We start from the raw sequence: 72,089 nt of genomic DNA on the forward strand, positions 1-72,089 counted from the left end.
CAGTTCATTTGCCCACCTCACATCCCTCCCAGGCAGAGAGTTCTGCTGTTTGTGGCCCGAGATGGTTCTGAGGCCTCTCCAGACTTCACCAACGTTGTTTTGTTGAAGCTGGTTCTCCATCTTCTGCCTGTAGCTCTCCTTCCCATTCCTTATCAGTCCCCTCAGCTCTCTCTGCACCCTTTTCAACTCCTCTTTGTCTCTGGATTTGAAGGCCCTCCTCTTCTGCTTGAGGACGGTTTTAATTTCTGGGGTAATCCAAGGTTTGTTGTTGGAGAAACACCGTACAGTCCTGGTAGGTACAGTGTTATCCACACAGAAGTTTATATAGTCAGTAATGCATGTAGTAAGGCTGTCGATGTCCTCTCCGTGGTCATCACAAATCACCTCCCACACAGTCGACTCAAAACAATCCTTAAGAGCCTCCTCGCTCTCCTCTGACCATCTCTGTACTGTGCGGGTGGCTGGTGGCTCCCTGCGCACTAAGGGCTCATACACAGGGACAAGGTGCACCAGGTTGTGATCAGATCTGCCCAGGGGAGGGAGAGGTGATGAACTGTATGCCTCTTCTGCATTGGCATACAGTAAGTCCAGTGTTTTATTGACTCTGGTTGGGCAGGTCACATACTGGGTGAAGGTGGGCAGTGTGGAGTCCAGTGAGGCATGATTGAAGTCCCCTGATATTATGAGAAGGGCTCTCGGTGATTGTGTTTGCAGTCTGCTGACCACAGAGTGGAGAGAGTCACAGGCTACATCCGCGTTGGCCGAGGGGGGGACATACGCTGTTATCGCGATAACATGCGAGAACTCCCGGGGCAGGTAGTACGGACGCATGCTAACGGCTAACAGCTCAATGTCTCTGCTGCAGAGTTGCTCTTTTACAGTGATGTGCCCAGGGTTACACCATCTGTCGTTCACAAAAACTGCCAGTCCCCCTCCTTTCCTCTTACCGCTGTCTCTGGTCCTGTCCGCTCGCAGCAGCTGGAATCCCGGTAGTGTCACGCTTGTGTCCGGAGTTAGCGATGTTAGCCACGACTCCGTTAGCATCATGATGCTACATTGCCGGTACTCCCTCTGTGACCAGGTTAGCGACATGAGCTCATCCATCTTATTGGGCAAAGATCTTACGTTTCCAATAATTACAGAAGGAAGAGATGGTCGATAACGTCTCCTTCTCGGGCGACGGCGCTCCTTCCCAGCACGACACCCCCGTCTTTTCCTCCTCAGCTCGCTGGGAATATCGGGTCTGTCCGCCGGCAGTACCGCTGCAGGACGCAGCGCTAACAGCTGATCCTTACTGTAAACAAAGGATCTCTGCTCTGGGTCCCCAGACACGGGTGAAAAAAGTAGAAATAAACTGAGAAAAACGACCAGGACTAGCACAAAACGGTAGAACATGGTTGCAGAGTCTAATTACTAATATGTTAGTTATAAAAAAATTACGAGAAAAAAGATAAGAAAGAAAGAAACTCAGAATGAGCAGAGCTGCTGTAACAGGCTGCCGCACACGGGGGGCGCCGGAAGTGAATCTATACAGAAGGAATCTAAAGGAATCTTTTAAACTACTGGTTGTCGAGCCGTACAATATCTCCTCCAGAAAGGGTATTGCAAGCTTCACTGGGAAGTAACCAGCTTGTTTCCACCCTACAACAAACACTCTAGCTATAGCCTGCCATTCTTCACACTGAAAGTCATGCCGGATGAATGGGACTTTCACCTCAACTCCCAATGTGCAGCTGTCATAGAAATCCATCCAAAATTCTGTCAGGCAGTCCTGCAAAACACCACTTCCTTCCCCCTGTTCAAGCTCTCCATTTGGTAACAACATTTTGATATTGACCTCAGATGAAATAATGTTTGAGTCCTTAAAAGCACTGATCAAATCAGTAAGACAATGACCTCTTCTAACAGTCAGTATTACGGGACAAGATCGTGGTTCAGGGGGTGCTTGGTCAGGAATATTGGCCTCTCCTGTCAGCCCCGGTGAGAGAGACAATGTGTGATGAGGTGGATCAGACTCTTTTTCTATAAACAGTGTTTCAGGGTTTAGTTCAACCACACTAATATCCACCCTGTTATCCCCACTAATAAAAACAACTGCATCAGAATCTTCACTTTCACCTACATTTGGCAGACCATCCCATGGTAATGTGTCATTCAGTTCCAAATATCCACTTATGGAAGCTCCATCATTAATTACAAAGTTTGATGGTTCTGAATTTATGTTTTCCACCAACAGATCATCAGCGGCCTGATTAGGTTCATTGCCAGTGAGATCTACCACAGAGGGCTGGGTTATTGCATGATCGGCCTCTACGTCTTGGGGCTGCTGTTGTGTTTTCTTTCTGGTACACAGATAAAGTCGCAGAATTTTGACTTTACTTTGCTTATACAACTCATCAACTGTACTGGAAGCATCCACATGCATCTGTGAGCTCTCAATATGAGTTGAATAGTGTGAAAGACTTTTGGTTTTTTTTGAGGTGCCATTGGGGAAAAACAGATTTTCAGCCATAAGTTTGATATTTGACACTGTTTCATTTTTATCTACAGATAAATGCCTTGTTCCACCACCACTTACAGACTTCACCTGTTTGAACCCACCCTTCTCCTCATCAAAATCCATCCAGCCAACCTCAATTCGTCTCACTGTTCGTTTTGCATTTGTATTTTCTGCCTACTGAGACAATTTCTTTTTAGGAGGCATTCCCTCAGCTCCTGTCAGTCTTTGTCGTAGCCTTGAGAGTATAGATTCTTTCCTGGATGGTGACGTCCGTGACAGTGTTGCTTGTCTGCAGAAGGCCACAGTGGAGACTCTATCGTCAACTTTGGGGATGTACTTTGCCAGGTCATTGTCTGTCATTAAGGGAATGACAGTTTCATCAATCTGAAAAATATAAATAACAAATTAATAAAATTGTCAATATTAAAAAAAACAATGAATACATACAACTGCATATTTTAGAGTTGTTTTTTGCTATCTACTTTTGATAACAGATACTTTTGGTAATGTGGTACACATTTGTCCAACATAAGATGAACAAAAATTACTTTTAAAATTACTCTTTAAACATATCACGTCATTAATTAATGTCACTGATTAAACAAAAATATGAAATTCAATAAAAAATTTTAGAATGTGCATAGTAAATTGTGGATTGCGGCTCTCCGTTCAAAAACAAACACACAGACACACACGCACGCACACAGCAACAGCTGCAGTGGCTTACATTCTCATCTTCAAGTTTCTTGATCACATCTTCTTCAACTTTACGCTCTGTTAAGAATTCTCGCAGCCGAGTATCCATAGCTGACCTCTAAACCACATGAAAATGAAATAAGTATTTTTACACTCAGTTATAAATTTTATGTAGCAGATTTTTACATGATAGCCTACCTATAAAATCACTTTATCTATGGCAAATCAGAATTTGATGATGATTGTTTTATTACTTAGATATTATCTATGGTAATGAGGAATGGAGCGATTGTCTACTTGGAGTTTAAGTAGTTCAGCATGAGCAATGACAACCTGCATCAATACAAAATCATTCCGATCACTGTATGCTTTATTAGTTCCCTTGGCAACGTGATACCCGCAGTGAGCTACTGTAACTGCAAGGCTTCATCCGGTGATGCATTGAAAGCTACGGCTCATTTAGCATGTATTACCTTAACAAGTGTGACTCACATGATGCTACTTTCAAAGGAGATGTTCAGCAAAAAAAAAGGCAATTTTAAGATGCTTTCCATCTAAAACTGTTATTATTGTCCAGACCAGATTAGTTGCACCAGCTAGTATAGTGATGTGGTCAGGGTAAAAGAGAGACACCTTCGTGACACAGAGAACTAAGGTTTTATGTTGAACATACCTCGTTTATTAATAGCCTTCAGCCTCGCTCTACTTTGAAAGTGTGCTGCGGGGCCGCCGCACGTCCTACAGTTAAAAATGAGTTTACGGCTACATATTAGCACAACAAAACAACGTGTAGTAACAACATGAGGATACAACATTTGAAACGTCAGCAGATACCATTTAGAACATAGTAACAATATAGGTCTGAATAAATAACTGCCGAATTGCGGGATAACAATATGAAATAAATATAAAATATAATACACTCACCTTAAGGACATCACCAACAGCAAGGACTCCATACTATGGCTGACGCAGGTTCTAGTGAATGTGCCCTGGGATGATATATATATATATATATATATATATATATATATATATATATATATATATATATATATATGTCATCAAGTGTTTCGAGGCCACAAATAAGTATTTCGTGGCCACAAATAAGTATTTCGTGGGCACCTTATACCTATTTCGTGGCCTCGAAATGATATTTCGTGGCCACAATTTATTTATTTTTTGTACCATGTCATCAGAGGGGCTCCGTAGTAAAGGGATCAATAACAATTAAAAATTTACAGTTTGATGATTTAAAGCAGGGGTCGGCAACCCTGGGCACGCGTGCCACAGTTGGCACGCGAAGGGTTAAGTGATGGCACGACCATAGCTGGACTGGCCATCGGGCATTATTTTGGTCGGTGGCCGATGATTTTTTTTTTTTTTTTTTTTGTAACGGTATATAATGAAAGTGGTGGATTGGCCAGATGCTGGTCGGTGTGTAAAAAACGAACTCAGTTGTTTGGTGGTGGCTAAGCTTCCACAGATTCAGTAACATTAATAAGTGGTGGATGCCAGCAGGTGGATGAGAGAAAGGGGAGGCAAGAGGAGAGACCCAAGGCAGCCGCCGGTCCGAGTGTCAGGTGAACTGAACTTCAGGTAAGAAGTTATGACCTGCAGTCTATCTGGGTCAGATATAAACCAAGTTTAGGTGCAGTTTATTTTCGTTGTGCTGACTTTTTACAGTCAGTTACAATAACTGTACTGCGTGCTAGCTAGCATGACGGAGAGTCTATACAGCTGGGTGGGTGCTATGATGTTACTGATAGTGAACTTTATTTTATTCACAAGGTTAGTTAGTAGAGTTGCCAACCGTCCTGTAAAAAGACGGAATTGTCCTGCATCCAGAGAAAATATTACGCGTTTGGTGTTGAGCTGAGAAGGGACGCAGTTTGTCCCGGACTTCAGCTACAATGAAAAAGACATAAAGCTGTAGCTGCACAGCTGCCTCTTCTCTCATTCTCTCCCCTCTCTCTCCTGTTGCTACTTTAATCATGAAACTGATCAACGATCAGCTGATCGGCTTTTCTCTCTTGTTTGTTTATCGCCCACTTTGCGCCAGAAAGAGGAAACCGCCGGATGTCACGCTAAACAACAGCAGCACGTTTAAGCTTGATCAGCTGTTGTTAGAATTTATTTAATATTTCTTTCTAGTAGCTGATGTTTGCTGGAGCCACAGCTCAAACCTGCTGGTCATGGTGTCGGTTTGGTTATCTGGTGAGCGGAAAACATGCAGATGAAACCAGGAGATGTCCTTACTGAATCATCAGAGCTGAACAGGTGATGGAGAAACAGGTTTACCTTTTAGGTGACATGAATGAGTTGAAGGGTTGGGTTGAATATTAACAAACATGCCATATTGGCCCAGTTTATTTCTCTTATCAGTGGTTCTATATATTGTGTAACTGTTCATATAGAGCGCTATTAGATTTATTGCTAATGCAATCATATGGCACACTGACTTCTGAGGAAATTTTAAATGGCACTCGTCATCAGAAAGGTTGCCTACCCCTGATTTAAAGTCTCGCACACAACCCGTCGAAAGGGGAGGGGGGCCTGCTGCTTCCAAATAGAGCACATTTCATTTATAATGTTGTAAATCCAATCCCATTATGTATTCATGATTTGAATCCTGGGTTGTGTGAAATCTCAGAAATGCACCCTAGACAAAGTGAATCTGTGAACTAAGGTGTAGATTATGTGTGTTAGATTATGTTGTGGTGAGCCTCGGGTTGAGGGATGGGTACTGGAGTGCAAAATTAAAACCAATGGAAGATGGACAAGAAAAGTTCAAAGCCATCAGGTACTCAGTTTAGAAAAATACCGAGCTCCGCAAGGGACATGGGAGAAAAAAAAAATTAAGAAAAAAATTAAGACTGACTTTTGCGAGATCTCGCAAAACAAACTCGGGATCTCGCAAAACTTTTGCGAGATCTCGTTTTAGTTTTAGCTCTTCGAAGCCGACCGGGAGGTCAAGGCACGATGTGCCGGGAGAGCGGTGTTCCTCCCGGCTGTAGTAGGTGTCGACCTCCCATTAGCTTTGAGATGGTGGGTGTCAGATCTCCGAAAACGTCGGAGCACTTTTGCAAATATGTGATGTCTTGTAAACTGAGCAAATATCTGACGTTTACACAACTACATTCATGCCTCAAAATATCTTAAAAGTGTATTTTGTGACCCAGAAAGAGTAATATTACAACTAAGTAGCTGCCGCCATTGTTGGAATTCAACTTTTGCGAGATCCCGAGTTAGTTTTGCGAGATCTCGCAAAAGTCCGTCTTAATTTTTTTTTCTCCTATGTCCCCTGCAGGGCTCCATAGAAAAAAGAGAAAAGAAGAGGAAGAGAAACAAGCAAAAGATACAGATAAGCAGATGTGTCATTGGATAATGGCAGGTCATCCTGAAACAATCAGAATCAGAATACTTTATTAATCCCTAAGGAAATTATGTGCGTTACAGTTGCTCCAAGAAGAAATGGTAAAAATAGTAACAGTAACAGACTAAACTCCAAACAATACATTATGCTACAGATTTTAATATTAATTAGTCATTGTCAGTTGTTGATTTGTCCGGTTCTCATTGTATGATAAATTATGATGGCTGTTTGGTAGCCATTTGCATACAATGCATACTCTCTCTCTCTTCATATGTGTGTGTGTACAACAGTTTTATGTTAATGTACAATCCTTAATATGTTTTGTCTGTGTGTGGGGGAGGGTTAGGGGCGCCAGAGGGAGTGTTCGCCCAGGGCGCCAAACAGGCTAGGACCGCCACTGTTCATGTGTCTTCATTGTTTGACTCTAAAGGCGTGTTCGGAATGTTTGTCGTTCCGTAATGCGTTTCTACTTGCTCTGAGTCAACTAACGAAATGATAGTTTTACTTCCTCCGAATCGTTTAACCTAAGGTTTCTCAGATCAAATTTTATTAAGGTGCAGTTTTTTCAGATCATGTTACTTTAATTACAAACAATACAAATATAATGACTCAATATATTTAGAATTAGAATAGAATAGAATTCAACTTTATTGTCATTGCACATGCACAGGTACAGGGCAACGAAATGCAGTTTGCATCCATCCAGAAGTGCTTTAGTGATATAGATATATTACAATATATATTAGCAATAATATAGATATGTGAGTATATTACAGAAATGGGTCTATTATGGTATGTTATAATGTACACGGTATGAAGTATGTTGTGAATATTCTATAACTATAAGTATGTACAGGCTGTAGTGAGTACAAGCTATGTACAGGCTATGAACAGGATATAAATATGAAAAACTATACAGAATATGAAATAAATAACTTTACAGAATCTGAGATATACAGCTATACAGAAATGGGAGCTATGCAAGTTGTAAACAGTTGTAGGATTAAAGATTATCGAATGTACAGAATGATTATTTACACAGAGCTATACAGTAGTGCAGTTAAGATAAGTGAGGGTGTAGATAGTTTCTACAGAGGCTATATAAAGTGCTAGTGGTTGTGAGTGGTGGTTCAGTCCATGTTATTATTGTGTGTTTGAGGGTACAGTTGTCCATTGTGTGTGTGTGTATGTTCAGTCCATGAGTTTAACGTGGGTCAGATGTCAGGAGGCAGAGTTCAGGAGTCTGACAGCTGTGGGGAAGAAGCTGTTCCGGTACCTGGTGGTCTTAGTCCGGAGGCTCCTGTGGCGCCTCCCAGAGGGCAGGAGGGTGAAGAGTCCATGTGATGGGTGACTGGGGTCTTTGATGATTTTCCCAGCCCTTTTCAGACACCGCTTCCTGTAGATGTCTTTTATGGCAGGAAGTGGTGCTCCGGCGATGCGCTGGGCAGTTTTCACGACCCTCTGCAACGCCTTCCGGTCCGAGGCAGAGCAGTTCCCGTACCAGACTGTTATACAGTTGGTCAGGATGCTCTCGATGGTGCAACGATAGAAGTTCACCAGGATGTCTGAGGACAGGTGGTTCTTCCTCAGAGTCCTCAAGAAGAAGAGGCTGGTGAGCCTTCTTGACCAGCTTGGAGCAGTTGGTCGTCCAGGTGAGATCCTCGGAGATGTGGATTCCCAGGAACTTGAAGCTGCTCACACGCTCCACAGCCGTCCCCTTAATGTGGATGGGTGGATGTGGGTCAGCATTCCTCCTGTAGTCCACGATGAGCTCCTTGGTCTTGTTGGTGTTAAGCAGCAAGTTGTTTCTGTCGCACCACTCAGCCAGACGATCCACCTCCTCCCTGTAGGCGGCCTCATCGTTGTCACTGATGAGGCCAATCACCGTGGTGTCATCTGCAAACTTAATGATGGTGTTGGAACTATCAGCAGGTCTGCAGTCGTGGGTGAAGAGGGAGTAGAGGAAAGGGCTCATCACACAGCCTTGTGGTACACCGGTGTTCATCGTGATTGTAGATGAGCAGCGGTTATCCAGCCGGACATGTTGGGGGCGGTTGGTCAGGAAGTCCAGTAACCATTTGCAGATGAGGGAACTGATGCCCAGGTCTGTCAGTTTCCTGATGAGTTGTGAGGGGTGGATTGTATTGAATGCTGAACTGAAGTCTATAAACAGCATTCTGGCGTAGGTGTTGTTGTTGTCCAGGTGTGAGAGGACAGAGTGCAGTGCGATGGAGACTGCATCCTCTGTGCTCCTGTTCTGGCGGTATGCGAATTGGTGGGGGTCCAGGGTGGGGGGGAGACAGGATTTGAAGTGTGCTAGGACCAGCTGCTCTAAGCACTTAGTGATGATGGGGGTGAGTGCTACTGGGCGGTAATCATTGAGGCAAGATGGGTTGGAGTTTTTGGGTATCGGGACGATGGAGGTGGATTTGAAGCAGGCCGGTACCACAGCGTGGGCCAAGGACAGATTGAATATGTCTGTGAGCACTCCTGCAAGCTCCCCAGAACACGCTCTGAGAACACGCCCGGTGTTCATTTCAAAAGTAATATCAGTTTTATCTTTCCATAGCGCCTTTCACAAGTATCTGTGACAGAGTGGTGACCTGAGTGTTTTGACCTGTGACCGCTGAGATAGGCTCCAGTTCAAACACAACAAAAGAGAATGGATGGAAGATGAAGGACGTCTGACTTCAAACAGCATTGATGGTTCTGTCTAAGTGGGAAAACTGGATCATCTGTTGGCACACAGATGATTTTTCTTATTTGCTCACGTGAAGAACAGATTTTTTTCAAAGAGGTTTGTAAAGTGTAATATATCTTGTTATGTGGTGTGAAATATTTTCACTGTCTCTGGTGACTGTTTATGCATCTGTGTCTCAGTGAGTGCTTTTCATTAAGCTAATGCTGCTTCATCTTAGCTTCTCCTGAGTAAGGGATGAGTGAGTGTTAGGAGAAAGGATATAATTGTTTTTCACCATATACTCCTTCAACAGCCTCTTCTTTTCTTCTTGAGATCCATCAAGAGGTACGGATATAAATGTACGCCGGGCTGGATGTGGCCTGCGGGCCATGAGTTTGACACATGTACTCTACCTAATCACATGAGCCAAGGTGTGAAGTTTCAGGTGAGCTCGTCATGTCGTTGTGTCAAAGATGCCAATGTTGATATTTTGGACAGAGAAGACAGATGGTTTGAAAGAGGAGTAAAAGAAGCCATTTATGTCCACTGTGAGCGACCATCTTTGGTGGTTTACAACGCCAAATGTCTGCCATCTATAATCCAGTTTTGAGATTCCTTACCAGACGCCTGAATGCCCACTCGCGTCCTGGGCCATCTGACCTCAGGAAATCACACAATAGGGTGGGGCCAGGTTTCACAATGAGCTCACCCGAAACCTTGGCTCATGTGATTAGGTAGAGGATCATTAGGGCGTCGATTGTCTGTCTTGGGGGGGACACTCCTACAGGGCTTAAATCTGGGACTCTCCACCATTTGACCCTAGAACTGAAGAACCTTCTTGGATGAGAGGTGAAACGTCTTCAAGCAACTTAAAGAAATCCAGATGCTTTTCTTTCCAAGCTCTTTAGACTATTTAAAAGTGTTTCTTCCAACACTATGAGATTGCAACAAAATCCGTTGTCAATTTAAATTTTATTTTCGAAACACCATTAATTATGATGTTAGGTATGAATAATTAAGATTCTGAAACTCCAACACAGTAATAAATATGCTGTAAGGCTGCACGCATGTATGTACAGGTCAGCAGTCCACCACAGGGCACCGCATGCCCTAGATTTACAGAATTATAGAATTAAAGTACAACTAGAATTCTATAATAGTTTCATCGCAATTACTTCAGCACTAAGTTTGGTTCTCAGCATCTACATCCAATGTGGGCAAGTACAACAAAAACTTGCTGGATATTCAGTGTTGAGAGTGTTATGGAAAATATTGAATAAAACTGCAAACAACAGGCATGCGTGGCTTTTGAAGTAAGTTTTATCAAAAAAAGAAAAGAAAAACACTGCAGTGGAGAAAAACGTTCAGATCACACACCCAACCCGTTTTTCTGAGGGAAAGGCATCACCCTGATCGCTTTATACTTCCCAAACAAAGAACGTTTCACAGCAGATCAATTATTAACAGATCCTTATCTCTTCAGTCTAGGAACAGTTCCGGCCAACCGTCATCTCATCTGCAACAGGATGTCCAGAGCCCTCAAGAGGAAAATGAGTCTGCTGTGAAGGTGCAATAAAACTTGGACCCCACTTTTGATCACATTCCACATGCATACAACTGATGCCAAGATTGAGCTTTCTATACTGAGTACAAAAGTGTTACTACTATTACTAAAGTGATTTAATTAATACATAAACTAAAGAAATTTCCAGTACAAGAGTCTGCAGCCTCCAAAACAAAACCACCTTCAACTGATCCAAGGGCTGTGTGGTGCTCCAGCAAAAAAAAAAAAAAAAACTAACAGCAATGATTAATCAACACTTATTCAGTTGTTACAAATGCAATCACACAGAAATGTCTCAACCGTTAATCAGTTAAATGACTAATTGGTTGTCTGGTTTTAAGCCTAATCCTTTTTATTTGTTCTAGATGTGAATCTCTTGAGTTTCGTGAACCTTGGTTGGATGAAGGATGAGCTCAAAAGAGGCTTTCCAGTGTTTGCCAATGTCCCATAAAAAGGGGAAAACTGTAGCCTGCTCTTTCAGGCCAGCAGTCTTTGGTCAGACATTAGTTTGCTTCTTCTGACTCAGACTTTTTACTGTTATGTATTATGTTAATTGTTATCTGGCCAAGAACTTCCATGAAAAAGCCAAATACAAGCACTTCGTCAAAAGGCAAATGGCAAGTCTAAATATTACCAGTTTACCTCACAAATGCCCTTATTGTGGTTTTTGAGTTCATACTGGGGAGACATTTACAAAAATCATTTCACTTTATTGTTGTGAAAATATTGAATGACTGATGAATTGGTAGATACATTCATTTATTGATTCATAAATTTATTCCTCGTTTAATTTCTGAGCTCTGCTTGAAATACTGCATTTGCAAATACCTGTCACAACAGAAAACATAATCAACTTCATGTGCTCTGTTTGGTTCTATTCTGTAACTTGATAATGATCACTGACATAATGAGCAAGTTTTAAATATAATAGGTATGGCATCGACTGGGGAGCAGGACCATGGGGTTTTTTGTTTTTGTTTCCATTTTATCTTATTTTTACACTTTATTTTCTCTGTGGAATTGGCTTGAGGAACTGTCCAGTTTCATTTGTACACAAACCTTTTTTTTTTATTCATTTATTTATTTATTTATTCATATGTAGCTAACAGAAAAAAAATGTTAAAACCTTTATAGATTTTCAGAAAATTAAGAGCTGTCAAGTTAGTCTAAAGAATGACTCAACAAACTATATTATATATATGTTAAAACACACTTTTTTTTGCTTAAGAGCATTTTATTTACCCTTGTTATTCTGTTTGAGTAGGTTTGAATGGGTGATCCTTTTCACACTGATGAGTGGTTAATGAGTTCTTAAGGCCACTAAAACATGAATCCTATATTGCCCTTTACTGAACACAAGGGACATATTGGTGGGTCATAATAAAACTTTGAGATTATTCCTGTAAAAGTTGTAATATTTAAATATTTGGTGACTGAACAAATAAATGGAACATATTGGTGGGTCATTAATTTGACAAGAGGTCTACAGATCATTAAAAAAGTTGGGTAATCTTTGTTACATTGCAAACAATTATATACTTAAATGTGAGCATGCTGCTGCTCACTGTAAAGTACATTGCTAAATTCAGTGATCCCACACCAAACTGATAAAAATGACCATTTGCTGTGTGTGGTTCTAAAATACATAAAATACAAAGCCAAAAAAGTCTTAATACTTTATACAATCCATATATATATACATATATATAGCAGGAATGCACTCCAGGTGCAAGAGCAAAACACAAATTCACCAATAAGTGCTCTTTGGTTTACCCTGTGGAATTTTATTTGATATGGTAGCCATGGCAGTAGTGGTAGGAAGGATATCAGATAATCAGAAAAGTGGTATTTTCCTGCATAACAAAACTTTGAGATTGTTCATGTAAAAATTGTGATATTTAAATATTTGGTGACTGTATTGAAATATTCAGGAGATAATATTACATGACATGTAACACACTCTCTGTAGTAAGTTACTTTCCTATGAAGGTAAAATGTTCCTTTCATGTAAACAGCTTTTTTTTAGTGAAGAAGAGTACAGCAGAGTACTTTAGCTGAACACAATACACAATGTACACACTGTATGGATCCATATATCATCCATATTTATAGATGCAGTACATAGATTTGCCTTCAAATGTCTTTCTCACTATATTGCCAGAAGTATTCATTCACCCATCCATCCTAACTTACATGGGGATATAAAATCCATAGGTGTATAAAATCAAGTGGACTGCTTCTATAAATTTGTGAAAGAACAGTCGGTTTCAGGAGCTCAGTGAATTCCACCGTGGCACTATGATAGGATGTATAAAGAGCTACTTGGAATGGGCTTCCATGGCCGAGCAGCTCCATCTAAACCTCACATCAACAAGTGCAATGTAAAACATCAGATGCAGTGGTGTAAAACACACCACCACTTGCCCCTACAATAGTGGAGACGTGTTCTCCAGAGTGACAAACCATGCTTCTCTATCTGGAAATTTGATAGATGAGTCAGATCAGATGAGCTAATACTTTTGGCAATGTAGTGCACATTTCTGCTGACCAGCTGTTTATGTCCTACATACAGGGAGTGCAGAATTATTAGGCAAGTTGTATTTTTGAGGAATAATTTTATTATTGAACAACAACCATGTTCTCAATGAACCCAAAAAACTCATTAATATCAAAGCTGAATGTTTTTGGAAGTAGTTTTTAGTTTTAGCTATTTTAGGGGGATATCTGTGTGTGCAGGTGACTATTACTGTGCATAATTATTAGGCAACTTAACAAAAAACAAATATATACCCATTTCAATTATTTATTTTTACCAGTGAAACCAATATAACATCTCCACATTCACAAATATACATTTCTGACATTCAAAAACAAAACAAAAACAAATCAACGACCAATATAGCCACCTTTCTTTGCAAGGACACTCAAAAGCCTGCCATCCATGGATTCGGTCAGTGTTTTGATCTGTTCACCATCAACATTGCGTGCAGCAGCAACCACAGCCTCCCAGACACTGTTCAGAGAGGTGTACTGTTTTCCCTCCTTGTAAATCTCACATTTGATGATGGACCACAGTTTCTCAATGGGGTTCAGATCAGGTGAACAAGGTGGCCATGTCATTAGTTTTTCTTCTTTTATACCCTTTCTTGCCAGCCACGCTGTAGAGTACTTGGACACGTGTGATGGAGCATTGTCCTGCATGAAAATCATGTTTTTCTTGAAGGATGCAGACTTCTTCCTGTATCACTGCTTGAAGGTGTCTTCCAGAAACTGGCAGTAGGACTGGGAGTTGAGCTTGACTCCATCCTCAACCCGAAAAGGCCCCACAAGCTCATCTTTGATGATACCAGCCCAAACCAGTACTCCACCTCCACCTTGCTGGCGTCTGAGTCGGACTGGAGCTCTCTGCCCTTTACCAATCCAGCCACGGGCCCATCCATCTGGCCCATCAAGACTCACTCTCATTTCATCAGTCCATAAAACCTTAGAAAAACCAGTCTTGAGCTATTTCTTGGCCCAGTCTTGACGTTTCAGCTTGTGTGTCTTGTTCAGTGGTGGTCGTCTTTCAGCCTTTCTTACCTTGGCCATGTCTCTGAGTATTGCACACATTGTGCTTTTGGGCACTCCAGTGATGTTGCAGCTCTGAAATATGGCCAAACTGGTGGCAAGTGGCATCTTGGCAGCTGCACGCTTGACTTTTCTCAGTTCATTGGCAGTTATTTTGTGCCTTGGTTTTTCCACACGCTTCTTGCGACCCTGTTGACTATTTTGAATGAAACGCTTGATTGTTCGATGATCACGCTTCAGAAGCTTTGCAATTTTGAGACTGCTGCATCCCTCTGCAAGATATCTCACTATTTTTGACTTTTCTGAGCCTGTCAAGTCCTTCTTTTGACCCATTTTGCCAAAGGAAAGGACGTTGCCTAATAATTATGCACACCTGATATAGGGTGTTGATGTCATTAGACCACACCCCTTCTCATTACAGAGATGCACATCACCTAATATGCTTAATTGGTAGTAGGGTTTCGAGCCTATACAGCTTGGAGTAAGACAACATGCATGAAGAGGATGATGTGGACAAAATACTCATTTGCCTAATAATTCTGCACTCCCTGTATTATCTATAAACATACCTGTCCAGCTGTCCAGTGATTAATTGCACACATAGGCAGGACCTCACAACAGATGCATCCTCCAGAAGGTGTTGTACATTATACATGTATTTTTCATCTATTGTATTTACCAACATCAAGCAAAAAGCAAACACACCATGGTACATGTTTAACTAAAAAGAAGTTTATTGATCAAATGTATTTATTAAACAAATAGAAAAAAAACAGCCAAAAAATACATGTTCAAAGCAACACAAGGGTAGTCCAGTATCAGACAGAATTGTGAAGTCCACTCTGTAAAGTGGGCAGTCATAATAATGAAGCAGTACACTTTAATTTCTACATTCAAGACGTTCTTCATATTTTTGGCCACCAGATGTCACCAGAGAGGACTATCTTGAAACGCTTCGATTAATGAACCGTTTTTTAACACAAGCTTCAATGCTTCAGAAAGCTTCGTTTGGCCATCACTGGTTCTAGTTCAAGCTATCCAAATACAATGTTCTCCTATGGCCTATTCCATTCAATATAGAAGACTAAACATTACCATCATAATCATTTACTTATGATGCTCCTCTTTACCAGCAATAAAACACACTTCTAAGATATAGCTCTTACATTTTACAACAACACATATAACTCTCAAGCAAACAAACCCTTGACTTTATTAAATTACTTTTCTGTTATCCCTTTAGCAGTTGGTGTGGTAGTGGTTGGTTTCGCAGAGAAAAATACTGACAGGAGTTATTTTGTTTGACATTTTCAAGCTGTGTGTGTGTGTGTGTGTGTGTGTGTGTGTGTGTGTGTGTGTGTGTGTGTGTGTGTGTGTGTGTCGTCTGTCTTATCTTCCAATGACAACTAGTTCTTCAAAAAGCTAGTGGAAGGTCTAAACATTACCTGCTTACTTTATCCGTACCCTTATGGGATCATACCTAAGGAAAGGTGTAAAATGTTTTAAAAAAAATTATTATTATTATACATTTTAAAAACAATCACCACAAATCCTTTCAGTCTATTACTGTAAAGATTCATTCAGTGATCAATTCATTCATTAAGCGATGTAGTTGTTTAACTCTGATTATAGCACTGTTTCAGTGTGCCTGATATATCAGAAAAGGAAATCAACTTTGTGTTCTGTAGTTTCCTGTTCTCTAGATTATGATCCTTTACATAATAGGAAGGAATAGCAAACCTTTTTCTTTTTTTTCATTTTAAAGTAAATTACAGATTCACTTTGCTACCTAGCTAACAGATTCTTCCTGTTGTCAAAATAGAATGGGGAAACTCACAATAACAACTTTAAGTACACTAAGGTTAAACCAATAATTCAGTCATTCAGAAAAATAACTCACAATTGTGTTTTTTATGTTATAGGTTTTTTTCCCCCATTGTTTGCTTCTTGTTTCTATCATTTTCTGTCCTAAACTGGGAGAAAATTACATGGTAGTTTTCAGCAAAAATATCACACTACCATTACCTGTTTCTGCAGGTTTTCTGCTTTAAAAAAACAGACTGACTCAACATACACACACTGGACATTCTGGACATTGTTTTCACTTCATTACTTAAATCACGCTGCTGTTATTGTGTATATATTTATTTATATTTCTTCATACATTCTTATATAGTTCTATATTGTGTATTTTGTTGTACAGTTATTTTATTTTCAACTTTAATTTATATATTTTATCTTATTCTCCCAGTTAAATTTACCCTTCATTCTAATTTGTGTTGTACAGTTATTTCATTTTTAACCTTAATCTATATTTTATTCCTTCCTAGTTAAATTTACCCTTTTTAATTTTTCATATTTATTTCCTATCTTATTCATAGCCTTTTCCTTTTTTGTTTTCTTTAGGTCACGAGCAGTTGTCCAAGCATTTCACTGCATATCGTACTGTGTATGACTGTGTACGTGACAAATAAAATTTAAATTTGAATTTGAATAGACCAATGGCAAGAATTCTTAGATGGACTCTCTAAAAAGAAGCAATTTCACAGCGTGTTAATCTGACCTGTTTAACAACTGTCATATAATTCCAATGTTCAGCATCCCAAAGTACAATTAAAAGTTGGCAAATGTCAGTTTCATCATTTTACCCTGGTCATAACAACAAACAAATTATTTTGCTCATATGCCTTTTACTTGAGCACAGGAAACTGATTATTTTGTCAGCTTTTGTGTAACAAGGCCAGGTAGTGGATGTAAACTACAAATAATCTTTAAATCTTTTCAAATTTCTTACAGTTGATGACTTGTGGTCTCTTTGTCACTGTGTGGATTCTAGGTGAAGTGTTATTTTAAAATTAGCTATTTTAAACCACTCAAGATAACTGGATGTTAGCTTGATTGGTTGTTTGTCTCCCTATGTTATCCCTTTGATTTCCAGGCAACTGGCTTTCCAGGTTTTCATCATTTGTCTTTTGCATTCTTGTCATTACATTCATAGCCACTCTATCTGATTTTATATATTTACATTTTTGTTTGTTCTAAACAGCTTCTTCTTCTCTTGTAAGCCATGAATTTGAAAGGAATACTGCCTGTTGGGAGTATAAGTCCCAGGAGAAAAGAGACTGTGTGTAGGTTTACAGTTACACATAACCCAATGTGTTATGTTTTACAAGTTTCTTCTGCTTCAGTAAGACGTAAAAGAGCACCCTCTATGTATCATCATCTATAATGATATATCTAACTTTAAACTTTTGTGATCCATTAGTCTAAAAGTCAAATTTGTTTAATTCTAATTTAAATTTTGTAATTGCAAAACACTCAAATACTTCCATGTGAGTCTCTTTATCCAAGATGTGCATGTGGACATGGATAGATCTTTAATAAGCAACCTTATTAATATTATTAATATTAATATATTAATATGAATATATATTAATATTATTTTTTTATCTCTGTTTTTATTCCATTTGAGGGAGTTTGAACAGGTTTTTCTTTTCATGCTGGTGGTTAATGATTTTCTGGAGGTCATTAAATCATGAACCGTCTATTGCCTTGGTTATATCTTTAATTTGGAAAGTACTGAGGAAAATAATTCGGCCAGCGGTCCACCCCTTGAAAAGCAGCATACCTTTTTCAGCACATTGTCAAATCTGGTGTTCCACATCAATCTGACCAAAAAAAAATCATTTGCTGTGTATGATTCAAAAATACATAAAACTACAACGACAAAAAAAAAAACTGTTTACAATGGATAGTCAGGAATGCACTCCAGGGGTCCAGCAGAACATACATTCACTAATAAGTGCTATGTTTTATTTGATGTGGTGGTTATGGCAGCAGTGGTAGGGACAAAATTAGGTTGTCAGAAAAATGCTGATATATCCATACTATCCCTACTAGAAATCATGATCATGCCTAACCACAATGCTTTTGTGACAATAATTAATATTTGATTGGAACATCTGCCCACATGTGAGTGATAGATGTAGTGGTTTTGAATGACAGCAACATCAGGAAGAAGGAACACGAGAAGCTTGAGAAATACCAAGGGCTCTGAGAAGAGCTCGAGAAGATGTGGAGAGTGAAGGTAACAGTGGTCCCAGTAGTAATCTGAGCACTGCGGTGACTCCCAGGCCAGGCGAGTGGCTCCAGCAGATCCAAGGAATAACATCGGAGATCTCTGTCCAGAAGAGTGCAGTCCTAGGAACAGCTAAGATACTGCGCAGGACCCTCAAACTCGCAGGCCTCTGGTAGAGGACCCGAGCTTGAACGAAAAGACTGCCTGCCTCTGTTTGTGTTTGTGTGTTTGAGTCCTTCCTACTCTGAGAGTATGACAGCTCTCCACTTGCATAATAACAATAACACAAGTTTAAGGAGATCAACCCTGTAAAATTCTACAAATCTAAATATTTGGTGACTGAATTAAACACCCTCTATGTTATAAGTTACTTTACCACACCATTTTCCTTTTCATGCAAACAGCTTACTTTAACTAAGAATAATACTGCTGTTGTCTGTCTTCTTGTAATTCTGCCAACTCTTAAGAAAATACTTCATTTCTTAAGAACCATAGATGTTAGAAACTACTAAAGAGTATAACCCCTGGGTACATTTTTTACATGGTTAATTTAAGCTATGGATTAGGGGGGGAAACTACCAAAATGTCACATATCCAATGAATTCTTTAACATAACCCCTTTCATGATTACTAGTCCTTCCTAAAGATTCCCAATATCAGTTTCAGTTAGGAGGGTTAGGAAATTACTATAGTTATAGATACACATCCATTTGGCTTTCAGTTCTTTCCCCACTGAGTGTATGGCATTCAATCACATTTTTTTCATTAGGCCTTCATAGAACTTAATTTTTTGTTGCTGAGCTAGTTGCTGGATGATGTTATACTCATAATTTCCAGGATGTACTCCAGTTCTTAACCTTTTGTTTGTGAGTATTTCCCAGTAGTGACTCCAGTTTCCATCACTGTCAGCGCCATAACCAAACACATCAACCTAGGAAGACAAAAAAGGAACATATGAATGAATGGGAAACAAATGCATGAACAAAATGTCCCTTTTTTAACTAAAATCCAAACAATGGCTGCTGAAAAATGAAATGAACAGTTGGACAGCGACCTGAGCACTAAATGGAAACACCATGATTATACCATGAGTATACAATGACAAAACCTCTTATTGAGAGGTTTAGCTAAAAAGCTTTCCATGAAGGAATGTCTTCTAGAATGTAATCTAGTCAATTTAAGAAGGGGACACATCAAAAATACTTGCAACAGCTTTCACTTTCATAGGGCATGTGAACTGAAATTTAACCATTCACAGATTAAACCAGAGTTTTTTAATCAAGTGGTACTGGTGGGTAAACCTGCTCTGATCTTCACCAAAGACATTTTGAACTTTTGAAATGCACATCTATTTAGGAGAGCAATATAAGAACAAAAGAACAAATTAGCAAAGACTCAAATGGACCAGCTTGTATGACAATAAAAATCATGTTTTATTTTGTACGTCTGGCACTTCAGAAACTGAAAACTTTGTACTTACCTCATCACAAATGTGAAGTGCAAGAATCAAAGCCATAAAGCCAGTGGATGGATAACGTCCCTTATTTCTAAGCCAAACCTCATGTACATATTTCATAAAAGCTGGATTTACCACCATGACCTGTTAGAAATTAGAATGAGCCTTTAAACAGCTTTTATTTTCATGTTTACCATTGCCACCAGGAAGCTTTGCCATTGACGTTACTCACCAAATCCTTGTTAGTTTTGATCTTTGATTTCACTGGCATATATGACCTGTTGGAAACAGCATGACATTGAAAAATATGAAGTAGGTGTTTAACAAAAACAAAGCTAAAAAAGGCATGGTCCGTCTTGAACATGGAGAAGGATCAGAGTAATGGTTTGATACAGAAATTCACCTTATTTCACCTTAAACTACATCCATCAGCCAAATCCTTTTAATCTGCGTACATGTTGAATTCATGCACTGGCATTCTATTTTTGCATTTGATGTAAATTCTGTACTGCAAGACAATCTAGGGGAAATCTTTTGAGATACTTTGCTTAGTAGCAGGTGTCGGTAATTTTAGCAGCTGGGAGAGAAGAAGGTAGTGTATGCTGACTGTAACATCTAAACCTTAGAGTATTATTTTATTCAATGTCGGACTCTGTAGTTTTCTCTGGTCCCCTCCCCAATCAGACCAGGAGTGACATGTTTAGCCGCATCTTCTCCTTAAATTGCTGGCTGTCTGAGTGGTGTCCAGAAACGATGCTTCATAGATAATTGGCAAACCTTCTGGAGGAAACCTGGTCTTGTTAGGAGAGACGGCATCCATCCCACTTTGGATGGAGCAGCTCTCATTTCTAGAAATATGGACAAATTTATTAAACCCCCCAAAATATGACTATCCAGAGTTGGGACCAGGAAGCAGAGTTGCAGTCTTACACGCCTCTCTGCAGCTTCTCTCCTCCTGCTACCCCCCCAAAAACCCATCTCCATAGAGACTGTGTCAGCTCCCAAACAGACAAAAAACAAACTAAAAACCATCAACAAACAACTTAAACATAAACAATTACAAAGAAAGAACAATACAGTATCCACATCTGAACCAAAGAGTAAAACAGTGAAATGTGGATTATTAAATATTAGGTCTCTCTCCTCCAAGTCTCTGTTAGTACATGACTTAATAATTGATCAACAAATTGATTTACTCTGCCTTACAGAAACCTGGTTGCAGCAGGATGATTATGTTAGTTTAAATAAATCTACACCCCCGAGTCATTCTAACTACCAGAAATCTCGAAGCACAGGCCGGGGGGGCGGTGTGGCAGCAATTTTTCACACCAGCCTATTAATTAATGAAAGACCAAGACAGACTTTTAATTCATTTGAAAGCCTGATGCTTAGCCTTGTCCACCCCAGCTGTGAAACTCAGAAACCAGTCTTACTTGTTATCATCTATCGTCCACCTGGGCCTTACACAGAGTTTCTGTCTGATTTCTCAGACTTTTTATCTGATTTAGTTCTCAGCTCAGATAAAATAATTATTGTGGGTGATTTTAACATCCATGTAGATGCTAAAAATGACAGCCTCAACATGGCATTTAATCTGTTATTAGACTCAATTGGTTTCTCTCAAAATGTAAAAGAACCCACCCACCACTTTAATCACACTCTAGATCTTGTTTTAACATATGGCATAGGAACTGAACATTTAACAGTGTTTCCTGAAAACCCTCTCCTGTCTGATCATTTCCTGATAACATTTACATTTACAATAATTGATTACACAGCGGTGAAGAGTAGACTTTATCAAAGTAGATGTCTTTCTGAAAGTGCTGTAACTAAGTTTAAGAATATAATCCACCCACTGTTATCATCTTCAATGCCCTGTACCAACACAGAGCAGAGCAGCTATCTGAACGCTACCCCAACAGAAGTCGATTATCTTGTTAATAATTTCACCTCCTCACTACGTACGACTCTGGATACTGTAGCTCCTGTGAAAACTAAGGTCTCTAATCAGAAGTACCTGACTCCGTGGTATAATTCTCAAACACGTAGCCTAAAGCAGATGACTCGTAATCTGGAGAGGAAATGGCGTGTCACAGATTTAGAGGATCATCATTTAGCCTGGAGAAATAGTTTGCTGCTTTATAAGAAAGCCCTCCGCAAAGCCAGAACATCTTACTATTCATCACTGATTGAAGAAAAAAAGAACAACCCCAGGTTTCTCTTCAGCACTGTAGCCAGGCTGACAAACAGTCAGAGCTCTGTTGAGCCAACCATCCCTTTAACGTTAACTAGTAATGACTTCATGAACTTCTTCACAAATAAAATTTTTATCATTAGAGAAAAAATTACCAGTAATCATCCCACAGATGTAATATTATCTACAGCTACTCTTAGTACCATCGATGTTAAGTTAGACTCTTTTTCTCCAATTGATCTTTCTGAGTTAACTTCAATAATTACTTCCTCCAAACCATCAACGTGTCTTTTAGACCCCATTCCTACAAAACTGCTCAAAGAAGTCCTGCCATTAATTAATTCTTCGATCTTAAATATGATCAACCTATCTCTAAAGATCGGCTATGTACCACAGGCCTTCAAGCTGGCTGTAGTTAAACCTTTACTCAAAAAGCCATCTCTAGACCCAGCAGTCTTAGCTAATTATAGGCCAATCTCCAACCTTCCTTTCATATCAAAAATCCTTGAAAGAGTAGTTGTCAAACAGCTAACAGATCATCTGCAGAGGAATGGTTTATTTGAAGAGTTTCAGTCAGGTTTCAGAGCTCATCACAGCACAGAAACAGCTTTAGTGAAGGTTACAAATGATCTTCTTATGGCCTCTGACAGTTGACTCATCTCTGTGCTTGTCCTGCTAGACCTTAGTGCAGCGTTCGATACTGTTGACCATAATATCCTATTAGAGCGATTAGAACATGCTGTAGGTATTACAGGTACTGCATTGCAGTGGTTTGTATCATATCTATCTAATAGACTCCAATTTGTGCATGTAAATGGAGAGTCCTCTTCACACACTGAGGTTAATTATGGAGTTCCACAGGGTTCAGTGCTAGGACCAATTCTGTTTACATTATACATGCTTCCCTTAGGCAGTATCATTAGAAGACATAGCATACATTTTCACTGCTATGCAGATGACACCCAGCTCTATCTGTCCATGAAGCCACATAACACACACCAATGAGTTAAACTGCAGGAATGTCTCAAAGACATAAAGACCTGGATGGCCGCTAACTTTCTGCTTCTTAATTCAGATAAAACTGAGGTTATTGTACTCGGCCCTGAAAAGCCTAGAAATATGGTATCTAACCAGATTCTTACTCTGGATGGCATTACCTTGGCCTCCAGTAACACTGTGAGGAACCTTGGAGTCATTTTTGACCAGGACATGTCCTTCAATGCACATATTAAACAAATATGTAAGACTGCGTTCTTCCATTTGCGCAACATCTCTAAAGTTAGAAATATCCTGTCTCAGAGTGACGCTGAAAAACTAGTTCATGCATTTATTACTTCCAGGCTGGACTACTGTAATTCATTATTATCAGGATGTCCAAAAAACTCACTGAAAAGCCTTCAGCTAATCCAAAATGCTGCAGCAAGAGTACTGACAGGGACTAGAAAGAGAGAGCATATTTCTCCTGTTTTGGCTTCCCTTCATTGGCTTCCTGTTAAATCCAGAATTGAATTCAAAATCCTGCTCCTCACATACAAGGTCTTAAATAATCAGGCCCCATCTTATCTCAATGACCTTGTAGTACCATATCACCCTATTAGAGCACTTCGCTCTCGCTCTGCAGGCCTACTTGTTGTTCCTAGAGTATTTAAAAGTAGAATGGGAGGGAGAGCCTTCAGTTTTCAGGCCCCTCTTCTGTGGAACCAGCTTCCAGTTTGGATTCGGGAGACAGACACTATCTCTACTTTTAAGATTAGGCTTAAAACTTTCCTTTTTGCTAAAGCATATAGTTAGGGCTGGACCAGGTGACCCTGAATCCTCCCTTAGTTACGCTGCAATAGACATAAGCTGCCGGGGGATTCCCATGATGCATTGAGTTTTTCCTTTCCAGTCACCTTTCTCACTCACTATGTATTAACAGACCTCTCTGCATTGAATCATATCTGTTATTAACCTCTGTCTCTCTTCCACAGCATGTCTTTTATCCTGTCTTCCTTCTCTCACCCCAACCGGTCGCAGCAGATGGCCGCCCCTCCCTGAGCCTGGTTCTGCCGGAGGTTTCTTCCTGTTAAAAGGGAGTTTTTCCTTCCCACTGTTGCCAAAGTGCTTGCTCATAGGGGGTCATATGATTGTTGGGTTTTTTTCTCTGTATCTATGAAGCGCCTTGAGGCGACTTATGCTGTGATTTGGCGCTATATAAATAAAATTGAATTGAATTGAATTGAATTTTTTCTTTTAATGGGGTGGCATTGGTGGGACCAAGAAGAAAGCTGGGCAAGCTCAGATGAAATCAGAATATTTTATCTGAAACAAAATAAATTAAAGTACAAAATGATTGTATGATTGAATGTATGATTTTCATGTGCCCAAATTAGTGGCTGCACAACTGCCTAAAAATGGTTTACATAAAATAACTTTTCAACAAGCATTAAGAGTCTTTATTTAATTTTTTTATTTTTACTTTATATTAAGTCACAATCCTAAGAACAGTACAAAAGCATACTTAAATGAACTACAGTAAGATGAGTTGTTATGAGGACACTTCATCTGTCTGCATGTTGCATAAAAATGTAGTCATAGTATGATTTCAGGATAATCAGTTTGTAGAGAGCTTAGTAAGAAGGTGCCGTCATTTGAGGTCTCTCTTCGTGGAATACATTACAGAAAGACTTTCATCACTTTTCATTTCCATCACTGGGAACTTGATCTTAATGAGGCAGATTTTGCTATTTTATTTTTTCTATTTTATTATTTTCATTTAATTATGTTGTCTAAAACAGGTCTCTTGTAAATGAGACACTGAGTCTAGTTAAATAAATTTCAAATACATGTGCATGTAGCCCTGAAAAATAGAACTCACCTTCCAGTAAACCCTGTTGTAGAGGCATTAATGAGCCACTCAAAGTCCTGTATCTTAAAGGGAAACAGTACAAAATTGGTGTTGTCATCCAAATCCACAGCACTCTCTGGATACATGACACGATGAGTTGTCTTGTTTCCAACGTCTTTTTCAAAGCCTCTGGTAATACCAGTGTTCATTCTAAACAGCACAAAGGGATATATTTCACATCAGTTTGGATCTTTTGTGTAGGAGGGGATATTTCACTGCATTTCACTGCATATCTAAGCATTTCACTGCATATCGTACTGTGTATGACTGTGTACGTGACAAATAAAATTTGAATTTGAATTTGAATTTAATGGTAAAGAAAAATTGCTTTAGCTTAGAAAGTACCTTATGACAACTTCATGTAAATCTATCAGCGGTCCATAATGCGATCTCCTTAAATTACCAGAATTACCCACCACAGCACAAGTCCTGCAGTGGTCATATTTGGGTTGTATAACATCTGGATTCTTTGGGAAGATCTGAAACAAGTTGGCCACCGTTGTTTCATAAACTCTGAAGCTACGGCTTTCAGCCTGCAAATCCTGTCAGACATTTCAAATAAACTTTGTTGTTAGACCAAATGAGCTGGGGGGGTTTAGAAATGTCATCCTTTCCTGGTGGCTACTTACCTTCCACCAGTTGAATTCATCCTGTGAGAGGTTTAAGTTTGCAGTCAAAAATGGTTGAACACTTCTATTCGATCGATCCAGCAGCAACTGCTTGTCCTCTGATAAACATTTTATGCAAGCACACAGCTTTTGGTCCACAGCATAATGAGTCAAATGGTAGCCCGTTTTGAAATACACACAAATGCAAGTGAAACACATCAGGAAAACAAGTACCTTAAATTTTGAAATCATTCTAGATGTGCGACCAGGAAACATTACCAATCTGCAGACAGAGTGTGTGGAGATACACACAAGTTATGCTCACAACAAGAAAAGACGTCATATAATGCTTATTTAATATCCATATTGTGCAAAACGAACGATATAGTCTTGCAAGGATAAGTCTTAACTTAATTGCCACTTATACAAAACCATTAAAAACTAAACAAATAAATAAAGAAGTCGTGTTTATTTTCAGGAAAGTAAACATTTGGCTACATAAAACAGATGACGTTTTATGTATTGATATTTGTATTCACTCATAAGAAAATAAAGAAAATAACATCAGCAAAAATTAAGCTTTTTTTACCGCATCATTTGTAAAAATATGATACTTTTCTATATGACTTACCCGGTCTGCGAGGAAATCCCTTTCTGGTCTAGTTTTATGAAATACAAGTACAAAAATCGCATAGACTCACTATCGGTGACAACTTTTTCACCGTGTCACTCACAGGTAACTAACACGTTTGCTACCCGAGAACGCGATGCCTTCGTCTCTGACAAAGGTGTGGAGCGGTGTGGTTTGTGCGGATTTCCTCACGTTCCCATGTTCGCGTTTGGAAACCGACCTGCAGACTATGAAGTCTTCCACAAAACCTTACTTTGTTCAACTTTGTCCTAATGTGACTCCTAAAGGTGTAATCCTTAAAGGTGTAAATAATCACAATGTGAGCTCTGTTTATATCCAGTTTATTCACTGAGACAACACACAGCGATTAATAAACAATTATATAGTATCAATTTTCATTTTAAAAAGCCGAAGCAGACCGCGTGCGCGCATGCTCTCCATTTCACTCTTCGCTGGGGGAAAAAACAAAAACAACAACATGTTAAATATGAATCCACGTGATTAGGATCTCTGCAACTTAGCTGTGCTTCTGTCACTTAATAAATGTGGACAAAGTTTGTGTTTTTTCCCAATTATGAATCGTATTCTTATATATTACTTACCTTAACATTTGAATGAGATTTGCATATTAGTTGCTGTTGTCTCTCCTCAGAAAAAGGTAGATTAGAATAGGGCTGGTTCACATGCTTGTTACTGCCACATTAGAGCACACAGTCAAATTCTGTTGACATCACACATTTGATCTATCAATCTGTCCATTTTGCAGACACACACAAAACTTTGCGGTGAGGAAGCATTTTTGCCATTTCCATGAGTCAGAGTAATTTTTTGTCCCATTGTTCTTTTTGTATTAAAATCTCACACAATATTATTCATTTAAAAAAAATGAATGGTGGTCCTGTGTTGTTGTTGTTGTTGTTGTTGTTGCAGACAACAACAGCACACACATTTACATACATTTGTCATAATTTGTGACTTGTATGACTCTGAGTCAGGGTTGCTACATCAAGACTAGAGACCTTAAAATGGAGATCCCCAAAATTTTCTATATCTTGGTCATAGGGCATGCGTCAAGACTAAAAATGTTCTGAGTCAGACTGATATTAATGTAGTACATTTTTTTCTGTTTTTTTTTTTTTGTTGTTGTTGTTCATTTGTTGTTCCATGTTTGCACTGACTGGCTCACTATTGCTCAAGTTAAAAAAGAAACCTTGCAGAGAAAAACTTAAATACGGGGGCCTTCTGGCCTTTTTTAATGATATCAGTGGTATATGTTGGCATTAGTAGTGATAATCCCAAATAATGACATCTGCATTGTTTTCATGGATTATTTACACTGATGTCAGCACTGGTAATATGGAAATCTAGTATATTACTTCTGTCTGTGTCACAGTGAAGTCATAGAATGTTGTATTGCAAAGAAACAATGTTTTAAAAAGCTCAAACAAATTAAGTGCTTATGTCAATGACTAATACATAGCTTTAACATTTGTAGTCGATCCAGTAGAAACTAAAACTTTTTCATAATTCGTGTGACCCTGACCTTTGACCAATGACCATGAAGCAATACATAATAATGTGGTGTATTTTATTATGTTTACCATTATGATTGGAGCAGAAGTGACTAAAATCGTTGGGTGTAAGACATTTTAAGACATATTCATGCAATGTGTGATTTTGTGATACTTCATGTTATCATTGTGACGTTGTAGGGCATTGTATTGGGGAAAAAATCCATCATGCCCCAGTATTTCCTGATAGGGCAATATGTTTACCAATGATGTTATATATCTGCACAAGTCATTTTTACAGAAGTACACTCAGTCCGCTATGATGATCCCTATGTATTCAAAAAGAAAAAAAACACACTTAAGTTTTGTGTCAATGGCACCTAACTGTGTACAATACAACACTATTTTTTATTTGTCACATACACAGTACAACATATAGTGAACTGCTTGTGTTCTGAACTGCGGACAGGACACATAGCCACGCCATTCCAGGGCTGGTTTTTAGCATGTGGTGCCTAGCCAGGACCCTTACCGGATACCAGGTGGGAATCGAACTTGCAATCCCCAGATATGTGTAGTCCTACCACTACACTATCCAGCTGTGTACTGTTTCCACTGACACTTTTGTCTATCGTGTCATCTCCTTTTGGCTTTGAGACTTTGAGTCTTCCTAGATGAGAAGTAAATTTATTCAGCTACGTGTGGAGTTTGTATGTTCATATGAGGTTAGAATTGTCAGTGCATAAATCCTCATATTACAGTACAAATATTGAAGCAAAGATGTGTCCATTCTTCACTGATGGCTAATTCAAACAAGACTTTAACTCAATTAGAGGTTTGACAACTTCACAAGGCTTTTCCCCTCTTATCCACAAGTGAACTGTTGGTCAATAATGGCCTTTTCTTCTTGCATCCAATTCATTTCCAGCACCATCCTGCATTTGTGTTTTTGCTCACATCATTCTTTTTTTTTTTTTACCTGTGGTTCTGATTTTCTCTTCTAAGTCGCTCAAGTCTTAAACTCATCTCAAGTCTACATGGTGGTGGTAGCTTTACTCACATTTCTGGTCCCATTTACAAGTGTTTCATTGGGTGAGCTTCAGTAGACTCCAATCTTTGCTGTAGGTTCTCCATTCACTATCCCAACACACATCACCCTTTCTGCCTGAATGCAAGCTGTTTCTCTCTTCTCTCCCCTGACCTTTGCCAACTCTCAGCATTATCACACACTCTGTGCTCTCCTGGCCATCAGCAGCCTTGAGCCTTAATGCAGGCTCTCTCTTGCCTCCTGTATTTTGCAACTCTCAGCTTCAGCGAAGGCTCTGTACTTTCTGCTGGTCATCAGCAGCATTGAGTCTTAATGCAGGCTCTCTGTTGTCTCTCTTCTCCTTCACCTCATCAACTTTTCCATGGTGTCTCTCCTGGTGTACGTTGGCAATGAGCCTTTTTTACAGGCTCTCCTTCTCTCTCTTAACTTCAATCTAATCTCATTCCTTACCTCAAACATGGCACTCTCCTGGGGTCTGTTTCAGAAAGCGGGTTTAGAAAACTCAGAGTTAAAAACGATACACGGGGTTGAGTAACCCCGAACTGTCCAACTCGGAATATTCGGTTTCAGAAAGGCTGATAACTATTAGTTCAATCAACGCGGAGTTGCTTTAACCCCAAGTTAAGCACGCGCACGAGGATACATAAAGACCTAATTAGTGGAGCACAGATTAAGCGAGTCACCATGGAGACGGAGGGAAAGAAGGCGCGGTCAATGTATTTTACAGCGCTTGAGGCCGAAATTCTGATGGCAGCATATGCCGATAACATGCAAATTTTGCGGAAAAAAAGTAACACAGCCTCAGCTGCAAAACAAAGGGAGCATGCATGGCAAAACATAGCCGACAGAGTCAATGCGTGAGTGTTAATTTAAACATTGATCTAGGGATTTCCACCCATTTAACATGTTATTTTATTATATTTTATTTTTTATACATTTTATTTCGTGATGTGATGTGAGCGCAGGTGCAACCCAACAGGCCCCAAACGTTCCTGGCAGCAAGTAAAAATGAAATATAAAAATATAGTCCAAACAGGTGAGGTGTAATTGTATTATGAGCTATAGTGTTTGGTCTGTTTGTCCGATGTAAATCAATTGCAGTTAGAGGCTACATTAATTTTCTTTCTGTAAGCACTTATTGAAATTATCTGAGCACATTACAAGTACATATTTGCTTACTCTGTATGCTCAAATGTGACCCGTTATAGCCAACAGAAAAAAAGCAGAGGCCTGAAAAACAGGTGAGGGTCCTCCACCACCACCACTCACAGAGGCTGAGCAGTTGGCCCTCAGCCAAAACAGTGGGCGCCCTGTGGCCGAAGGCATCTCTGCGGGGACATCCTCTGAGTCAATAACCCCGCAAGACACAAGTGCCTACATAAGAGGTAAATTCAAAATAATACATGATGTGCATCCTTTCTTCACAGTCACCTTTGCAGTGCTACTCATTCATTTGATAAACTCTTTACCATAATGAATTATTTTGTAGTGAAGTTATTTTCCTACTGATTTTGCCTTCCCTCAGTCTTGGTTGTCTTTGAGAGCATAATGACAATGAAGTGTAAGGTGATTGGTATATGTTTGTTAATTGCCATTTGGTCCCTTGTAAGTTATGAGTGACCTGTATAAACCTCATATTCTATCAGTTGATGGTGATGGTGTACTGCATCTGGTGCAGCCTCCTGTTGAGCCAGACCAACATGCAGTTGTGAGTAATACTCCACAGATTACATGAGTTTACAGTAGAACAGCAATGTTGTTAATTTCTTTACTACAGGAAAATAATGAAGAAACATTGACAGCTGTTACAGAGGAGGAAGCAACAGAGACACTTTATGAGGTTTACATCTTACAATGGAAAATATAACAATTGAATAAAATGTGGTACTATAATAAAACCATGGACTTTCTATGTCTCTAACAGAGTGATGATGGAAATGAAGAGGAAGAGGGTCCAGCCACTTCTCCAACAAACCTTTCCTCAGTAAGATGTTCAGCACTGATTTACAACCAACCTAAGTAGGCATGTACTATGAATGTCAATGCTATTTTCTGTGTTTCAATAGCTCCCTGTAAAGCAGCTGTACAAGACCTATTTGATCAAGAAAATAAAAAAATGTGACTTGGAAATGGAACACTTCAAGCAGCAGATCCAAAAGACCAAGATTGAGATTTTACTGCTGGAACATCAGTTAAGGGTGGGTGAAGTGGTGAGAGATGGACGAATTATTTCAGTGTTTGAACAACATAATAATATACTTATTAATACTTTGTGTACAGGAAATACAGGCGACCAATAAAGCCAGTTGAACAAAAAATCTGTTTATTCTTCTTTCAACATGTTGAGATGATGGGTCAAAGGAAATGATTGTGACATATGGTGTCTCTGACTGCTCTTCCATCTTGTATGTCCGTGGGAGGGTCAGGATGTTCATGGTTTGGATCACTGCTGATGTTTGGTTCATAAGGACAGTGTTCTCCTCTAATTGTGGCAATGTTGTGAAGAATCACACATGCCACAATAATGTCACATGCCCTTTCTGGGGTGACCCTGAGTCTTTGAAGGCACTGGAACCGGGCCTTAAGCATTCCGATAGTCATTTCAACTCTGGCTCTTGTCCTGCAATGAGCCAGATTATATCACTGCTGTGGGCCCGGTTCAGGGTCAGGGTAAGGGGTAAGGGGTAAGCAAATAGGGTAAACATGGATACCCCCTATCACCAAGCAAGTGGCCAGTGAACTCTCCTAAGACAGAAGGATACACTTCAGTTCAAATGTCCCTGTAGCAATTGGTCTTTATATAGTTTAAAGTATTTTCAACTCACCATGTCCAAATTTTGTGCTCAGTGTACATTCACAAAAAATTCGTGAGTCATGAACAGAGCCTGGCCACTTGGCTTCCACATTTGTGATAATGTTGGCAGCATCACATATGATCTTCACAGTGCAGAGAACACAAATTAGCATCCATTACTATAATGAAATAATTTGTTAGTTTGAAATGCTACAGGGAACTATGTACCTGTACATTAATGCTGTGGAAAGACTTCCTGTTCACATAGTGAAACAGGAATCCCTCTTTGATAAATCTTGTGGGTCTATGACCGGGGAACACCACAAACGAGTACAGGAGACGTTTCAGTGCAACTGTAACATTCCTGACTGCCCGACAGACGTAGCCTTGGAAACGTGCTCAGCGTCACCAATATTATAGAGAAAGCTCCCGTTTGCAAAAAAACGAAGTGCAATACAAATAATATGTACAGAACTGAGAGGATGTCCGCGATGTGTCACATGAGCAATATTAGGCCTGAGGATGTTATTCAAATAAATTATAGATTGTGCTGAAAAACGGTAACGTTCACACAGGAAATCATCAGGAAATGATAAAATGCGCTCTAATCACTCTCTCCCGGCGGAGAGCTCTGCAGAGAATTTGGGCTTCAACATCTACTGGCTCTTCAAGGAAGGGGCACGCCATGTCTGACACTTCCTACAGTCAGGTTTCCGACAAAGAGGCGGAGAAAGTCAGGGTTAGTTGAAGTAAACCTGCTAGGGGGCAGGTTAGCTTCACGGAGTGTGTCGTCATAGTGACTCACTCAGAATTAATCTAAACTCACTTTGTGAAACTGAAAACCCAGAGTTTTCGTTAACTCAGGGTATACTTACTCAGAGTTTGCACTAAACCGGCTTTCTGAAACAGGGCCCTGACCTCCAATTGTCCTTGAGCCCCGATGCTGGCTCAGTCACTGCTCTGCCTCACTCTACCTCTTTGCTATCCAGACCATTCCCTCAGCTTTCTCACTCGCCATGATGCATCTGTACTCATTTTATGTCTTACCCTGTATCTTTCCAATCCTGCAGCTAAAGTTCATGTTATATTCTTTAGAAAGGAACTTTCTACCACGGTAAGATTGCTTTTCTTTGGGGGTCCTGCCCAAATTTCTATCACTGCCAGGATTTCATTCTGCTGTGATGGGCCTTTGAAGTCCAATCATGAAATAGCATAACTGAAATTTCTACCTTAATAAATAGTTAGTTCTTTCTAATGATCTCTCTTCACTGAAATTGAGTTTATGTGTAAGTTCCACATGGATGTATTTCAGTTTGTCTCTTGTATTTATATTATATTTGTCATGATTAGGCTGTGTGGAGGCAGGATGAGGACCCAAACGCAAGCTCACAGAGGCAGGAATGAACTCAAAACACAGTTTTATTGCTGACGGAAGTTAAGGCGATACAAAATAATATGAAACTAAACTGGGAAGTCATAAAGGAACTGACTCACGAGGAAACACACGAGGAAACACACGAGGAAACACACGAGGAAACACACGAGGAAACACACGAGGAAACACACGAGGAAACACACGAGGAAACACACGAGGAAACACACGAGGAAACACACGAGGAAACACACGAGGAAACACACGGAGGGGCACACAGTCATGAGGGAGAACATGACACAGAACTGAGGGAGACGCGGACATAAATACACAGAGGGTTAACGAGGGAAGTGGGAGCACATGGGGAACACAGCTGACACAGATAATCATAACGAGACAGGGCAGTAGTGAATACAACATGACGCATACTGACGAGAGACTGTCAAAGTAAAACAGGAAGTACACAGAGGCGCAGACAGGAAGAGAGAGAGAGCACAGACATAACGGCTGGGGAAAACATTGAATGAAACACAAGGAGGGGAGACGAGGGCTCACAGATACACAGAGGAGCACACAGGGGGTAAAAGTCACAAGGGGAAATCAAATAAGGAACAACTTAACAGAGCAACTCAGGAACCATGGCCTAAATAAAGAACAAAATACAAAAATACATGAAAACAAAGAATGCTGGGCCAACATGGCCCTGGACCATGACAATATTATAGATGCTGAAGCAGCTTTTCTTTTTAACCAGGTTGGTATAGTTAGTTGTGGGTTACTACAGTGGCTTATGATCAAAGTAGCTTTTATTTCACTTGTATCTCTCCTTTTCTCATGATTCATATCTATTTTTCTATCATGTTAATTACACTTTTACTCCATCTATTCCTCACTCTGTTGTTGTCACTGCTGTCCATCTTCCTTCACGTCTACACAGCTAAAGCTAACAACAGTAGTTTCCTGTGATTGAGAGGGATACAAGTTGTTGTTGGCACTACCTTTAACAGTGCAGCTGTAGCAGCAGCAGCCTCGACGGCTAACATGTCAGTTAATTTGACACATTTTGCTACATCTATTTCTATTTTTTTTGTCTTTTTCTGTTAGCTTTTCAGCTCTCCCTTTGTTTTGAACTCGATTGAAGGTCAGTTCTCACTTACACCTGTTAACTTTCTGCAGTCTGCATTTGGATACACGTTACTCCACATCGTCACAGCATGCTCTGACCAATAATGGACCCAGTAGCCTCTATGATGAGGAAAAGGAGACCATTATTGATATTGTGGAGAGGGTGTGTAATAAGATAAGCTGAGACAAAAATAAACCTTTATTAGTCACACAAGTGGGAAATTTGTTTGGTAATGAGTGGTTGACTGAGCCGTGTAAAAAGTAAAATGAAGAGGTAGTTCTTAAACTACACAGGCTGGTTTCTGGCTTTCGTTGGCTGCTAGACTCCCTACCTGAGTTGGTAAAGAACTTTCTAGTCACCACTCTTCACCTTCTTTCACCCACTGCCATTCTCAAAACCTCCATAGCCGCAGCAACTCAGTGCCCAAGAAAATAAATAAATAAATTGACTGAGAAGACAAAGAGAGGGAAATAGAGAATGGGAGAGAGCAAAAAGAAACAGATTGGCCATGTAAAGTCAGTTAAAAGTTAATGCAACTTCTGTTTTCACTGATGATGATTTCGCATTACCAAGATTGGCAATCCACATTTGATAACATTACTGTTAAGAAATGTGGATTCCTAGCCTCCTCTTTTAAATATGATTATAGGATTATATTGCTGTTACTCTCTTGTTGAATAGGGTGTGCTTGTGTGTGATTATCAGAGCAACCAAGTGGTGACAAGGATGAAGAGAGGACAGTGAACGTGGCTTGCACAGGACATCTGCCACTACATTCATGTGACAGACTATAAATCTATTCTCCACTCTTAGAAGTAGGGTACATGATGTTCTGTGGTGAGTTTACACAATAAAGGAAGGATTTGTATGAATGGAAAAACTTTAATTCTGTATTGAATGTCACTGCTCTTGTGGTGAACTGCAGCAGGGGTTTATTGTCTTTTCTAACTTTGTTTTTCAGGGCGTTGGCAAGACGGGCTTTTGGCCATTTATTACAAGCATGTGTTGTAATAAAGGCTCATTTTATTGTTAATTGTTTTAACCATCCACTTCATAGTGAGTTTGACTTGCCTACATTTGAACAAGAAATTTACAATTGCATGCTAATAGTACAGGTTCGGTGAGCTGGAACACAAATTTTCCTTTACACCTGCATGTTTGCACACTGTATCATGAAGCAATTAGGACCATATGTCTGGTTCTAAGTTAAATAACTGGCTTATCTGGATTATTTACACTACTCTGACACACATACATTTTGGTTATGCTGGGGAGCATTCAGAACAGAATGTCCAAGATAGCAGATACAAGGACAGTAAGGGGAAGGAAACAATAGTGATTGTAAAGTCACTATTGTTAGTGAAAAAGTATTGGCTTTTTGTCTTTGTTGTCTGACTCTAAGGGTGTGTTTGAGAGGTGAGTGTTTGTCATTCTGTGTTGCAATGCTTCTGTCTCCAAAATAACAAATACATAGCTTTACTTCATACAGTCTGCTGTCATGAACTGATTTTTTTTTTTTCTCTTTAGGCAATAGTAGAGCTTTTTCAGATCAAATTGCTTTTTTTTTTTTCTTTTTTTTTTCTTTTTTTTCTTTTTGAGTAGCACTCTTTACCATCTACTTTTAAGAGCAAAATCATTAATATATTTGAATGTTTATAACAATGTTTTTAAACACAGCTTTATAACGGCTAAAAATGTTAACCTCTATTTAACCAGGAAAAAACTGGCCAAGGAGTGTCCTGGCCAAGGACAGCATACGATAAGTTATATAAATTTATAGCACCTAAACATGCAAAGTTACCAGTTAAGTACAGTCAAAGAGTAAAAAACACAGCAAAGAAACATTTCTTTTCATTCTCATTAATTCCACTGATTTTTATTTGCTCTGCCAAGTAAACAATACTCGGGACCTCTTCAAAGAATTACAAGTTAATTTCACAAAAATTCTTTCACATCACTGCATTAGCTCCTTCATTTGTTTTGTAGGAATTTAAAAACTCAATGGATTATTTTCCCTTTCTCACTCTTCAGCTGCTGCCCATTTAGAAGCGTGTGATTTCCACAGTCACAGCAGCATCCTGGGCACAAGCCCTGGGTTCAGGACCATGGTTAGAGGGGCAATGTAAGCTCAAAGTCTTCATGCTAACTGCATGTACTGCATGGACTAAGTTTCTGTCAAGCTGTTTTAACTGAAATGTAAATTATCCTGACAATGCAAAACAAACTGTCAAAAACTTAAATCTACTGCTTGTTAAACTGACAAGCGGCATGAGGCAGATTCAAGGCCAGAACTGTGGCATTTATTTATATGATGCAGAAATCCAACTTGCCTGATTCATCCATTCACACCTTCATTTTGTCTACAGAAGTGCTTTCTATTTAACATTCACATACTCTAATGGAATTGCAACTTGAGCAGCTTGGGGTTAGTATCTTGCGCGAGGATATTTGGGGTGTAGACTGGAGCAGACAGGGACCAACCTTCCAATTAGTAGAGGACCTGCTCTACCTCATGGGCTACATTGTTATTCTTCTTCCAGCAGTACTATCACCCTAGTCCCGTCAGCCTAACTTTTATTTGGTTTTGTTTTGTTTGGTTTCTGGTGTTCGGCGCATCACTGAAAGAATTTAAATCTTTCTGACTTTGCTGTTGCTTTTGAATTCTCATCTTAGGAGTCTAACCTCATTCCTTTTTAATTCTAGGGGAGAAGCCTCCCCATGTCAGAGAGAAGATGAGCAAGATAATGAAGAAGATGGAACAGAAGAATTTTATCATCATACAATAATAGACAGGTTACTGGAGCGGCACCATGATCCCAAGCTATATTGTGCTGTAGCTTCCAAAACCAAATCCATTCCAGATTTTAGCATCCTGGCCTTTCCTGATTTCTGGGGTCATCTTCCACCACCAGGACATCAACCCATGGCCCCACGCAAACCCAACATACAGAGGTAGATACATGCAATAATAATGTAGTTCATGTAACAGGTACCTAGAAAGTTAGACCTCTAAGCATTTTTATAGTGAAAAGAATGGAGAGCGTTCACTCCAGATGGCCACATGTTTACCACTAACTGTATTCCTAATATGGTATGTTCTAACAGGTACTCATGTTGAAAGATGGGAACCTGGTCAATATCGTTTTGAAATCAGTTTAAGGGGCCAACATGGCAGCTAAACTTATTAAAATTTCTTTTATTACTTCTCTTTTTATTATTATTATATTTATTATTTTTCATGTCTTTATCACCTGATGATGTTGACTTTTCTTGCTTATTGTCATTTGTTTGAAGGTAAAATTGATACCTTTTATTTTGCAATATTTCTAAAGTCAAGTTTTACAAGTCTGCTAGTGGTTTTTCTTCACATTGCACTAATCATAGGCCTACTGCTCAGAGCTAAATCCGTTATTCCAGAAAAGCAACAGAGGTGATGACAGGGTTTTAATACTGGACAATAGCAAACTATTAGCATGTAATATAATGAAACCTGGTGTAATGATGTGAAACACCTATGTCCAGTCACAGCAAGAGGTGGCAGCAGGGGAAATGTTTAAACCTCCTGGATTGCTTTTGTATTTGATCAGCTTTATCCATTATACCATCACAGCTGGTGACACTAACAGACTGAATAAATTGACCAAAAACTTTTGTGAGCAGAAAAGAACAGATGACTGACTGATGTTACAGCCTAAAGAGGAAGTATAGCGATCACAGCAGGAGGTATATAAGTATTTGAGCAATAAGTATTTAATAATGACTCAGATATTTACTGCTGCTGTAAATATAGAGGATAGGTTTTTTAAACATATTTCAAGGACTGTGATTCGAATATTCGACGCTTGACTATGCTTGTGTGTTTATCAGACAGAAAGTGTTTGAAGATATTCAGCGTTTTCTGAAAACTGATGACATCATTAACCATGTTGTCTTTGACCTCGAAGATAGCAAGTAAGTTACCCTCCCCTCACCCCCTGCTCCCCATCTCCAGTCTTTCTTTAATTGGTTGTTTTCCTGGGACAGACTTGGACTTGACGATTTGAGCTTGAAAGATTCAAACCTTAAACCAACATGTACACTTGTGTTTCTGAGCTGATTAAAAGCTGTTGTGGTCCTCACAGCACAGCCTCTGCAAAACCTATGATTTTATTGAATATGAAGGTTTTTTCGAACCATAAACATCCTCAGCAGTAATACTGATCAATGTAATGCTGATGGGGAGCATTTTTCAGGAAAATAAATACTTCTATTTTTGATACTTGTAAATGTTAAACTTGACAGTAATACAGTTTTATGTGTTGTTTTATAGTATTTGTTGCTTTTGTTCCAAGAGAATTCCTTCACCACTCATAAGAGAGTGTGAGTGATGTTTGAATCTAGTACAATTTGTCTTGGGAAAGACTAAAAGAAACTTTATTTAACTTCAGATCAAATTGCTTGAGGTGCAGTTTTGTGATACAGTATCGCATTAAGTCAAAATCTAAATGTAATTAATCAGTATTTGTGATTTTACCATTCAATCGTTCCTAAAGTCTGGTATATGGTTTTTCTATCCAGTGTATTATGTTGTAAATGGATGATATTTAAAAGATCCTTTGGATGATTTCAAAATGTAATGATTGTCAACAAATCTGCAGGAAGCAGAAAGTCGGTTTGGAATGTCAGGACAGTGGAAGCATCATGGCAAGTGTCTATAAGTGCGTGTGTGTGTGCGCGCGCGCGCGAGTGTGTGTGTGCGTGTGTGTGTGCGTGCGCCCGTGTATGGAAAGACATGTCTCCACTTTCTACCCCATATACAAACAGATCAGATGACCTGAAATATGATTTTGGTTTTTCTTTCTTCTTCACTGTTTAACTGTTTTGTGTATGTGTTTATTAAAAAAGCAGATGGTAGTGTTACACTTTCACAGCTCACATTTGTATATAGGATATCAATGTAATATATATTACATGTAAATATAATAACTAGCTAGAAAATCTTATCCAATATATTTGTATGAATTAATGAATGTGGAAGGAAAACATGGAAAGAGAGATATTAGTGATTAAATCACTCTATGAGGCAGATAAATTTCAGACTATACATTTCTTTATTTCATTACATGAAAAATATGGTCTATCATAATGACTCAGATTTGATCTGAAATTCCTTGTTTTGATAATCGTATTTCTTGCTTTTCACCTCTGCTAACAAGATTATTTCTAAACTTCAACTCACAACTCAACCTCAGAATCTGAATAGGTTTATATTAGTTTTCATTGCCTTCATAGCAACAAAAACAACTTTGAGCTGTTGTGTGTAAGAACTGGGACACCTGTATATGTTGCATTTGTTTTTAACCATTGCCTTTATTACTCTTATGCATTGCAAGTGAATCAACATGAAAAATGTATTTCTGCAAATTGTCCTGATATTCATTAAAAAGAAAGCCTGAGGTTTTCCAAAAGACAAATTGATTTGGACTAGTGAGTATTTTATTGAGAGAATGGGAATTATTCTTTTAGCAGTTTAAAAAAAACTGTTAAAATATAAAAATATAAAATTAAAAACAGTGTTATATTCAGTGCTTCCAGTGCTCCCTGGTGGTGGTTGTGGCACACAACAACAAAGCCCCCTTGTTTTAAGCGCATCTCAAGCTTTGTTACGCTCACAGCATCACCTACACTTTTATAGATATTTTTAGACTAAATTGTAACCTTCCTTTCTGTGTGCTCTGAGTAGGCAATTAATTATAAAATGTTTCCAGTGATGGCATTTAGAATGTTCTTTTTTTTTCTCTCTCAGTTTAGATTTGACATCTTTAATCATCTTTCACATTTCACAAATGAGCTTGGATGGAAGATTTATGACATTTGACAGGATATTTACCTTCTAAATGTCACCCAGTTGTTGCAGTTTGTGTCTGGAGTGGGTATGTGCAATTGAGCATAGTTCAGAAAAAGAGACTCCAGGAAATGCTTCACATTTTCTCACTCCAACATAAACCACATTTATTTATCTGTTGCCAGCGCATGATCTCTGTCTCAATACATCCTAATTATACCCACAATGCTAATAAAGAATGAGTGAAATTACAAAAGAAACTAGCTCACACACACACACACACACACACACACAAACCTTTTACACTTCAGTCCCTTAATTGTTATGAAATATTGTAAACATACACGTAGATTTTTTTTTCATATTTTTACTTTTTTTTAGGCAGCATCACACAAACTGGGGCTTCAAAGCATGAGTGTACAGTATTTCACAGTACATGAACACTGCTAATCAAGGAGTCTTTGTTTACGTCTATTCTAAGCAGGCAGTGTTCATTTAGGATACAGAAGCATGATGTCTACATAAACTGGTGGACAGCCTTTGGCGTATGAAGAGTTAAATTTCCAATTAAAATAGTTTGAGGCAGCTCTGATAGAGTTGTCTGAGAATTACAAAGCACCGGAACTCTAACTACTGCCATTTAAAGTGTTGGGTTAAACCCTGGATGTGTTTAATTAAGTAGCAGTCAGGAAGTCATCACTGTGTTTGCTTTTTTCTCTTTCCTTTTTGTAGTTAAGGTGATGACAGGCAGAAATGAAAAAAAAAGAGAAAGACATGAAAACAATTAGAGGGGCTTCTCCTGCCTCCTCCTTCCTGTTTTATTAAGAAACAATCAAGTGAACAATCGAGGGAATTTGTGATGTATGGAGGTGTTTGTTTAATTCAACCTGTGCGTACGGCACCGATTTTATTGCTCTGATTGAAAATGTGCCTGATTTAATTTCATTTAACTGAAAGTTCCTAGTGAGGCTAATCGCAGTCGCTTTATCTAAGCAGACATTCAAACATTCACGTTGGGCACTCATTTACTGCAGCAATAGGTATTTTATGTATGGCGGGCACTTTTCATTTATATGGGCCTCAAACTGTGTTCTAATTAAAACTGAGCTGAAAAGATTATGTTGTTGTAGATTTTGTTGTAGTTGAGGATATTTTTCTTGCTGCTACAGTTTATTACTTTATTATCAGTCAGGAAAAGCAAATGACTTTCACAAACTGCCCGGGGACTACAAAGTTTCCGGGTTCAGTAGACGGAAATTAGAATGTGGTAATTAATTTTCTATTAGTCGCATTAGTCGGGGAATATGTACAACCAAGACATGATATTAGCTGAAATGATAAGACGCTAGCTTTTTTCTCCCCCTCTCCCTTTTATTTACTTACTTACTTACTTACTTATTCTACCGATACCATGCTATACCATTTTACTGTAGAGAAACTAGTGATGGTCTGCTGTCTGCTGCTTATTGTGCCAATTTGATCCAGACTTATTAACACAGCACAGCTCTAGTTCCTTTCAAATGAGACTGGCTAAAGCTCATTCAAGTAGGATTTTTTTTTAACTTTTATTAATCTGTTCTCAGATTTTTGGGATCACGAGGCACATAATGAATCTCATGTTAATGTATGAAATAGTTTTATGCCATGCAAATAAACAGTAGGACTTTTTAACATCAAGTTTAGACTTCTATGGATTAGTTTCCCTTTTATAACAATTGTACAGTGTGTAAAACCAGCAGGTGTAGCTTTTATCTGTCTGCTAGGCCTCACCTCTGCTAACATCAGTGAATCAAAGCATAGGATCACAAAGCAAAATTCATGTAGTAAAGACAGAAGTCAAAGACTAAACAATAACAAGAGAAATCAGGTTCTTTGTAACAATAGTAAATAAACTCAAACAGGAATCCAAAACTAAAATTACCACATATACGAATCTAAACTTTTAAGCACTAGAGGAAGCGAAAAATTTAAACTGAAACGCTTTAAAACGTCACAAAAGCCACAGATCATGACTCTCCTGGCTCCAAAACACCAGCATGGCAGTGATGAAAAATGCTAACATGAAATCTTTTATTTACAGTCTGTGCTTTACAATTGTGACTAATATCCAGCACTTCAAGTTCAGCGATTTTAAACTCAGGGTGGACATGCAGGGAAATGATTCGGAGTCAACTCCGATTGCATGCTGTGCGGTCTGTACTTTATGCTCCTGTGAAGGTTGCCAAGGACGAGAAGGCAAAGAGAGCCAAGATTTAAATAACTGTAGAGCTGAGGAGTTGAAAGACACTTGGTGCAAGGTCAAAGCCGGGAGCACTGCGACTGTTACATCAGCAGCTGCACAGAAAAAGAACAAATTCAGAGTTTCAACATTTTCCAGTCAGAAGTGATTAATCTGAAGATCGCTTGGACAAAAATCAAATATGTGATATTTGCAAGCTAAAAAAATTCTCAGTTTCTGTATGAATTCTTTTCCACCTTTATGGTTATGTGTTGTTGTCATAATCAGCTGTGTGCAGGCAGGAATTGGACCCAAACACAAACTCACCAGAATGGGGACTTTATTTACAGAACGGGAAAGAGGCTCTATAGAAACCAGTACAAAGCTAAACTGGGAAAACTAAACTCACTGGGAAAGTCACACAGCTAAGAGGGAGAACGCGACAAAGAACTGAGGGAGACGTGGACATAAATACACAGAAGGATAACGAGGGACATGGGAACACACGGGGAACACAGCTGACACAGATAATCATAATGAGACAGGGCAGGTGCAAACAACATGACGTATAGTGACGAGAGACTGTCAAAGTAAAACAGGAAGTACACAGAGGCGCAGACAGGAGGGGAAGACATGGAATAAAACATGAGGAGAAGAAACGAGGCATGGGGACTCACAGATACGTGGAGGGGGACACGGGGTACAGACACAAGGGGAAATCTAGTAAACTAAACTGAACAACCTAGGAACCATGGAATGAATAAAGAACAAAATACAAAAACATAAGAAAACTAAGAACGCTGGGTCAAAATGACACCAGGACCATGACAGTTGTTCCTCTCACCTTTTAATATTCAGTCTACTTTGGATGCCAAATAAAAATTAAATTAAAAAACCGTCCTAAATCCAGTGACTGTTTCATGTTCTGTTAGGATACATTAATGAAGATTAAAGCCTTTATGTGTCTCTCTTCACTGAAAAGCACACCCACGTGCACAGCTGCAAAGACGAAGCAACTCTTTGATCAGACAAAGACCAACCAGGAAGACGACAAGAGGAGCAGGTGACACAGAAGCAGAGAGAAGCCCTCGACTTAAAAACAAAATTCAGCTCATGTTTCTCTGCAGGAAACATAAAGTGACAGGAAGACCTTTAGTCTTTCACAAACAGTTTTGACACACTGCTCCATGGTCCATCACAAATGATCATTTCAGTTGTGATGAGGCTGGCACAAGTCATAAATCAGTATTTATGAGTGTGCCATGTAGCTGTGAGCAGTCTGCAGCCAGACTTTATGAATGTGTTAATCATCAGGTTATTAAGAGAGCAAGTTTAATTCCAGGCTCAAGAGACTCTTAAAGCAGTCCTGTCATATTTATGACTCTGCTCTTAGAATTAGTAATTGCATTATCAGATAACATTTTAAGGGTGACTTTCCACTTTGGGGCTGGATCTTCATTTTTCATTAAGCTCACCCTGATGTGACATGGAAATATTCTCACCCAGAGGGCGAATATCTCTCACCGCAGTCAGCATTTTTGTTTCCACAGTGGTCAAAAAGGGGGGAAAAATTGCACCCACTGTATTTTGTGCACAGATGTGAACAAATAACTAGCATAGACTTTAAAATGCAGCATGTTTTCTACTGCACTCACTTTCATTTTACCAAAGCTCAGCAGTACCTGAAGAAAATATCCAGCCATCTCTGTTGCAAATTATCGTCCTTATGGCAAATTCTCAAACAATAAATTGTGAAATCCTCCAGACTGTGAAGTGTTTAATTGAACATTTGCTCCAGCAGAGGTAAGCAGCTAATCTTTCTCTTCAGTGAAAGCATTTGTCATGTTAGTTGGAAATTATGAAGAGTGTTACAGCTGCACAGCATGTCAGCATAAGACTATCAAACAGCTCCAGGAGCATCAAACAGCATCGTGATCACATTATAGAAAAAATATTACTAGGCTCAGTCCCAGTGCTTCTTATAGGCTTTCTGAAAACCCGAATGCTCTGATGAAATGAAATGGTTCGTTTCCTCCTTTAGCCATTTAGGACTGCATTGGTTTGGCTGCATTTTTATAACCTTATATACCAGCCAAGTCCTCTATGATAGATGATAAATGATCCACTGACTTGCTTTGCCAGAATGGGGGCATCTACATAGTGACTCCATCACTTAAGACAGTGAAGGGCAAAGCCCAATAATATAGATTGCTGTATCAGTGCAACAGGATTTCTTGCCAAGTGTGCGCATGAGGATTTACTTGACATCATGAATTATGTGTATGTGGGAAAGTAGCAACATGAATCTGATAAGTCTTTAACCCTTAAAAAATAATTCAAGTTTCCACAAAAGGTCAAATGGATCTGCAGTTCTTCTCATTTTTGAGGTGTATTTTTGATGGGTTACTACCTTTTTTATCTAACTGTTTTAATTTAGAAAACACTAATTCACAAACTTCATTTCCCCCACATTATACGAAACCTTCCAGTAAAAGACATGCAGCAGAGCTTCTCTCCTAAGTTAGTTGAGACCATAGACTATATTAAAGATGGAAATAACTACTGTGGCATCACCCAATCATTCTGGACTCTACATTTTGAAACATCAACATTAGTGTTCTCTGCAAGGTTGGTTATCAGGAGTCAAATGTGTCTAGAAATGAATGAGGAGGTGGATTACTTGGTCAGCAAGCTGCATTCATAAGTCCCCAGTCACACAGGCCTAGAGAGTGGATGGCAGTCATAAACTGCAGTTTGTGGCCTTTCCATGCTGGCTTAATTTTTCATTGTCGAATGTTGTTGCTTGTTCAGCAGTCACGCAGTTTTAAGAGGTTGTGTGTATTGCTTACCAAGTACACCAGCATATTATTGTTTCCTAACTAGCACTGAATGTACCACTGAAGCACCAGTACAAGTGTACCCTTACACACACAATGAGAACTGCATAAACATGTTCTGCAGCTCCATATGGCCCGAGGTTTACTCAAACACAATAGCAGGGATTACCTTTTCCTAAGATGAATTTTGAACAGAGCAACAATAAGTCATACATACAGAAGAATGGGTATTCACTGATCCATTAAAACCAGACTCATATTACACCTGTGCCTATTTTTCATTGATTCTTCACAAGCTTTTCACATTCTGAGGAGTGCCTTAACTCCAAAATGGCTACAAAGCATATCATAAAGTATATTTCTGGGAGATTCAGCATGAAATGATATGAAATGACCTGTGTCCATAGCGTGCCTCAAAAAGTGCCGCAGTAGTTGGTTTTGTCTTCAGAAGGCATTCTCCTTACTTCATCTTTATGAATTACATGCAGCTTGTGCCGACGCTTCCTGCCACTCCATTGTATTCTCAGGTGAACGAATGAGTTATTAACTCCGGTAAACATAAAACACCTCCACCCAGACAGGGGAGATTTTAAAAGTGATGCATGACAAAGGAAACTGAAAATGAACAAACACTGACGGGGAAGAATACAGCATTTGCAGGGGGGAACGGGGTGTGTGCTTAACAATGTTTGTTTCATTTATGGAAAGCATTTAAAGCAACCACGCAACACTAGGGGGAAAAAACCGGGGTTGCCAAATGGTTGGAGGACGTTGCTGGCAGTTACAAATTGAAACTGGTGGTAAAGATGTTGGAAGCATGCAGTTTATTTTTGTAAAGTTGAACATTGTAACATTTTGACCCTGTGGAGTTGAACTCGTGTTTTAAGCTAGCTTCAGGAGGATACTTGAGGAACTGCAGTTTGTGGCCCTTCCATGCTGGCTTAATTTTTCATTGTTGAAGGTTGTTGCTTGTTCACCAGTCACACAGTTTTAAGAGGTTGTGTGTATTGCTTACCAAGCAGACAAGCATGCTATTATCTCCTAGGTAGCACTGAATGTACCACTGAAGCACCAGTACAAGTATAGCTGTGACATTTACAGAAATGTTGTTATAAATCAACACGGATAAACTGAACTTCTGAAATTTAAGAGATAAAACATAAAAGTCAACAACCCCAAAAGGTTGATTCTGTTCATCTGGATGTAACTTTTTCAGTGGGAGAAACGTTTCGTTGCTCATTCAAGTGACTTCCTCAGTCTCAGCTGACTGCAGGATTCCCCAACAATATAAACCTTTTGGGATTTACTTACCTGGATGATTGGACATGCATCAAAACAAAAGTCAACAACCTGTGAAAAAAGCTGTGGTTCCACTGATGATCAAAATAATTTTTATTTTCTTGGGACAACACTAGTAAACAAAATTATGGTACAAGTGTTTGTGATATTAAGTGCCAAAAACGTTGGTCAGCCAAGCAACTGATATTCCCTGCCCTACAGTCACCCAGGCTAAATGCGCTGCTATTCGCTTCCTCCCAAATGAAAAAGTCTGGCTATTCACTCCATCCTGAACAAGCTCTGGTTAGGCAATACCCTTGGATATTGGTGAATTCCAGTTGGTGAGTGTGAGCAGGGATTACAGCTGCTCCGTCAGTCACAGACGTTGCGTTACAGGTAGGACACTTGTCGTCTTACAGTGCAGTGAGAAGCAACATGGCACCGGCTGCTTTTGATCACGATGACTGTGAAATAAATTGTACACACACTACACATCAATTATGCCTCTTGTCTTTCCAACCTGTTGTATTGTAGGATTTTCAAGTTAGAAAAGAAAAAACCTGTAAATAAGTTTGCAGGATGTCAGCCATGCTCTTCAGCTGTAACACAGTGCCAAGGACAGAAACACATCTGCCAGCCCCAAACTGCAAACTTCTTTCACTTGTCAACTGAAACTATTTTTCACTCCTGACATCTGTGTTGGCTTTCCATCTTGCCCGTAAATTGAATCTCAGATCCTCCTCCCTCCAAGTTTTTTCTCTGTAGAAAAAAAAATGGAATACACACATTGAATCCACAAACAAGCCTGAACCCACAGCACCCAAGGATGAATTTCTTGTCCTGTGGTGCAGCAAATTGTATTTTTCCCCCCTCCCAGCTTGGGGATATATCCCTATAATTAATAAACATGAAGCAGAGCGATTTCTCTACGACATCTAGAAGCATCTTGTGAAAGGATTTCTTCATTAGAACTTCCAAATGCACTTGTGTGCCATAAAACGCAGATAAATATATGTCTGTGTGAGAGTATCTCATTTACAGGAAGCATGGAGTCTGCCCATCTTAATACGTAGCTGGAATTATACATTTCATTCACACCGGCAAACACTATATATCAAACTGGACATGCTGACAGTTCTCATTGTCTGGCTCACCTGTGCCTCCGGATATACATTTACTCCATTGCCGACACTGAATCACTGCAGACTTAAAACTCAAAGACAGTTAGTGATGCACCTTGGCACTCTCCATCTGTGAAACACATTTCAGGAGCGAGAAATGGGAAAGAAATGCAGCGAAAGCCGCAGATGAACTCAGACAGGATTAGGTTTCACATTGTTTAGCAAGTGTTTTTATGGCTAATGGGATTTTATCAGGTGGTAAGGTGAGAGAGGCTGGGTGGTGAGGGCTCACGGTAGCCAAATGTCAGCTCTGGGTGCTGACATTTGACATTAGAGTGCTCTTTGTTGAAACTAATAACTAATGGATTTGTTTTTCAATTCAAGAAATCAGTTTTTTAGTTGCTGCACCCTTCGTTAGTACACCTTTATCATTTTAACTGAGTACATTAGAATATTCATTTGTGTTTATTATTAAACTGTCCCCCTGCAACCTTGATTAGCAGCCAACAGCTTAATGTAAAACATGATTTTATATGACTTTCATAATGTGTACAAGAACATTTGAGTTATGTATTATAGTACAACTCTTTGTCCAGGGTAATTTTGGTTCCTACTTGTCACTGTTTATGTTGGGACTGTTTAGGTTGTTACATTCTCTGGGTAATACGTGCACTAGTGATGTGCGATACCACTGATTTCCTTTCCGATCTGATACCAAGTAAAATTCAGGGTGGTATCGACGATACTGATCCGATACCAATACTTTGCACAAAAACGTATTTTAATTATTGTATCTCAAATTATAGCGTCATAATGATTACAGGCCATCAGATTACTTGTTCTTATCACTTAATAATGCAGGGTTCATCATATAGAAATAAAAAAATTGAAGTTGTGCGCTATTTGAACAACTTGCCTGCCTGCAGCACTAAAGGACTCAGTGAGAGACGTCTGCCTCGCCCTAGCAGCACCTGTCCCTCTCCTCCTCTTCAGTTCGCCTCAACATACGCTCGTCATATTCTGTGATATGGTTTACTCTGAGGTGTTTGACAAGGTCAGTGGTGTTGTGGCAACACCTCACTTTTTTGCCACATGTATCGCAAACCACGTCTCAGCTGTTTGTGGAGGTAAAATACGTCCGCACCTTCCACCTATGAGACCTGAAATTGAGGTAACTTTGTCAAATAAGTATATAAATAATATAAACTGGGTGATTTCAAGTTTCTGTCAGTTGCTAAGAAGTGCTACTTCACATACTGGGTGGCCGTAGCTCAGGTGGCAGAGCAGGTCAGTCACTAACCAGAAGGTCGGTGGTTCGATCCCAGGCTGCCTCCTGGCTGCATGCCAAATATCCTTGGGCAAGATACTAACCCCGTGTTTGCCTACTGGTGGTGGTCAGAGGGCCTGGTGGCGCCAGTGTCCGGCAGCCTCGCCTCTGTCAGTGCGCCCCAGGGCAGCTGTGGCTACAATGTAGCTTGCTGTCACCTATGACTGAATGTAGTGTAAAGTGCTTTGGGGTCCTTAGGGACTGAGTAAAGTGCTATACAAATGCAGGCCAATTACTGTTTTAAAGAAGCACCTAGTACAGCTCCACAACACTGGTTGTGAGGCTCACTGACTAGCCTCACAACCAGTCCCTATCCTGCAGAAAAACACAATGGTTAGCATTTAGAACATTTAACCAGCTCGTTGTTTTTCAGTGAACATGACTTTGTGTGTGTAAAAATACTGAACCATGAACCCACAGATTGCATGTTATTTTTACAGACAATGGTGGTCAGCATTCAAAGTGGGTGGATCATATTAATTGTTGCCTTGCTTGCTGAAGTTTATTGTCAGAGCTTCCTGGTGATGTCTTTCTATCCCTACCCAGCCCTATAAACCTTTGTTGGCATTTATGTTGGACAAAGCAAGAGATTAGCATTGTACGAGCTTCTTGCTCTTTCCACAAGCCAGAATTTTTTATTTTGTTTAACAGTATAAAAGGATAATACAAAACAATACTTGTCGGAAAATTCACCTTGCTACAGAGAAGAAGCAAGCATTATTCAAGAGTGGCACTGAGCAGATGTCAAGGTTATCTCAGTTAGCTAAAGTCAGCACAGAGTAGGTTTATCAAAAAAGTGATACTAAAAATGGAAGCCAACTGTTAGGGTAGTGGCTACTACATACATTATTGTTGGAGCTAGGGGAAAATGTCATCAGTCCTAGCCATGTGTAATGTTAATAGGCAGTGTTAATTTAACTGCAGAACATATTGATTTGTGTCTAAAAAGTGTTGTTTCTCAGATTGAAGCTAACAAAAGTCTTCTAGCAACCAAACAGGCAGTCTAGCTTATCAACTCTTTTTGATCAGCAACAAACTACAGTATGGTCCAGTAGGGCTGGGTCATATCATACCGTTCATGGTAATACCAGTATAATATTGGGCAACGATAAGAAAATGAAATATCGCGATAGAATATGGGTAAAACGCGCATGCGCAGTGCCTTTTTTTCATATGCACATGGCTTTCGTCTGTCAGATACACAACAAAGCACTATTTTTGGTAGCGCATGCTAGCGGGCCGTCGTTATTACCGTGTTGTTTGGAAAATACGTCACACTTAAAATCAATCCTTTGATTTTTCTGAAAGTCGACAGAGCCCCTTATAATCCCGTGTGCCTTATGTATGAATTCTGGTTGTGTTTACTGACCTCGAAACGGTTGTATGTACATGGCGCTCGAAAATCTGTCAAATGTTTTAGTACGACTTTGCTGAGCTACGAAGCCGCACCACTTGATGGATTGTCGGAGCATTATGGCTACCGTAGGCAGGAGCCTCGCGGAGTGATACGTACTGTGCTTCAACATAATATTACCGTATTGTGTGTGTAACACCTCTTTAAGTTTTGTGGATATTATACATGGTTATCCTCAGGATATGTTGGCCAATTTCCACTGGAAATGCCTTTTGGTCAAACTATCAGCAAGGAATTTGCATTTGCACTGTTAAATTTTTATATAACTTTAATGCACATAAAAAACAGCTGCTTGTTTAAGTGAAAATACATTGATGGGGTTTTTTTTGCACTAATAAAGTTGTGGAGTTGTAAAGTATTTTGTCTAGTGTCAATTACATCGTCAGTTATATCGTTATCGCAAATTTTCAAATGCATATTGTGATAAATATTTTTGGTCATATCGCCCTGCTTTATGGTCCAGCACTACCTCAGAAAACCTAAAAATATCTGCCACCTTATACTTTGTTAGTGTATTTTTGCACTATGTCATTCAATGCAAAAAAAAAAAAGTGTTATTCTTTTAGTCATTCTAAACTTAATGAAATTGCAGAGGTAAATGTACCTCATTTGGCATTGGCAATGACTGATTGTATCACTGCCAGGCACCGGAGGAACATACCATTATGGCAGCGCTATCCACTGTGTGTAACGTAAAAATGTGTGCCACAACGAAAGCACACAGGTGAAAGAGAAACACACTTACTTGGCGTTAATTTTCCACTTCCAGACATATTTTACACTTACATAATACTGACTTTAGCCAATCATTAAATGGCTGGATATCAGCTGACCAGCTATAACATTAAGTCATGACATTTGCTGGCTGAGTTTAACTTTTAAACTCAAGACCTATAGTTTAACCAACTCATCCAGTTTGTTTTTTTCTGTGTAAAAAGTGTAAAGTGTTCAGTAAACAGAGTCCATCTGTTCCAACCTTTTTGAAATAAAGGGAAAGAGAAGACAGAAAAAAGAGAGAAGACAAGAGACACATTATGGGAGAGAGAGAGAGAGAGAGAGAGTTTAATAATTCGAATTTCTGAGGCACCTTCCACCTAATATGCAGCCAGCAGTGGTGAATGAGATGATGAACGTCAGAGACAAAGAAGACCCCCTGGAGGCCAGTGTCAGCAGAGGCAATAGGGCAATTCTAGTTTGGCTGGGGGTTATTGATGAGGGAGGAGGTGGAACCCTTCTGGAAGAATGACACTTGGCCAAGATGAGGCTGAGACCTTTGAACTTGATAGAAACGTACAGTCCATTGGTTCAGCCTTAGGCGGCACAAGATCCACTGCCTGGGTCTCTGCAGGTTCTGTAGGTTCTGATTTTGTCTGTCTTGAATATCCAGGATTCTCAGTGGTGCAGGATATTCAGGTAGCTCTAAAAGCTGGGACTGCTCAGCAGAGCAGTCTCCTCTGATAGCTGGAGCTCTAGGAGCTCTAGCTCGAACTCAGGATGCTCAGCATTAAAAAACTCATTTTCTATACTATCAGGCTCAGAAAAAGAAAATTCAGTCTTAATGGTGCCATTATTACTGGCCAACTCACTATTACAATTTACCAGCACTGGAGATATTTTCAGAGCCACAGGAATTAGCAAACATGGGCAAAGAAGCTGGCTCTGGCTGGGAAAAAGAGACAAAGGCTCATCCTTTTGGATGAGAGACCAGCCAGAGCAACAGCTACAGGCTTATAGTCCTCTGCCCACAGCCTAGCCAGGGAAGCGGCTGGAAAGCTGGGCAGCACTGCAAGAAGACACTCAGACAGCAAGAAGGATGAAAGCTGAGGTAATTGTGACTCCAGGCTCACATTCATGAATCCACCGCTGTGAGCCTTGGCTTCTCTTGCTGACTCCTGGTGATGTGGCTTGAGTGCTGGGCTGCTGCTCCAAGAGAGAAGAATTAGCTAAATGTAATGGCAACAAGTGGATTGTGATGGGAATGGAGAAAAAATTTGAACAACTCCCCATACAGAAAAATGAGAGTTAACTTGAAACACCTCAGCTGCTCTTCCAAAACAAACCCAGAGTCTGCTTGGTTTATGTTGTTGTCAGAGCCTTCTATCAAGGATTGTATGAAAAAGGACCCAAATGTGGACTTATGAGGGAGAACTTGATTTTAAAAATAAATAAATAAATGTCCATTGGTCCATTAAAAACAGAGACAGCAACTATTCATACACAGAAAGGTGATTAGCGCAAAGTGGAGACACCTGGGACAAACCACAGCTGAATTAAATCAGAAGACAAGAAAGGGGAAGTAAAACTAAAAGCAAGGCACAAGGAACAAATAACTGACAAAATAAAGCAGGAAGTGAAGTACAATAACTAAACAGGGACACAATTTAATATAAGGAGACCTGACAAGAGAGGATGGAAGAAAAACAAATCAGGGAAAGAACTAATACAAGTACAGACAGAGACTGAGAAAACTCCACCATTAAGCCTGCAGTCTGAGGCTACATCCACACGTACATGTGTATTTTTGTAAACAAAGATTTTCGTTTATAAAAAAAATCCCGTCCACACATAAAAGCCAAAAACGAAGGAAAACTCTGCTAGGAACATGCCAAAGCAGCAGGTGGCGCTATATTCCTATCCGTGTAGAAATGTTGGCCAATCAGAAGTCAATAAGCCTGGGTGGGAAAGAGTAAACAAAGATGGCGCACAGAAGCAGAACTGAGTCGTATGTGTGGAGGGACAGTAACTGTGTGTGTATATGTAAGCATTTAAACACTGCAGAGAGAAAAATTAACAGTAACAGTATTTTGTCTACGTCCGCAATTGTAGAAATTCATTTCACCGAAACAATAACGTGGCGCACAGTGTGACGTCAAAAAATGCGCACACCTTTGATACTGCGTTTTCTCCGTTTACCTCGTCCACACGTAAACGCAAAAACTGAGTTTTTGAAAATATCCACCCTGGCAGGAGTTTTTATAAATCTCTGTTTTCAGTGACCGAAAACACCGTTTACGTGTGGACGAAAGGCGCAAACGCAAAGAAAAATCTGCGTTTTCAAAAATACCCGGGTACGTGTGGACGTAGCCTGAGAGTGAAGTGTTCATAAGATACTATGAGGTCTTTAAGATATTGCCTCAGTATTCAAGATTTTGTATTTGAGGAGAAGGAATATCAGTAGAAGGTCCACATTTAATTGATTTATTCTCAGGTGAAGTTGAAGGTGTTATATCAGTCTTTCTTTGTTAATTTGTATACTTTTGGGGGGCTTGTCTTTTGATGATACAAGAGCAGACACAATGTCTATGGGGATGACAGGAGGACAGAAGCTGCAGAGAGTCTGCTTCCTCATCCTAACTCTGGATACTCACATTTTGGGGGGTTTAATAAATTTGGCCAGATTTCTGGAATTGAGAGCTGTTCCATCTAAAGTGGGGTGGATGCCATCTCTCCTAATAAGACCAGGTTTTCCCCAGAAGGATCCCAAATTATCTATGAGGTTTTCATCAACAAAAATTGCCTGATGGAAAAAGCAAAGGAGATGAGAGAAACCAGTGTCTCGGCAGATGCCGTCACATTAAGCCCTGACTCAAAAATCAATCAGGTAGTCAGAAATAACCTCCTGTTTTCTCTCACTTTATGATGATGTAATCATGTAGTCACTCCACACACACACACACACACACACATTAACTTCAGTTAAACTGTGAGCAAAAGCCCAGACATGAACTTGACTTTAAAACAGAACGATTCTTTGAAAAACCCCAATTTCCCCCAATAAACACAACCAGACATGTTTGTATGGGTTATAAATGGAAGTGTAATATGAAACTGTGACTTTGGAGAAGTAATTTGTTTTGAATCTCAGCACAAAGAGAATATTAATATAACACATCAGTGGGGAAATTAGATTGCCTTGATTGGGAACCTATCATTATTAACTTTGATATTATATTATAACTACTGGTACAACCCTAGAGTCCACACCTCCTGACTCTAAAGTTAGCAAGCTAATTGCAAAAGGTTTTTATTTTTGGCAACACAAAAGTTAACTAGATAGTAGGTGACTTTATAGAGTAACAGATTACTTTAAAATGGCAGTAATCATTAGTTTTGGTTTCGTTATTCCAAAAAGAAAAGTAATGTATAACACATTACTCATTACTCTTCTTAAAAGTAATGCAGTGCGTTGTTTAATTATTCACCAAAGAAAGTAATTTCTTACCAAACTACACCTGAAACACAATGTCATATAATTTCCAGTTAACAATATAAACCTGAGGCTACAGTTCAACACACCAACACAAATCCCCTATATGGAAAAGATATATATATATAAATCTTATAAAGTTTGTATCTGTCTTGTGTGAAACTTGTATGAAAAGCATACAAGAGTGTATGCTTTAAAAGAAAATTATATAAATGAAACTTGTATGTTTTGGATACTTACTAAAACAATATATGAAAGTAATGAGAAAGTGGCCACTTTCATGAGTAAATCATATAGGCCTTATATGATTCACTATATGAAGTAGGCCACATCTTATGCAAGTCTTTCGGAAATTTTTACTATTTCTTTTCCATATGGGCCTATTCACAGAAAAATGATCTTTCTTTTAGTTTTTACATATTAACAAAATGATTTTTCTTTTTTAAAAAAAACATTTCAAAGAGACTTCAAAGTTATCACTACAGTGATTAAACTTTAGAAACATGAACAGGTAGAAAATAAGGCTGCAGCCTGACTGCTCATCAGTTTGTTATCTCTTGAAGATCTGGCTCTGGCTGCTGGGCTAGGGTCAGCATGCAATCGGCTTTACAATCTCTCTGGGTTCTTGGCTAGCTTAGCATTAGCATGCTGGCTGCACAGATGTTTGCAAAGAGCTGAAGTTCTATGCAGGATCCAGTTTGCACTTTACCGTTGGCTTGTCATCTTTTTGTAGAATAAAATTAAAAGTAATGCCCATATCAACACACCTGAAAAGTTGTAGACTGCTCTGCCATTTTCGTTCTCCCACACACCAACTGAAATCAACTTAGTGCAAGTCTGAAAAAGCAAGTTCGTTTGACTCATTTTTCCTTGCCAGACACCCAGTGTGCAAATAATTGAAGAAATGCATGTTTGTAGCTGTATTGTAATTACTGAATTTAGAACACTAACCTGTTATATTACTCCGGCAGTGAAAAATATAATGTGATTACAGTAACACATTGGATTGGAACATGTCACACCCAAGAATCATAATGACATGATCTAAAGCTATTTTTAAAAGTAACTTTACACAGGTGCCAAATTAGTACAGAGCGAGGAAGGGGCCAGATGTGGTCGCCGCAGGACAGACCTGGCAAATGCTTAGGCAGATCGCTGCTGCAACAGAGACAAAGGGAGAAAATAGATGCCCCTCTTCTCAGCTGTGTAAACCAGGGCAATGCAAATGAATTTATTACTCCAGAGACTGTAATTCATACAATCAGTTGACTCGTGAAGCGGTGAAGATGCCATTCATAATAAGCGAGAATGGCTGTACAGCGTAGGGTTGAGCGCTTTCTCACTGAGGTGCCTGGTGAATCTGTGCTCATACTGTGATATTAATTAAAATAACCGCTTTATTTTTCCTTGTCGTAAATTTAAAAAACTCCATAAAAATGGAATTCGATTTTCCCTTGAAGAAACAATATGTGTCCTGCACTTTTATTGCGACACTCAAGGCTTTACATTGCTATGCAAAAAAAAGTATCTTGGAGAACAAATGCCACCCACTTCCACATCTCTTTGAGATTGTCATCCCAAACCAAAGACTATTTTCTAGCTGCCAGTCATGCAGGCATAGCACTTCAAGGTCTGCCAAGGTTGAAAGCGAAGTATGTAGCAGATGTAAGCAGCCTCTCCCGCGCTTCTTTGTTGCTCTTGAAATGTGTATAACCTTGCAATCTCCTTTATTTCACTATTATAAATGGGCAGATCAGCAACAGCACACAGAAATCGCACAGCCTTATATCTGTCAGAAAAAGGTCAACGGAGCAGACTGTGATGTGCACAGAAGTGACAATGACATCAAGCTAAATAATGAATTTTATGGAAGGAAGAGGCAGCGACAGTGGGGTAAAGGGGGGTTTGGAGAGGGTGGCAGACTGACTACTGTTTATGTCACAATTGTGTAAAAAGTCCTGTTGTGTGTAAGTTGTGTAGGGAATTTGCAGCGAGCCCGGAAGCTCGTTTTTTCCTTCTGGCAGTGCTGCTCCTGCTGCTGCAGCTGCTGCTACAGTCTCTCAGCACATAACACCCAGGATTGATTTTAATGTAAGAACAGATTTTAGAGTATAATTATTTTTGCAGGCTTCAAATAGAAAGAAACAATCCCAGCAAGAAAAAAAAATGTAGGTCGCACAATGCATAATTAATCAGCGGCATTGAAGCTCTGGAGAAATTATCAACTAATGAGAGACAAAGAATGTATAAGCAGTATTGAAATCAAATAGTGGGGAGGCAAAGAAGAAGGAGAGGTGAATGTCACTCTTGCGGAGTGCACTGATCCTTTTTTTGCAGAGAAATTTATTTGCAAGCCAAGGTCTTGCTTCACAGTTTTCTCCGCAGTGGGAAAGAAAGTCAGGTAGCGTGACCAGATTACATGGTTCGAGGGGTTTACTTTTCACCCTCGTGAAGCCGTAGGTACACAAAAATCCAACTCATGAGGAAGAGAGAAGAAAGAGAAAGCTAATTTTCTCTTCCATCAGGTCTGCCGCCTAAACATATGCATCAGAAAGAAAAAAATAAAATGACAGATTTTCTTTTCCACTTTTAGCTTGTCACATTGATGTAATTCTGAGAAAAATCAATGGGCTTGTACTGTGTACTCATCTGCTGCCACAAATTAAAATTTCTGGTTAGATTGGAAGGTAATCGTGTCTGGTACCGTGTGCGTTGTGTCACAAGGATCAAACAGTCACATTAAAGCATGAAGTTGTCCCTCCTTAGCGGTGTGTAATGGAGGATGGATAAGCCCTTGTCTTCCCTCGTCTAGGTTCTAATATCACATGTTCAGGCTTCGTTCCCTGGAGACCGACGGGAAGGGATGAAATCCCACTGTGGGAATGCTCCCCTGGTGCTTCTCCTTTTTCCAGGCTACCCCAACCTCCTTAAACTACAGATGTGGAGAATTAAGAGATAAACAGAGTAGAAATAATCCAATTACCTCTAATGGGCATGCTCACGATAGAAGTATCTGAGGACGAAATACCTTAATTCCATTCAAAGACTGCTCTAATTAGTCTACTGTAGAGCTGTAGCTGTGTTTACAAGAAGACATTCTCAAGGTGAGTTACAAAGTAAAGCATGCAAAGTTTTGCGGAGAAAGAAAGCAGTTTTGAATGATAGCTCATCTGTGGTGCAAAAGCATAGTTTTATCTTTATAAAATACGTTGAAAAGCCCTGGCTGCTTCATTTTGCTTCATTTTGCATTAATATCAGACACTAACCTGTTTTGTGTTGGTTTCTATTAATTTTTTCCAATAAGGTACAGTGCTCACCATTTGAAAATATTATTTTTATATCTATGTACACATGTCTGTGTGTTGTGTCCAATTATCGGACAAAGGGGAAAAAAAAGTTTGATCATTTAAAAACAACGTCGCTAGAATTCATTTTTATCTTTAAGGCTATATAACTTGTAAACTTTAACCTCCTAGGACCTGGCGTCCACATATGTGGACATCACATTTTGGGTTATTTAGACCAAAATACTCAATTTTGCTCTACAAGGGCCTGATGTCCACTTACGAGGACATTATACTACTACTGTTCTAACAAAATTTTAAACGAATATCCTCATATGTGGCTCTTATTTTTCTTAAAAACAAAAATAAGATAAAACAAAAAATCTGGTAATTCTTTGTTTTTACATTCATTGGGCCCCAATATGCCCAAATATCAAAGAGAAATTAAAAATGCATGCTGTGGAAGAGTTCGGGTCCCAGGAGGTTAAGGCTGACTCTGCAAGAGAAAAACAGGGATATAAAAAATTCTGGTGTTAGGGATTCCTCTATTTGCCCCCTTCTCTACCTCTGCAGGCCGTACACCAACCTACAGATGGTTGCCATGGTGAAGAGGGAAGAGTCATCTACTACAGGAGGATGTCAAGAAGGTGCATAAGATGAAACACGAGCCAGATATCGGACCTAAGACCACCCTCAGCTGTTGCAACTAATCATGTTAAGATTCTGTTTCTGTGACCTGCAATAAAAGTGTTTACTGCCTGGGCGTGGTGCTCTTTTGTTCGTTTTTAACTTGAACCTTTAACTGCTTAATAAATTTAAGAAAATGCACTTTGAGCATATTTGTCTTCTCTCTCATAACATGAACCTGACTCTAGGGCCTATCAGGTTTCTGTAACTTCATCATTTGGGCACGCCCTGGGCAGGCTGCCAGGTGAAGCATTTATTGGCAACGTCATAGCCTGTGAATAACTGCAAATGATATGTGTGCTTGTTTTGTCAGCTTCAGATGGTTTGGAAATTAGCATTGAAATTGAAATTCAAACTGGGGCATGATCTCAAATCATGGTTAAAATCTATATTCTTTTTTTCTTTTTTTGCCTGTCCCGTTTGGCTCTTTTGCCATCAGAATTATTGTCTAAAGGCGAGGAAAGATGCCCAACGGATTTACTTTACCAAATTGACCATCCCAGCCTTGCCGTAATGGTCCATTTGATTCACCTTTTATTGTTTATTTTATTTTCACTTGCTGAATACGGGACAGACTTGACTGGGGGAAAGAAGGGGAAAAAGAAAGAGGGAAAGAAACAGCTGAGAAGAGGGACGGGGGAGAACGGCAAAAAACAAAAACCAACAGAATGGGCAGAAAAAAAAAAGAGAAAAAAAATGCATATATGGATCACCTGGATCACCTGTTGAGAAAGAAAAAAGAAAACAAGCAGAAGAGAACAAGAGTAATAGAATAAACAACATCACAATGATATATGGGAATATGACAGTAAATACTAAATATTAAACATTATTGTGCAGCACATAAGATCAACAGAACACAGTGTGCTTTGAGGTAGGAGCCAAAAAGGGTGTAGTTTGTGGGTGTGATCACCTGTGTGTACACCTGTGAGCATGGACGCGCTTGTTTTTTTCAAAAGGTTCCTTCATGTAATGATCTGCTAGAGGGTGTGGGGGAGCCACTGCCCCGTCCTCCAGGGCATGAAGCAGGTATGGAGGAGATCAAAACTCCAGACATCCAGAGGCCCCCAGAACACAAGAGACCAAGGAAGACCAACAGAGGGGCAGCCGCGCCACTGTCCCAGAAAGAGCTGAGGAGAGTCCCAGATGAGGGCTCACTCAGCAGCCGCGGAGCAGAAGCCAGGGGGGGTTGCAGTGACGCGCCCGTGAGCTCCGCCGGCAGCCAGCTGTGCCTGAGTGACCGAGCCCCAGGCCGAGAGGCCGGGGGCACCCCACCTCCGAAGTGGCCCGAGCGAGCCCCAGGCTCCAGGCCCCGATAAGCGGCCGCCAAGGAGTGAGCCGGTGTGTACCTGGACGCCCATCCCCAGACACAAAGAACCACCAATGCACCGATGTCTGAGGGAGTCCGCCACTGGCAGGGGGAGTGGTGGTGGGGGGAGATAGACCTCCAAACCTTGGAGGGCCTGAGATGTCCCCAGAGAGGTGGCGTCTGATACCCAACCTGACATATAGACACAGACATACAGGCACACACAGATACAAACATCCATTCCCACCCTCATGCTCTCATATGCACTTACTCCACACTCAACCAACGTGGAGACAGACATAGAGACGCTGTACACACGATCACACTCCCCAAGCGTACTCTACGAACCGGGTCTAGGTACCCTTGCCCCTGGAGGGGGGAACTGCACCCAGACCCAGGTGGTGTTACCCTTTTCCCTGCGGTGGGGAGAAGCAGACCGCCCCAACTCCGCAGCAGCAGGGAGACCCCACACTCCAGACCGCAGTCGGACGGCCAACTCCTCCTAGCCCCCCCGCTCCAGCAGGCCGCAGAGAACGGGGGTGAGAGAAGACTCCAAACCTCCCTCCACCCGCTCATATGTAGTGTCGATTCATGTGTTCTAAGGTGCCTTTAAAACCCAGGAGGGCATGGAGCTACCTGCTAGAGAGCAGCAGGTAAGCGCATAGCCCCTCCTGCTAGCCCTCAGTGTCTACGTGTATTTAAAATTGAGGGGTGGGCAACGACGCCAGGGTTGGGGTGTACACCCTGATGGTCTTTTGGAATCCGTGTAGCGTGCCCACCCCCAAGATCCTATATGTATGTGTAATGAGAGTGTGAGTAATGTGAATGTCTAAGTTGTGGGATAAAATTGAGGCAGAGGCAGCCAGAAGGGGACGGGGGGGGGGGGGGGGTAGCCTCCTCTGCACCCTGGTGACATACCCCTACTCCAAGGCCCTGCATGTGTGGGTGGTTGTGGTGGAGCGGGAAGAGGGAGGCAGCTGGAGATGGGGAGGGAAGGAAGGGAGGGGCAAGTGACCCCTCCCTGGGGCCAGCTCCCCCACTGACCCCAGTAGGCACCCCCATACTCCGCGACCCGCCAGGGAAAGGGGGCCCAGGCCCATCCAGACCGGGGCCCAGTGCAGCTGTGCCGCCCAGCCCCACAGAGCCCGGGACAGTCCACCCAACCCCACCACAGAGAAAACTGCACCCACCCCACCATCCAATCTAAAATCTATATTCAAGTTTGCGTGTACTACCTCCATTTAGTTTGTTACTGTTTCTCTGTCTAATTTAAAAGGTTCTGTTTTAAAATGGAACACTCCTTGGGTCATAATATGAAACCAGTAACACATTAGTTTGGAAAATGTTACACTCAAGAATGGTAATGACATGATCTAAAGTTATGTTTAAAGTTAATTTTGTGTTTAAAGTTAACTTTAAACATAACTTTAGAGTCCGGAGTGGATCCTGGTGCAGACTCGGACTTTTGAAAGAGAGTTCACAAATATATTTTCAGTCCACAGTGGAATATTTATGCAAGGTGCAGGGCAAAGGGTCCAGGGCCCCAGTGAAGGAAGAGGGGGAAACAGTCCACATTCTTGGTCCTCTTCAGCCACTCACGCTCCGTCACACTCCAAACAGGTATCCAGGAAGGTTAAGGGACAGGTCCAGGGAATCTATGTACAGGAGACACTGGGTCAGAAAAATAGTAAGCATACACAAGGAGGAGAACTAGGAATATGCCAGAAACACAAACTCGGATAGCTCAACAATCCAGGGATGAGAAGCTCTGAGCCACTGCCTTAAGTAGTGGCAGGAAAACTGGGTCAATGAGCAACAGCAGGTGGATAATCAGGCCAGGTGCGTGGGCCGATGACAGGAGTCCACAATATGCTCCACCCAGGCAGACAGGAGAATGAGGAGAGAGCGAGAAAGATAGAGAGAGGAAAACAATAACAACGTGGCCAAGAGTGAGCCGGCCGGATAGACACAGGGACCATGACATATGTTCTTTAATCCAAGAAGAAAGTAAAAACTGCAAGAGTCTACAGCACAGACTGTATATAAGAGATAAATAGCAACCATTACACATCACCACCGGTTTCTGGACTCCCTATTCCAAAGTCTCAACATGAGGGTTTTGACCATCACCATCTTGGTTTTTTGATGTCAAAAGTGTGTGAAAGGTTCAACTGCAAGATGCATTTTGGCATCTTGACATGGAAGTCTCTGTGGACTGATTCACTTTTTGCGCCACTCTCAGGGTGACTCGAATATGATGTTTTTAGCACATAACATGTTTAATTCAATTCAATTTTATTTTATTTATACAGCGCCAAATCACAACAACAGTCGCCTCAAGGTGCTTTATATTGCAAGGTAGACCCTACAATGATGCATACAGAGAAAAACCCAACAATCATATGACCCCCTATGAGCAAGCACTTTGGCAACATTGGGAAGGAGAAACTCCCTTTCAACAGGGAGAAACCTTCTGTGGAACCAGCTTCCAGTTTGGATTTGGGAGTCAGACGCTATCTCTACTTTTAAGATTAAGACTTTCCTTTTTGCTAAACCATATAGTTAGGGCTGGATCAGGTGACCCTGAATCCTCCCTTAGTTATGCTGCAATAGACGTAGGCTGCTGGGGGATTCCCATGATGCACTGAGTATTTCTTCTTCAGTCACCTTTCTCACTCATTATGTGTTAATTGACTTCTCTGGATTGAATCATACTTGTTATTAATCTCTGGCTTTCTTCCACAGCATGTCTTTTATCCTGTCTTCCTTCTCTCACCCCAACCGGTTGCAGCAGATGGCCCCGCCCCTCCCTGAGCCTGGTTCTGCCGGAGGTTTCTTCCTGTTAAAAGGGAGTTTTTCCTTCCCACTGTCGCCAAAGTGCTCATAGGGGGTCATATGATTGTTGGGTTTTTCTCTGTATGTATTATTGTAGGGTCTTTAACTAACAATATAAAGCACCTTGAGGTGGCTTTTGTTGTGCTTTGGTGCTGTATGAATAAAATTGAATGAATTGAAATCGAATTAATATTTTGCATTGAAGGACACATCCTGGTGAAAAATGACTCCTAGGGTCATCACAGTGTTACTGGAGGCCAAGGTAATGCCATCCAGACTAAGTATCTGGTTTTAAACCATGTTTAAACGATTTTCTGCACAATAACCTCAGTTTTATCTGAATTTAGAAGCAGAAAATTCAAGGTCATCTAGGTCTCTGTGTCTTTAAGACATTCCTGCAGTTTAACTAATTGGTGTGTGTTTTCTGGCTTCATGGACAGATAGAGCTGGGTGTCATCTGCAAAGCTGTGAAATTGTGTACTATGTCTTCTGATGATACTGCATGTATAATGTAAACAGAATTGGTCCTAGCACTGAACCCTGTGGAACTCCATAATTAACCTTAGTGTGTGAAGAGGACTCTCCATTTACATGAACAAACTGGAGTCTGTTAGATAGATATGAGACAAACCACTGCTTAGCACTAAAGCCACATACAATTTAGGCTGGTACACGTATCTGATGATGGATAAAAGCATCAGACACAATGAAGCACTGAATTGTTAGAATAATAAAACATAGAAGTCAAGAATAAAGCAGTGAATATGAATTGCACGGATGGATGCACCAGTGGAAAATCGGTGTATTCCAAGTCTAAGGCACTGCAGGCGAAAGCGCATCAAATCCGACTTTTTTGACCCTATGCGACCCATATCCGTTCATGGCATGACAGTGTGAACGGCACAAATCAGATATTTTCAAATCTGATCTGGGTCACTTTCGTATGTGGTACTAAATCCGATACATATCCGATGTTTTAGAAAGTGACTGCTGTTTGAACGGTCGCCAATTATCAGCGCCAGAGACGGAGCGAGTCAATGGACAGTCAGTGAAGCCTCTCACATCCCAATCCCACCACTCTTGGTTCCGACTCCGTGTCCATATATACCTCTGCACGGAGGTAGCAGCCACTACTCCAAACAAGGCCATTGTTAAAACACGGGCTCTCTTTTTTTCACAGTGTCCTTCTTTCTCTAACTAATTTGTCAAAATTCTGTTGGTTACTGAATTGTGACTGAATCGACTGTGCAGAAATTGATAGACTGCTGCAACAACACCTACTAGCTCGGTAGCCGCCATTTATACTTCCGCAAACAGTGCGCGTCATGTGTGACGTCATCTTTTGCGAATGTGGGCCGCTTTGAGGGCCTTGAACCATTCACACTAGAGCACGTTTGCTGTCACATTTTATTTGTAGTGTGAACAACCAGACAAAAAAAAATCGGATTTGATCAAAAAATTGGCATTGAGCATTAAGACCTGCAGTGTGAGCGTAGCCTAAGATAGTTTTGGCAGCACCAAAAAGGCTGATCAATCAATTCAGTGATATTACCTGTCATTTCTGTCAGGACGCTGTGGTATATGTAAAATAGAGGTAGGTTACAGTGTTGTGGTAATGAAGGAACATGGCAGTCTATTCACCGCTATGACTCACTGATGTTTTATTAATAGTTTTGTAACAACAATGGACCTCTTCAGCACAGAAGATAAAAGCAGGCTGTGGATACTGGCAATACTTCTTTTATGATCTTGTTTTTGTGGAATGGCAGAACAAAATGTGAATAAACTGCCAGCTTTCTGCTTTAAATCATTTCATTAATCCCCATAAATGCATAATGAAAATATATGTGCAATATAGAAGATTTCCTTGTGAAATCCCCACATACTAAATGGCCCTGTGCATTTCCTCCCACTGATTTCTCAAATCGTATTAGCTGAGAGGTGATCATGTTGACATACCTGTCCAAACACATTATGTCCTGCAGTCCAATCCCCTTGGTAATGCTATTAGGATAGCATGAGACACACAGGGTGTGCACATCATTAGCTGCCATGGAAATCTCATCCTGCAGAAAGGTAAGCAAAGAGCAGGCAGGCTCTCCTTACTGACCCCTGCACTTTTGACGTGGAAGATTTTCCTCACATGACCTGTTTAGCTGCGAGAAAGCTTTTCTTCTGATTCAATGTTTGCAATGAGTAATTTGCAAGGGGAATCATAAAGAACACAGAAACAGTTTTCACAACAGTTTTCACAAAGACTGAAATCCTGTAAAAGTAAAACAATGTCAGTTAAGATCAGCCATGTCAGGTGCTGCCAAATAAAAAGATGGATGTTGTGTTGCTGCTATCCGCAGCAACACAACATCATCCTTTTTTTTTTTCAAAGAGTGCACTTTTATTGTTTATTTTCTCTTAAACTTTAAATTCTATTGCTTGTTTTTACAGCCATGTTTGTCCTCCAAAGACAGATGAGAAAAAAGCAGCCACAGACAAGGAATGAAGAGATTCCCCCTGTTCTCAGGGACATGCTTGCAAAACAAATTAACATCATCATCGTCATCACAGTTTTTTTCATTAGTTATTTAATACGTAACACATGTAAAACAGAACATTAGTCTATTTTATAGAGACACATTAGATTGGTCTTCCACCCCTATACCCAGGTCGGATGAGAGCATGTCAGTACCACTATAAAACTCCCATTTCAGATACTGGAATATATGACACAGAGGAACTGGAACAAGTGACTGCGTCCTCAAGTTAAGATCAGCTAAAAGCAACTGACAGTCTAGACCTTAGGTTAGTGAAGGCCCATTTCAGAGCAAATCCAGAACATAGATGTGAAAGTAGTCAAAAGACACTGGCTAACCACTTTCACGTCTATGTTGCTGAAATCTGTTTTACATTGACCAATTCTCTCCGATATGATATCATGAGCATGGGAAGACATGAGCATGAAGTGACAGAAACCAAAACATTCAAAACACTACAATGAGACACACTTAAAATAAGCAAAGGATTCATCAGTGTTGTGAAGGACAAAAAGATTCAGGTATTGTGTGTTTTAATCACACGATTCATAAAATACTGTAAATACATGTATGCTATTAGCTGTTTACTGTTTAGCTTGTCATTTCCACAGCTGTTTAGGCATTAGTGTGTCCCCAAAAACACTTCTGTAGTGTTTTGCGCTTTTTTGTGAGCTTTTGTGTTGTTTCTGTTAATTTGTTTTTTCTATTTCTGCTGTCTTTTATTCAACTTCTATTAAAGTGTGCTTCTGAAGCAATTTTTGTTTGCTGGTGTTTGCTTGATCCTGTAACAGCAAGTGTATCATGTTGGTTCATGGGTTTTTGAGACTTCTGCAACATCCTTGTAATTATTTCCCCCCAAAAAACCTATATAAATAAATAAAGGGCATTAAAATGTTGGATGTAGAAAAGATCATACAAATTGAAACTTAAGTATGCAAAAAAATGTAAACTGGCAGAAGGGACAATAAACACTTCATTTTCAACAAATTAGAATTTTCTGGTAATTATTTCATGGTTCATCTTTTTCAGGGTCAAGCTGCAGTGTATTTGAGCTCTCATGGCCATCGTATGTTCATTATTTTTAAAACATCTGAAATGTCATTATCTACACACACACACACACACACACACATATATATACATATATATACATATATATATAGCAGCTGGATAGCGTAGTAGTTAGACTACACGCCTTTGGAACAGAGGATCGCAAGTTCGATTCCTGCCTGGGGCGTCTGTATCCAGTAAGGGTCCTAAGGCTAGACCCCCTATGCTAAGCAAGCCTACCGCAGACATGAGCGAGACAGATAAATATGAAGGCATGCCGGCTCGGACGTCGCCCGGATCAACAAGGTCCGCGTCAGGTGTTGAGGAACCAGGGCACCCTGACGAAAAGTGGGCTACTGGAACAAGAAGGCATCGGTGGGCAAGAGACGAAAACAGGGCGTTGTTGGAATGCTACTACGCAAGTAACCCCGGCGGAAGGGGCTACATGAATAGGATGAGGGACCTATGGATTCTTCGATACCCAACATCCACAATGACGGCGAAACAACTAGTAGCTCAGTGTTCCAACATTCGAAAGAAGGGACACAGCTAGAGCTTGACGAGGTACAACACAAATGCTACGGCAAGGAGGAGTCAGGACGCCAGGTCAGGGGGGAGATATCATCACCCCCACCCGAGATTGGGTACATAGCCCCAAGTGCGATAGGAGAAGGATCGTTGAGTGCGAGAGGAACTGACCTGAAAAATAGGATCATGGCCAAGCTTGAAACCTGGATCCCCCGTAGCCGGTTACCAAGATTACGTGAAGTACCCTCAGAAGGTCTGCTAGATGATGTTAATGCAGCACTACGGGCAATACCTACAACCACAATTACCGACACTAACAAGCTGATCTACAATACGGCATCAGTGAGATGCTTGGCTACAAGTTGAACAGCCACAAGGGGCAGTACCCTCCATGGAGAAGGAGGCTAGAGGGCAAGATCAAAGTAGCACGGAGGGAGGTTAGCCAACTAATGGAGTTGCAGAAAGGTGCGACAAATAAGGTGCCTAAGAAATACAGCAAGCTGTCCATACCTGAGGCCTTGGAAACTGCCAAGCAAAGACTCACAGCCTTGGCCAGCCGCTTGAGGAGGTACACCAGAGAGATAGAAGGCAGGAGAATAAACCGGCTGTTCTCCACAGAACCAGCAAAGGTGTACTCTCAGTGGCAAGGGAACAATAAGAGAACAGCACCACCAAGGCTGGAGACGGAGCAATACTGGAAGAGCATATGGGAGAAGGACGCAACCCATAATGGCAATGCTAGTGGATCTGAGGGCAGACCACAGCGACCTCCCTGAACAGGGTCCAGTAACCATCACAGTGGCAGATATCCAAGAAAGGGGCTCCAGTATGAAGAGTTGGAAAGCACCAGGGCCCGACATGGTTCACGCCTACTGGCTAAAGAAGCTGACTGCACTCCACGAGCGTCTGGCAGCACAAATGAACCAGCTGCTAGTTAACGAGAGACACCCAGAATGGCTAACCGAAGGTTGAACGGTCCTGATCCCCAAGGACCCCAAGAAGGGACCGGTCCCCTCCAACTACCGACCAATAACCTGCCTCAGTACTACATGGAAGCTCCTGTCAGGCATCATATCGGCTAAGATGAACAGGCACATGGGTCAATACATGAGCGGGACACAGAAAGGAATTGGCAAGAATACCAGAGGCGCAAAACACCAGCTACTGGTAGACAGAACAGTCAGTCGAGACTGCAAGACCAGACTGACCAACCTGTGCGCTGCCTGAATTGATTACAAGAAGGCCTATGACTCAATGCCCCACAGCTGGATACTGGAATGCCTAGAATTGTACAAGATCAATGGGACCCTAAGAGCCTTCATCAGGAACTCAATGGGGATGTGGCGTACAACACTAGAGGCCAACTCCAAGCCCATAGCACAAGTCACCATCAAGTGCGGGATCTACCAAGGAGATGCTCTGTCCCCACTGCTGTTCTGCATAGGCCTGAACCCCCTCAGTGAGATCATTAACAAGACTGGCTACGGATACCGACTACGGAACGGAGCAGTTGTCAGCCACCTCCTGTACATGGATGACATCAAGCTGTATGCCAAGAGTGAACGAGACATCGATTCACTGATCCACACTACCAGGCTATACAGCAATGACATTGGAATGTCGTTCGGACTGGAGAAGTGTAGTCGGATGGTAACAAAGAGAGGGAAGGTAGTCAGAACTGAGGGGATTGAACTACCAGAAGGCAACATTGCAGACATAGAGGACAGTTACAAGTACCTGGGGATCCCGCAGGCGAATGGGAACCATGAAGAGGCCGCTAGAAAAGCTGCAACCACCAAGTACCTGCAGAGGGTCAGGCAAGTCCTGAGGAGTCAGCTGAATGGTAAGAACAAGATCCGGGCCATCAACACGTACGCCCTGCCCGTGATCAGGTACCCTGCTGGAGTAATAGGCTGGCCAAAGGAGGAGATAGAAGCCACTGACATAAAGACAAGAAAGCTCCTTACCATGCATGGAGGGTTTCACCCCAAGTCCAGCACCCTGAGGCTGTACGCTAAGCGGAAGGAAGGGGGCCGGGGACTGGTGAGTGTCAGCACCACAGTCCAGGATGAGACAACGAACATCCAAGAATACATTGGGAAGATGGCCCCAACTGACCGAGTGCTCAGTGAATACCTCAGGCAGCAGAAACCCAAGAAAGAGGAGGGAGACGAGGAACCATCATGGAAGGACAGGCCCCTGCACGGTATGTACCACCGGCAGATAGAGGAGGTGGCTGATATCCAGAAATCCCTACCAGTGGCTGGACAAAGCTGGACTGAAAGACAGCACAGAGGCACTAATCATGGCAGCACAAGAACAAGCTCTGAGCACAAGATCCATAGAGGCTGGGGTCTATCACACCAGGCAAGACCCCAGGTGCAGGCTGTGTAAAGATGCCCCAGAGACAATCCAGCACATAACAGCAGGGTGCAAGATGCTAGCAGGCAAGGCATACATGGAACGCCATAACCAAGTGGCCGGCATAGTGTACAGGAACATCTGTGCCGAGTATAACCTGGAAGTCCCGAGGTCAAAATGGGAGATGCCCCCAAGGGTGGTGGAGAATGACCGAGCTAAGATCCTGTGGGACTTCCAGATACAGACGGACAAAATGGTGGTGGACAAACAGAAGCAGACGGCCGTAGTGATTGATGTAGCGGTTCCGAATGACAGCAATATCAGGAAGAAGGAACACGAGAAGCTGGAGAAATACCAAGGGCTCAGAGAAGAGCTCGAGAGGATGTGGAGGGTGAAGGTAACGGTGGTCCCCGTGGTAATCGGAGCACTAGGTGCGGTGACTCCCAAGCTAGGCGAGTGGCTCCAGCAGATCCCGGGAACAACATCGGAGATCTCTGTCCAGAAGAGCGCAGTCCTGGGAACAGCTAAGATACTGCGCAGGACCCTCAAGCTCCCAGGCCTCTGGTAGAGGACCCGAGCTTGAAGGATAAACCGCCCGCAGGGGCGTGCTGGGTGTTTTTTTTTCTGAACTAAAGTATATAGAAAAAATGCTATAAAGAAAGAATGCTTTCAAAAATTGAAGTTTTAATCGTTTACTTTTGTCAATCAACAAAATGCAGAGAATGAACAAAAGAGAAATCTATCAAATCAGATCAGTATTTGGTGTGACCACCCTATGCCTTCGAAACAGCATCAATTCTTCTAGGTACACAGTTTTTGAAATAGCTCGGCTGGGTTGTTCCAAACCTCTTGGAGAACTAACCACAGATCTTCTGTGGATGTAGGCTTCTTCACATCCTTCTGTCTCTTCATTTAATCCCAGACACACTTGATGATGTTGAGATCAGGGCTCTGTGGGGGCCAAACCATCACTTCCAGCACTTCTTGTTCTTCTTTGTGCTGAAGATAGCTCTTAATGACTTTGGCTGTATGTTTGGGGTCATTGTCCTGCTGCAGAATACATTTGGGGCCAATAAACAGTCATTTATATTTCTGAAAGCATTCTTTGTTTACAGCATTTTCACACCTGCCTAAAACCTTTGCACAGTACTATATATAACAATTAACCCCAAACCACCCTATTAATTAATGAAAGACCAAGACAGACTTTTAATTCATTTGAAAGCCTGATGCTTAACATTGTCCACCCCAGCTCTGAAACTCAGAAACCAGTCTTACTTGTTATCATCTATCGTCCACCTGGGCCTTACACAGAGTTTCTGTCTGATTTCTCAGACTTTATATCTAATTTAGTTCTGAGCTCAGATAAAATAATTATTGTGGGTGATTTTAACATCCATGTAGATGCTAAAAATGACAGCCTCAACATGGCATTTAATCTGTTATTAGACTCAATTGGTTTCTCTCAAAATGTAAAAGAACCCACCCACCACTTTAATCACACTCTAGATCTTGTTTTAACATATGGCATAGAAACTGAACATTTAACAGTGTTTCCTGAAAACCCTCTCCTGTCTGATCATTTCCTGATAACATTTACTTTTACAATAATTGATTACACAGCGGTGGAGAGTAGACTTTATCACAGTAGATGTCTTTCTGAAAGCGCTGTAACTAAGTTTAAGAATATAATCCACCCACTGTTATCATCTCCAATGCCCTGTACCAACACAGAGCAGAGCAGCTATCTGAACGCTACCCCAACAGAGGTCGATTATCTTGTTAATAATTTCACCTCCTCACTACGTACGACTCTGGATACTGTAGCTCCTGTGAAAACTAAGGTCTCTAATCAGAAGTACCTGACTCCGTGGTATAATTCTCAAACACGTACCCTAAAGCAGATGACTCGTAATCTGGAGAGGAAATGGCGTGTCACAAATCTAGAGGATCATCATTTAGCCTGGAGAAATAGTTTGCTGATTTATAAGAAAGCCCTCCGCAAAGCCAGAACATCTTACTATTCATCACTGATTGAAGAAAAAAAGAACAACCCCATGTTTCTCTTCAGCACTGTAGCCAGGCTGACAAAAAGTCAGAGCTCTTTTGAGCCAACCACCCCTTTAACGTTAACTAGTAATGACTTCATGAACTTCTTCACAAATAAAATTTTAATCATTAGAGAAAAAATTACCAGTAATCATCCCACAGATGTAATATTATCTACAGCTACTCCTAGTACCATCGATGTTAAGTTAGACTCTTTTTCTCCAATTGATCTTTCTGAGTTAACTTCAATAATTACTTCCTCCAAGCCATCAACGTGTCTTTTAGACCCCATTCCTACAAAACTGCTCAAAGAAGTCCTGCCATTAATTCATTCTTCGATCTTAAATATGATCAACCTATCTCTAATGATCGGCTATGTACCACAGGCCTTCAAGCTGGCTGTAGTTAAACCTTTACTCAAAAAGCCATCTCTAGACCCAGCAGTCTTAGCTAATTATAGGCCAATCTCCAACCTTCCTTTCATATCAAACATCCTTGAAAGAGTAGTTGTCAAACAGCTAACAGATCATCTGCAGAGGAATGGTTTATTTGAAGAGTTTCAGTCAGGTTTCAGAGCTCATCACAGCACAGAAACAGCTTTAGTGAAGGTTACAAATGATCTTCTTATGGCCTCTGACAGTTGACTCATCTCTGTGCTTGTCCTGCTAGACCTCAGTGCAGCGTTCGATACTGTTGACCATGATATCCTATTAGATTAGAACATGCTGTAGGTATTACAGGTACTGCACTGCAGTGGTTTGTATCATATCTATCTAATAGACTCCAATTTGTGCATGTAAATGGAGAGTCCTCTTCACACACTGAGGTTAATTATACCCAATGCAAAGCTTCTTCAAGCTGCTGCCGTCAGGGAGGAGACTGCGGAGTCTCCAGGCCAGGACCAGCAGACTGAAGGACAGCTTCATCCATCAGGCTGTCAGGAAGCTTAACTCCCTCCCGATTCTGCCCCCTCTCCCCTCCACAGTCTCACTGAACTCTGTCACTCACACACACACACACACACACACACACACACACACACACACACACACACACACTCTGACTCACTCACTGGCCTGCACCAGTTACCAGTCACTTTGTGGAGCATTGGACTGCCATTACCTCATAAGACTTTGTTGTT

The 72,089-nt window shown here is 40.5% G+C and overlaps 1 protein-coding gene across 3 annotated transcripts; it reads right to left on the reverse strand.

The window, feature by feature from the left end:
* Positions 1-17,879: 17,879 nt before the first annotated feature.
* Positions 17,880-26,018, reverse strand: LOC120727250 (CMP-N-acetylneuraminate-beta-galactosamide-alpha-2,3-sialyltransferase 1-like). Of its 3 annotated transcripts, XM_040021462.1 has the most exons (6): positions 25,628-26,018; positions 25,344-25,540; positions 24,969-25,148; positions 20,150-20,195; positions 19,942-20,061; positions 17,880-19,392 (listed from the first exon to the last, which is right to left on the reverse strand). In XM_040021462.1, exons 1-6 carry the CDS (start codon positions 25,880-25,882, stop codon positions 19,213-19,215), a joined length of 978 nt encoding a protein of 325 aa, XP_039877396.1. In that variant the 5' UTR covers positions 25,883-26,018; the 3' UTR covers positions 17,880-19,212. The 3 variants fall into 3 exon arrangements, with proteins under 3 accessions (XP_039877396.1, XP_039877398.1, XP_039877397.1); XM_040021464.1 differs by lacking the exon at positions 25,628-26,018 and having other exon boundaries at positions 25,344-25,595; XM_040021463.1 differs by lacking the exon at positions 17,880-19,392 and having other exon boundaries at positions 19,949-20,195.
* Between the last annotated feature and the right edge of the window lie 46,071 nt (positions 26,019-72,089).

This window comes from Simochromis diagramma, unplaced genomic scaffold, assembly GCF_900408965.1.
Source record: "Simochromis diagramma unplaced genomic scaffold, fSimDia1.1 OVJJ01000753.1, whole genome shotgun sequence".
NCBI classification, from domain to species: Eukaryota; Metazoa; Chordata; class Actinopteri; order Cichliformes; family Cichlidae; genus Simochromis; species Simochromis diagramma.

Coding starts and splice junctions, on each gene's coding strand:
- LOC120727250 (XM_040021462.1), bottom strand. CDS start 25,882: ATGTTTCCTGGTCGCACATCTAGAATGATTTCAAAATTTAAGGTACTT. Junction 25,541..25,627: donor ATGAATTCAACTGGTGGAAG/GTAAGTAGCCAC, acceptor AATGTCTGACAG/GATTTGCAGGCTGAAAGCCG. Junction 19,393..19,941: donor CACTTCACATTTGTGATGAG/GTAAGTACAAAG, acceptor TTGTCTTCCTAG/GTTGATGTGTTTGGTTATGG.